The sequence below is a fragment of the Bufo gargarizans genome, chromosome 6 (genome assembly GCF_014858855.1).
Source record: "Bufo gargarizans isolate SCDJY-AF-19 chromosome 6, ASM1485885v1, whole genome shotgun sequence".
NCBI lineage: Eukaryota > Metazoa > Chordata > Amphibia > Anura > Bufonidae > Bufo > Bufo gargarizans.
In genome coordinates this window covers 123,325,661-123,386,608 of record NC_058085.1, presented here as the reverse complement: position 1 = coordinate 123,386,608, position 60,948 = coordinate 123,325,661, and the positions used below count along the sequence as shown (strand labels likewise).

General features: G+C 44.2%; 1 protein-coding gene across 2 annotated transcripts; it reads left to right on the top strand.

Moving 5' to 3' along the window:
• Positions 1–1,056: 1,056 nt before the first annotated feature.
• Positions 1,057–31,436, top strand: SMARCE1 (SWI/SNF related, matrix associated, actin dependent regulator of chromatin, subfamily e, member 1). Of its 2 annotated transcripts, none has more exons than XM_044298353.1 (11): positions 1,057–1,131; positions 4,128–4,169; positions 8,004–8,047; positions 8,958–9,056; positions 10,022–10,102; positions 10,289–10,420; positions 21,326–21,497; positions 23,888–24,060; positions 27,364–27,465; positions 27,906–28,155; positions 30,670–31,436. In XM_044298353.1, exons 2-11 carry the CDS (start codon positions 4,163–4,165, stop codon positions 30,891–30,893), a joined length of 1,284 nt encoding a protein of 427 aa, XP_044154288.1. In that variant the 5' UTR covers positions 1,057–1,131; positions 4,128–4,162; the 3' UTR covers positions 30,894–31,436. The 2 variants fall into 2 exon arrangements, with proteins under 2 accessions (XP_044154288.1, XP_044154287.1); XM_044298352.1 differs by having other exon boundaries at positions 8,958–9,062.
• The last annotated feature ends 29,512 nt before the right edge of the window (positions 31,437–60,948 follow it).

Below are 60,948 nucleotides of genomic sequence, written 5' to 3'. Positions count from 1 at the left end.
TGCAGTTCTACTCAACAAGGTCACCATGAAAACCATTTCAGGGGAGGGGCATGACACAAAAGGGGCTTTTCAATATTGATGACCTATCCTCAGGATAAATCTCTAATAAATCGGCGGGGGTCCGACACCCAGTACCCTCACCGATCAGCTGTATGGGGAGATGGCGCACGTGCTGCCTTCCTGTCCTCTGGTGCGGTCTATGGTCTTTGCCATAGACAGCAGCGATGAACAGGAAGGGAGATGGCACGTGCTCCGTCTCCCCATGCAGCTTATCTGTGAGGGTACTGGGTGTCGGACGGCCTAGTCGATCTGATATTGATGACCTATCCTGAGGATAGGTCAACAATGTTAAAAATCCCAGAGAACCCTTTTAAGCATGTCACTACAAATGTATAGAGCGTGAATGTACGTGAATTTGACACAACTCACATTATCCTAGTGTACAGGATGGTACATGAACCAATTTACTCCAAACCCCCAAAATTAAAGGGGTTGTCTGGGCTTTTTCTATTGATGACCCATCTTCAGGTTAGGTAATCAATATCAGATCGGCGGTGGTCCGACACCCGGCACCCCCACCGATCAGCTGTATGAGGAGACAGTGTGCACCTGCCGTCTATCTTTGTGCTGCTATGTCTAAGTTAGACCCCCGCCGATCTGATATTAATGACCTATCCTGAGGATAAGTCATCAATATTAAAAGCCCGGAAAACCCCTTTAACAGTCTATGGAGGGGGGGAATGCAAAAAAATAAAATTAAAATAGTGGTCAGATGATGCTACTCCACATGCACTCATTGGCCCAAAATCTGCCTCATTGGCCCAAATCTCAAAGGAGGAAGCCACTCTTTCTCATCAGCTACACATTCGTTGAAGAAGATTCGCCACAAAAAAACCAACAAAAAAATCCCCTATATATAAAACAAATGTAAATGTATAATGAATAAATGAGTTCCTAACAATGTACACGCTGGTCCCCTGTGTGACTGCGCACGCCTGTATTTACTGCACACCCCGGAGCCTCTGGTGAATGTGCCGGAGCCCGCGCTATTGTGTGGAAAGTGCGAGAGCGGAAGTGAAGACTCTGCCTCTTCCTGTGAGAGGGACAATAGACCGGAGCGGAGGCGGCGAGGTGAGTGCGGGCCGGCGGGCACGGGTAGGGTGGCCTGGGTTATGTGATACCAGAGCGGGGGACGGGAGCTCCGGGGCCGTGAGGCCTAGTGGCCGTATAGTGAGAGGTCGTGGTACAAAGAGAAGCCGTCCCTATGGCCTCCACCCGTCTGTATATGTATATCTATAATCACTGTATGGACACAGTGCAATCTGTAGTGGTCTCCTGCTGATGTGAAACTACACCTCCCATCATACCCAGGCTGATGGTAGTCTGAATACTGGGACTCCCCTGGTTGCTTCATCACCAGGACCAGCAGCAGTTAAGGGATATGTGCCATGTTATTGGACCCCCACAGTCACCAGAATGGGGGTACCATGAGGTAGGATGTGCGTGCAACCAGCCCATTCATTCTCTATGGGGCTGCTGGAGATCGCTGTACTCCGCTATCTCAGGTAGTCCCTTAAAGGGGTTGTCTGGAGCTGAACCCGGACATACCCCCATCATCACCCCCTCCGGCCTCCCTGACATGAGTATTTCATGCTCTGATGTTCTCCCTGGTCCTGCGCTGGATAGCGCAGGGCAAGGGCTGTTTGTTTATATTTTCACACTGCTAGGTGGAGGCTAACACCTAGCAGTGTTGCTGGTGATGTCACCGGCACTGATGGGCGGGCTTTAGAGCTGCCCTAGATGTTTGACAGCCTAGCTTACTCTACTTATGGAGTGCCCGGTACATCACTGAATCTCCATAAAATGCCATTGCAATGCCAAGGAGAACATTGGGGGGGGGCTGCCTGGGTGAAAATAGGGGTATGTCTGGGATCAGCTCTGAACCTGGACAACCCTTTTAACCTGCCGCTCCATTCCTATGACTGCACAGAATCTCCATACTCATGATTGGTGGGGGGTCACATTGATTGTTTATCTCCTATACCAGGCATGCTCAACCTGTGGCCCTCCAGCTCTTGTAAAACTACAACTCCCACAATGCCCTGCTTTAGGCTAATAGCTGTAGGCTGTTCGGGCATGCTGGGAGTTGTAGTTTTGCAACAGCTGGAGGGCCGCAGGTTGAGCATGTATATCCTATACCAACATGATGTGAGTTAGGCCAGGTCCACATCACCGCTGTTTTTTCTTCCGTTAGAGGAGCAGAGCAACGGACATAGCGGAAGTGCTGGATAGGGCACATACCTGACTGGAATAGACTCCATTGACTACAAGGACTCCATTCAGCTCTTCATACTCCTATTTTTATGATTATAATTTTTTTTGTCGGACTATAAAAGTCATGCATGCAAGACTTTTCTGTCCTTTTTTATTTTATTTTTTTATGTGGTCAGTGATGGAGGCCCCAAATGGAACATCTACACCGATGTGAACTCGGCCTTAGGCCTCTTTCTCACGGCCATTGCCCCGCCGTGGCCGTATTGCGGCCCACATATGGCGAGTCTGCAATACACTTGAATGCGTCCGCAAATCCGGAACGGAAGCACTACGTAGTGGTTCTGTGCTTCTGTTCAGCAAAATAATAGAACTTGTTCAAGTGAATGGGTCTGCGATCGGCATGCGGCTGGCCTATGGTCGGTGCTGGTGCATTGCGGGCCGCAGGACAACGGCCATGTAAAAGGCTTTACTGTAACAGAAGCGAGAAAGAGAAATATACGTGCTGCTAAAATTACCTTTATTTATATATTATGGGTAACAGGACAAACCTCATAACCAAAATGTGAAAGATTAGCGGTCGCCCAACAATAAAAAAGTATGGAATAGATAAGTTGACAGGGACTGGTGCATATATTAGAGGTATCTCTGGGGTGACAGATGTAAGGAGGCTGGGTAGATCTGACCCTACCAGTATTCTCTTCCCAGGGATGCCCCCTGATGGTGGAGGCACCCTGTCCCCGTACCTAAACCCTGGATAACACCCTGTTAAAGCCCTACATATAAGTACATACCCAGTGTGTATATACTACTTAACAAAATCAGGTATACAGATAGCCTGGTTTGGTTGTGTCCATGAATACTACGTTCCAGGCTGCGTCCCCAGAGCTGTGCTGCCATACGTGCCCCAGTGACATGGTCACCATACCGCATGCCCGGTGATGTGCCCCAGCTCCTGCCAAAGATCTTTTATAGAAAACAGATGATGTTTTATATTAAAAATGCTCCTGCTTTCAGGACACGGAGGTTGAGGATGCAGTAAAGGGTTATCTAGAATAATTGTGAATCTTATCAGGCCTGCATTCACATATCTGTAGAATTACGGGCTAGAACGTGCTTAATTCAAGCTCACTCACCCATTCAAGTGAAAACGGCTGATTGGTGGGGCTGTTAGAGGATAGGTCAGGGATCATCTAACCTGTCACCATCACAATGCAGTGTAGGCAGCATGTTATAGAGCAGGAGGAGCGGAGCACGTTGATATATAGTTTTTATGGGGAAAGATTCAGTAAAACTTGTAATTCATTTATCTTCCTGCTTATTCTGGGCTTTGAAGTCCAGGAGGCGGTCCTATCAGTGATTGACAGTTGTCTCTGTATACACAGTCATGGAGGGAAGGCTGTCAGTCACTAATAGGACCTCCTCCTGGACATCAAAGCCCAGAATGAGCAGGCGTTTAAGGGTTTGGCCACGGGGCGATCTTTGTTGCTGTCTTGTCCAAGTATCACATTTACAATGTAGATGTGCTAACATAGAAATGAATGGGTTTGCAGCCACATATGTGCAGTGATTCTGTCGTACGTCTGAGTTCCTCTACAACTCCATTCTTCTCTGTGCCAGCAGAGCTACACTGCGGTACATGGGCATGACGTGTAGCCAAGCCCTAAGTGAATAAATTGCCAGTTTTGCTGATTTTATTTTATTTTTTTCTCTCCCATAAATGTATCTATCAGTCTGCTCAGCTGCTCCTGCCATATAACATGCTGCCTGCAGGTTCCCTTTTACAGCATAAGGTATTTGTGTAGTCGCGTTTAATAGTTTTTAATCCCTTTTTCTATATATTTTTTTCTTTTAAGGTTCAATGTTGGGATCTGAGAAGTGATCGGCAACCATGTCAAGTAAGTAATTTTGTTATAGATTTCATGATGTTCGTTAAAATGTGGTATTCTTGCTATTATTAGGTTCTTTGCGTCGGCTTTTCAAAAAACTTTGCAGACAAAAATATTAGCGGGCAGAACCATGTGTGAATATTGGCAGTACACATAAGAGAGCTGTTTACTGCATAGCGTTTATTACATGGGACAGAGGAAGAAGAACCTGGCAGCACATATCTCCCCACGGAACAATGGATCAGGCGTGGTGGAATTAGGGCTGCAGCTATCGAGTATTCTATCGATTAATCGAGTGCTCTTATAACAAAAAACTAATTAATTAAAGGGGTTGTCCGGGTTCAGAGCTGAACCCGGACATACCCTTATTTTCACCCCGGCAGCCCCCCTGAGCCTGGCATCGGAACATCTCATGCTCCGATGCGCTCCGGTGCCCTGCACTAGATCGCGCAGGGCACAGGCTCTTTTGTTTTCAATAACACACTGCCGGGCGGTAACTTCCGCCCAGCAGTGTGTTCGGTGACGTCACCGGCTCTGAGGGGCGGGCTTTAGCTCTGCCCTAGCCGTTTTACTGGCTAGGGCAGAGCCAAATCCCGCCCATCAGTGCTGGTGACGTCACCGGGGTTCCTGTCAGCCCCATGGAGAGCCCGGTACGTCACCGGAACTCTGAAAAATGCCTTTGCCCTGCGCGATTTAGCGCAGGGCAAAGGAGAGCATCGAGCATGAACTGCTCCGATGCTCATGTCAGGGGGGCTGCCGGGGTGAAAATGGAGGGATGTCCAGGTTCAGCTCTGAACCTGGACAACCCCTTTAAAAGAACGTTTTTCTTTATAAAAACTCACCTGCCCCACCAATGAAGATAATTATTCTGTTAATACAAATGTAGGATGCGGGTGTAGGCGGTATCGCATACTCTGCACGCGTCCTCTGACAGGCGCTGTGATCTGCTGAATCGCGTCAATTAACAGGGATTGCATCACCCGCATCCTACATTTGTATTAACTGGTTAATCATCTTCATTGATGGCAGCTTCCAATTGGAGCCCCAGCAGTTGAATCGCGGTGCTCCGATCGGTTACCATGGCAGCCAGGATGCTACTGAAGCCCTGGCTGCCATGGTAACCTCCCTGCTGCTGTGTGTACTATGCACAGGGCAGCAGGGAGAGTGAAGTCCTAGACACCCTAATAGAGCTCTAGGGATTAAATTATCCCAGGTTCTGGCCCCTAAGGGGGAAAAAGTTATTAAATAAAAAGTAAAAAAAAAAATAATAATCTTAAAACTATACAAAAGAAAGGGCTGGGCACTCACTATATCTAGTAGCCGTGGTACTTTATTGAATAAAATAAATTGTTATATTATTAAAAAACACATGTTCTAACACACATTCATACACATCAATAATAATATCTAAAATATATACAATCACTGTACCACAATGGTAATAGGACCTATTTGGTATATGTAAAAGACCGGATGTGGCCAATAATTCGCCTATATGGAGGATAGGAACAACTCAAATCTATCCGAATGTTCAGTCCAAAATCAGAAATGTGCCATATACAAAAAGGACGAATGAATTAGTCGATCCGATATCCTAGGATCTATTGCAGAGACTAATAATTCTGAATTCAAATATATTCGCTCAGTTCAAGGTAACAGCATGAATTTCCAAATGGATTGTTTGTCGGTTGTATTATAGTTCAGTCTACTCACATAATGAATGTACTTAGGCGGCTCAGATCAGCAGTCCGCGGTGTCCCGCGTAATGGTCAGGGTATGATCTCCGCTTGTACGTGTGAGCCTCGACTTCACAATGGAATAGTCTATGATAACTCCTAGTGGATTTCGCAAGGAGTTTTCAACAAGCTGTTTTTCAATTGAACAATCAAAGTTCCTCACTTACTGGCGCCAGTAGTATCTTTATAGCCCACAGCTCTGCAGGTATGCGATCAACCTTCAGTGTTTTTTTCTCCAAGAAGGGTCGAAGCTGCAAGGGTTAGTGGTCCTTAAGTCCAATCGGGGGGTCCAGTACCAGACGCGTTTCAGGGCTCTTAGTGGCCCCTTCCTCAGTGGTTGACCTCCCCCCCCTAATGTCTCTCCTTTTAGGGTCCATTCTCACGTCCGTTGTTTCTTTCCTGATCTGTTCCGTTTTTTGCTGAACATATCTGGAACAGTTGCGTACCCATTCATTTTCAATGGGTCCTGAAAAAAATCAGACAGCACAATGTGTGCTGTCCGTTTCCGTTGTTCCGTTCCACATGTCCGAAAAAATATAAAACTTGTCCTATTATTTTCCGCAAAATCGGATCCTGGTACAATACAAAGTCAATGGATCCGCAAAAAACGGATGACATACGGAAACATTTTCAGGAACAACGGATCCGCAAAAAACGGACCGAAATTCGGGATATAGAAAAATACTGACGTGTGAATGTAGCCTTATAGAGGACTTCAGTAATCAGACCAACTTGGAAGTGAACCAAGTATTCCTCAAATTCTGAAATGGATCAGGTTCTCCTCAAAATCTGTAGTGGATCTCAATATTGGGATCTCTTCAAATAAATCAATATTATAATTTCCAATACAACAGAATATCCTCCATAATCCTTTCCATAATTTTCATTAGATATGCATAAATCTGGATTGTATATATCAAAGATGCACCAAATATAAAGAAACCGCATATGCGTTTATATTCAAAACATTCCAGGTTTTCATAACTATATAGATCCCTCATATGCATATCTACAAAAATATATAAATATCAAATAATAGGTCGCCATCGTGTCGGGCTATGTTATATAACATAGCCCGACCTATGTGGTGAATGCGGTTTACAGAAAAAAATGGCAAATCGCGTTTTTTTTTTTTTTGTTCCCCCCCCACCTTGTCCCCCCATAAAATAGAATAGGACTGTTCTGTCACGGGTCGGACTTTCCATAAAATGCAGAAAGCACATGGCTTTTTTTGTTGTTTTACAATATTTTTTTTCCTCATGGTATTGAAATCGAATTAAAATTTGGGTATCATGACAACCCTAGACTGTTCTTAGAACTACATAGAAATTAATGGAGCATGCTGGGAGTCGTAGTTTCACCACAGCTGTAGTGCCGGACTGGGTTCACACATTGCGCGCACGATGTATGCCACAGGGCTTTCCAAAATCATGCCAAAACGTGGCCACAATCTGTGAACCCAGCCTTTTGTCTTCCATTTATATATAAATCAGACCAGACAGCCGAATGTAAGGTTCTGTTCACATTTGTGCCAGCGGCTGTTTCTGGAGCATCTGTTGCAGATTTGTTAGCCGCTGTGGGCCGCGTTGTCACTCGGTGAGGTTCGTTGGGCAGTGTCGGTATCCCTCCATTCAAAATGGAGGCCAGAAAGCGGACGTTTACAGCCTAAGTTCGTATGGTGCGTCTTGTGTCGATCTGGTGATAATAGCTTTTTACAGTTCTGACATGAAGCACCATTCCTTACTGATCCTGCTCAATGTGTCCACGGTCACAGAAGTATTCCACTTTGGCTAAGGCCGGGGTTACACAACCACAGTGTCGCAGCCATTGGTTGCCAACTGGGTCGTGATGTGACACTGATGGATTTTTGGTTTCATATCGCACACGACTGTGCCATCGTAAACCATAAGCAGTTTGCACGCGGCTTTTCTGCATTCAGCCAAATCTCAGCGCTAAAATAGTTGGACGAACACAAGTTTCTGATGACTTCGGGCGATTCGTCTGAGACTTGCAGTCGCACAACACATACCCTGTGTAGCCCTAGCCTTATCCTCTCACGCTTTTATTTACCTGCTACCAATTTACCACCATGTGTTCTTTTCCACAGAGCGCCCGTCATATGCTCCGCCGCCTGCCCCGGCACCCGCAACAGTAAGTAAATCCGTTCTGTTATTTCCCATACAGCTCATATACGTCAGTACCATACTATAGAGAGGCCTTATTCTTGGACCTGCAGTAGACCTGATGCACTCGCACCTTTCTGGCCTCATACAGCACTCTCGTGAGAAACCAGAGTTAGAAATTAACGCCAAAACCCAGAAAATGGATGTGCACTAATTTTAATCACATTTCTGTGTTAAAATTAGTTTTTTGTTTTTGGTTTTTTTTTTTCCATTGTTTTGTGTTTGGGCATCCCTTCCCTCTGATTGCTCAGCTTTGTATATGAAGTGACTCCCCTTGCCTGCTTTATCCATATTCTTTGTCTGTCAGGTGAGGTGGTCATCGTGTATGTTTGTGGCACCCGTGTGCTTACTGCTTCCCTGCCTTGTGATAAACTGCGTTGTCTGAGGGTACATTGGTAGTGTCTAATCTTCGTCACTATGATACCGATCACAATTTATACATTCAGCTTCCCACGTCCAGATCTCACAAGCACTGTGCAGGCATTGTGCCGTATGGTATCAGGGTCCGCATCACTACTGTAGTCGGATTTAACCTGGTGATGGGTTGCCCTCCCTTCCTATGCTATTAAACAGGCTTGTGGCCAACTTTTGGCTCAAGTAAATAAGTAGTATACTGTGAGCAGCGCCATTTTTAAAAGTTTCCCATTTTTTATGAAAGCCATTCAGTAATCGTGCTTCCTTTATAGTGAGTGGGATGCGCCACTGTCTTCCCACATCCGATGGTACATGCGTTTCACAGCTTCGACACGCCATATGCAAATCATTTTCATTTTGTGACCTTTTTTTTTTCTTTTCTTTCTTTTTGTTTTCTATACTTTTATTTTCTTTCGTTTGAGCTCATTTCTCATTCGTGTTTTTGTCTCATTTGTTTCCATCAGCAAATGCCCAGCACACCAGGGTTTGTGGGATACAATCCATACAGTCATCTTGCCTACAACAACTACAGGCTGGGAGGGAACCCAGGCAGCAACAGCAGGGTAACGGTAGGAGATTGTAATTATGTGTGACCGGAGGCCTTGCAGCGCAGTCGGATGTTGGGCTGGCGTTTCTCTCCTGAAGCAGGGTTAACAGTGCAGTCTGCTGCAGGCACTCGCTGGTTAACCGGCATGGGGCGAGAAGCATGGATGCCACTATGTGTAAGTGGGACTCCGATAAGTATTCCGACTGCTGACCCAAAGAACACAGATTGTGTTAATAATCCTCTGCGGTAAGGCTTCTGCTTGTAGAATGACCCTATCTGCAACATAAGAGACGAGTGTCTTAAAACCCATAGACATAAAGAGGACAAATGCAGGTCATACAGAGGGGTTCCTCACTTGGAACTATCCTTTATGAGCCAAAATGCAGAACTAGTCAGTAAGGACCTGGCCATCCATTCCTCTCCCCAGTGACAACTACTGACCTAGTTAGAGAAGCTGGTCCTGCGGACTTCCTCTGATTGCAGGACAGAACTTTTCTTTTGTTTAAAGGGGTTGTCTTGGTACAATACCTGCAACCTGAATATTTGCTACAGTTGCATGGTCTAGTCAGTCCTCTGCCAGATTCTGATCTGCCTGTACAAGAATACTGTCCCAGGATAAAACCCTGATTCCTTATAATTAGGGGGAGGTGTTAAATATAGAAGAAGCTTCGATTTGACTTTAATCTTACTTTTTTATTGGAAATTCCCCCCGTGGCTTGTCTTCTGCCACAGATCCAGTAATAGAGTATTCTTGAGCTATAAGATTATTGCAATGAATCTTATCACATGACAGCCTCCTCTCTCATGTTGCCCAGTGTCACCAATACAATATTGTTTAGTAGGGAAGACTTGACACCTTTATTGCTCACATCAGTGTAAATTCTGGTATTAAGTGGTGTTTGTGACATGCATGCTTTAGTAAGTCGCGGGAAATACTCTACAAAGCCCTAAGCTTGTTTTTATGTGATTTTTCTCTTTTAGGCTTCATCAGGGATTACTATCCCAAAGCCCCCAAAACCTCCAGATAAGCCACTGATGCCGTACATGAGATACAGCAGGAAGGTGAGTGATGGATCTGGGTTCTGGGAGGCGCAGCTTTTTGTCTCCATGTCAGTAGCTTCCCCAAACGCCTCTGTTTATTCCCATAGAATAAATTTAGGATAAACATTCTACCTAGGAAAACCAGTAGACCTCTACATGATAAAAAAAAAAAAAAAACTCTCCACCACCCTTAATGTCTCTGAATAGGTCTGGGACCAAGTGAAGGCTTCCAACCCTGACCTTAAGTTGTGGGAGATTGGCAAGATCATTGGTGGGATGTGGCGTGACCTAACCGATGAGGAGAAGCAAGAGTACTTGAACGAATATGAAGCTGAAAAGGTACGAGGAAGTAGTGTTTAAAAAAATATCCCTTAAAAAAAAAACTCACATTAGAGCCTCAGGTGCCACTGAAGGCTTCAGCTGCTGTTTCTTCTGAGGTGTGAGGGTTGTCTTGGCTGTTCACTGGGTCCCAGGCTGGATAATGTAAGGTGGGATTGACTACTTTTATAATCAGGTTTAGATAGTAGTAACATTTTGAGTCACCTTCTAGATATGTATTTACATCTGTGACGCTTACATATTCACTATCTCCGCGCCCCCCCCCCCCCCCATATAAAATGTAAGAGTTAGGAGACTTCTTTAGGCATTATAATGCTCCTCCTTGGCCTTGTAGACATAGTGGTTTTATAGCTGGAGCTTGGATAAATAGTGACTCAAGAGTAAAAGTTCATCAATGTATATGATTTAAGGGGTAACCAATTGTCTCCAGGGCGGAAGCACAAGGCTCCATACACTGTGCAGTCTCCTGTTTATTGAAGCTCATCTCCCATTCACTTGAATAGGAAATGAGCTGCAGTACGCTGGCGTTGCCACTGTGTACAGAGCTCTCTGCCTCCAGCCCCATATGCTGTACAGTTTCTGGCACCACAGCAGCCCGAAAAGGCTGATGGGTGGGATTGCTGTTGTCGGACCACCACTGATCTGATATTGCTGACCTACCGTATTTTTCGCCGTATAAGACGCACCGGCGTATAAGACGCACCTAGGTTTTTGGGGAGGAAAATAAGAAAAAAAATATTTTTAACCAAAAGGTGTGCTGTGGGTTTGGTGGGTTTGGAACTAGGTGGTCTGTGGATGGCACTATTACTGGGGATCTGTGGATGACGGACACTGTTATGGGGGGGATCTGTGGATGACGGACACTGTTATGGGGGGGATCTGTGGATGACGGACACTGTTATGGGGGGGATCTGTGGATGACGGACACTGTTATGGGGGGAACTGTGGATGACGGACACTGTTATGGGGGAACTGTGGATGACGGACACTGTTATGGGGGAACTGTGGATGACAGACACTGTTATGGGGGGATCTGTGGCTTGCACTGTTACAGGGGGATCTGTGGCTGGCACTGTTACAGGGGGGGGATCTGTGGATAGCACTGTTATACATGTGTCATCCACAGACCCTCCCAGCCCATAACTGTGCCATCCACAGATCCCCCGCCGCTCCAGTATACTAATATAATATGTCTTATTCAATTAATAGTTATTAAATATGCCTCTTTATTCCTAAAAGTACCTTAAATCCTAAGCGCTTCAGTACAATGCCGGCAGGCCGGCAGCCGGCGTGGCGCGTCACTCACTGACGTCACTTGCCTGCGCCGCCTGCTTCATTCATAAAGTAGGCGGCGCAGGCACGTGACATCAGGGAGTTACGCTGCCGCCCGCCCGGCCTGCATTGTACAGATGCGCTTAGGATTTAAGGTACCATTAGGCATAAAGGGGCATATTTAATAACCATTAATTGAATATGACATATTTTATTAGTACACCGGAGCGGCGGGGCGGGCCTTTAGTACAGTGACTGCACCGCCCCGCCGCTATTGCCGGCCCCAGCTCCTCCTCCCAGTCCCTCCCCGAGTCCCCGCTCGCTTTACATCGCTGCCAGCGATGTAAAACTGACTGCATTCGCCGTATAAGACGCAGGGGCATTTCTCCCCCATTTTGGGGGAAGAAAAAGTGCGTCTTATACGGCGAAAAATACGGTATCTGGAGAATAGGTCATTGATATTTGTATCCTGGAGAACCACTTTAAATATAGTCAGCAGTAACTGTTAATGTCACTTGTCCAACATTTACAATATCTTGGGGTACTTTCACACTAGCGTTTTTGTTTTCCAGCATTGAGTTCCGTCCTCGGGGCTCAATACCAGAAAAAAACTGATCAGTTTTATCCTAATGCATTTTGAATGGAGAGTAATCCGTTCAGGATGCTTCAGTTCAGTCCCTCTTACGCCAGAGAAAATACCGCAGCATGCTGCAGTTTTCTCTCTGGCCAAAAATACTGCTTGCCGCAATGCCGGATCTGGCATTAATTTACATTGAAGTGTATTAGTGCTGGATCCGGCATTAAGTTTTCCGGCAAAACGGATCCGGCTTTCCGATCTGCGCATGTGCAGACCAACAAAATTAATACCAGATCCATTTTTTCCGGATGACACTGGAGAGACGGATCCGGTATTTCAGTGCATTTGTCAGATGAATCCAGATCCGTCTGACAAATGCCATCCGTTTGTGTCCAGATTGCCGGATACGGCAGGAAGTTTCGGCGACGGAACTGCCTGCCAGAATCCTCTGCTGCAAGTGTGAAAGTACCCTAAATGTACTTGTTGGAATTTTTTTTTATAAAATACCGCACCAGAAAGTTGTTGGATTAGAATGATACTTTCTATGTGTGAATCTAATGCTGATATATGTAAGTGATTACAGTATTAGAGCGAAAGGATACAATTATTGCAGAATACTAGTGCCCTGTTGTGCCGTCTGTAGCCTGGATACAAGATGAGATACGTTTGGGCATGGAGACATACAGGTTCAGTATCGTATCCTGCGGCACATTTACCAACAGATGTAGATCCTGCACGCTTGTAGGTTGCTGAAGCTGGAGTCCCAGCTGGTCCCATAACTGCTTGACTAGTGATAAATCTGGTGACCAGGCAGGACATGGAAGCCTTGCTGTTGGGCAGAGATATTCCTGGGAATCCCTTGCTGTGTGTGGGCGAGTATTGTCCTGCTGAAAAATGCCAGTTGGAAACCCTGCCATGAGAGGAACACATGTGGCCGCAGGATGTCCTGCACATATCACTGAGCTGTTAGTGTCCCTGGTATCACTACTAGGGCTGACCGACTGTCATTTGCAATGGCTCCCTAGATCATCACCCAGCAGTTGGAGCAGTGTGTCACCCCATAGCAAAGGTAGGATTGAAGCGCTCGCCACAGGGCCTCCTTACTCTAACCTGACACTTGTCAAATCCTAAAGAGACTTAGCGGTTGTTGCTAAAGACAATGCACTCCAGTCTCTAGCAGTCCAGGTTTCTTGTTCACAACACCACTGCAAACAAAGGCGATGGTGGCTAGATATCAGTAGCAGGGAATGTAATTGGCACGAAGACATAAATTTCCTTCCTTCTCCTTCTCTATGTTTGGATGGTGGACAATGAAACTGTGGGAGCCGCTCATGCATGTCAGCAGATTAAATGATCCAGGAGCCTGTTCACCATGTGCGTGCCCTCATGTTATAACTGCTCATAACAGCAAAGTCAGAACGGCCTAGATGGTGGCAGTTTGTTGAAACGACCGTCTTGCTTCTCTCAGTCCAATGACGCACCCCCTCTGTCTTAAACTGGGCAAAATGTTTTCTAGTGTGTTGCAGAGGCATGTCTAGCGGTTAAAGGGGTTGTCCCACTTCATAAAATAGGTTTTATCTAATCTATTTACCCCCACACAACATATCTTCCTATCCATGTTATTATCCAAAAGCTACCTTTCATTCAAAAAATCATGTAAAGCGATTCCTTTGTTGTTTTCTGTATCCCATGGATACGGCCTCTTTCGTCCGGCCGCATCGCTGTGCCGCGCCTGCGCACAACGGCTGAACAAGTACTCGGGCCGCCTCTCCATTCCTACAAGTACGCGCACGCCCGCGCATGCGCAAATACAGCAGGCGGGTGCCGGAATCAAATAGCCGGCACCCGACCTCTATGACAGGGAGCGGGACCTTAGGGGTTAACTGCCGCTGATCGCAGCCCCCTATCATAGAGGTCGGGTGCCGGCTATTTCACTCCGGCACCCACCTCCTGCATTTGTATTAACATTGGTGGCGCAGTGCGCCCCCCCCCCCCCAGTATAATATACATTCAGTGCGGCCACCCCCCCCCCCCCCCAGTATAATATACATTCAGTGCGGCCACCCCCCCCCCCCCCAGTATAATATACATTCAGTGCGGCCACCCCCCCCAGTATAATATACATTCAGTGCGGCCACCCCCCCCCCCAGTATAATATACATTCAGTGCGGACCCCCCCAGTATAATATACATTGGTGGCGCAGTGGGAAGTGCCAATGAGGGTTAAAAAAATAAATAAAAAATTAACTCACCTCCTCCAATTGTTCGCGCAGCTGCCGGTCTCCTGTTCTATCTTTAGGACCTGTGAAAGGACCTTTGGTGACGTCACTGAGCTAATCACATGGTCCATTACCATGGTGATGGATCATATGATGTACCATGTGATGACCACAGTGATGTCACCAAAGGTCCTTTCACAGGTCCTAAAGATAGAACAGGAGACCGGCAGCTGCGCGAACAATTGGAGGAGGTGAGTTAATTTTTTATTTATTTTTTTAACCCTCATTGGCACTTCCCACTGCGCCACCAATGTATATTATACTGGGGGGGTCCGCACTGAATGTATATTATACTGGGGGGGGGGGTGGCCGCACTGAATGTATATTATACTGGGGGGGGTGGCCGCACTGAATGTATATTATACTGGGGGGGGGGGTGGCCGCACTGAATGTATATTATACTGGGGGGGGGGTGGCCGCACTGAATGTATATTATACTGGGGGGGGGGTGGCCGCACTGAATGTATATTATACTGGGGGGGGGGGTGGCCGCACTGAATGTATATTATACTGGGGGGGGGGCGGCCGCACTGAATGTATATTATACTGGGGGGGGGGGGCGCACTAAATGTATATTATACTGGGGGGGGGGGGGGCCGCACTCAATGTTTATTATACTGGGGGGGGGGCGGGACCTCACATACGGCTCCATGTGGATGACCTCATACACATGAACGAGCACGCAGGGTGAGTCATGAGGAGGCGTGGCCTTCACTCAACTGCCTGAGAACCAGGAAGTTATCAGGACATCTACTGCTGATAAGATTAAAAAAGCAAAGTGGGACAACCCCTTTAATGATCTCTCACCAAAAGGTACACAACCCAAAAGTAGCCCCTGAGAGTCCTTTTTTTTTTTTTTTTTTTTTTTTTTATAGGGCAGCTTGCAAAGCACATCTGTGGCAAGGCAGTCAGGCAATGCCTGTAACCATTTACATACAGTACTGTGTAAAAGTTTTAGGCAGGTATAGAAAAACAAGGGATGGTTCCTTTACGATAACTGCTTGCTTGTCGGTGGAGTTAAAGAGCAGCACTTACATGCAAGGCTTCTGCCATCGCTGGCTTATACAGATTCATTGTTTGTAGACGGCAGATAACTGAGCACACAGCACAGTCTACTGCCCAGAAACGGGTCATTTCACCTGATGAAGTACATTTACACAGGCCTGTTGTCAGGAACGAATGCACTTTTCTGATAATCAGCCGGACAATTGATATAAATCCACCTTAAAGGGAACCTGTCACCGGGATTTTGTGTATAGAGCTGAGGACATGGGTTGCCAGATGGCCGCTAGCACATCCGCAATACCCAGTCCCCATAGCTCTGTGTGCTTTTATTGTGTAAAAAAACTAAACAATTTGATAGATATGCAAATTAACCTGAGATGAGTGCTGTCCCTGACTTATCTCACATACAGGACTCATCTCTGGTTAATTTGCATATCTATCAAATCGTTTTTTTTACACAATAAAAGCACACAGAGCTATGGGGATTGGGGATTGCGGATGTGCTAGCGGCCATCTAGCAACCCGTGTCCTCAGCTCTATACAAAAAATCCCGGTGACAGGTTCCCTTTAACAATGCTTTTAAAAATGGACGTGTTAATAATTTACTATCTATTAACGAGGTGCAAAGTGGAGGAACAAATGAGAAATCTAAATCCAATCAATATTCTGTGTGACCTCCCTTTGCCTTCTAAACAGCATCAGTTCTTCTAGGTACATTTGCACACAGTTTTAAAGGGAATCTGTCACCTGCTTTTACCATTTTAAGCTGTCACCATCGCTATGTTCACTAAAGTACCTTATTTCCAGCAGTCTTCGTTTTACTTTATTTCGTTTTGTCCTTTTGATATAAAAGCGCTTTTTATGTTATGGTAATGAGGCTCCAAGGTGCCCAGAGGGGCGTTTTTTTCACCCTCCGGTGCCCAGTGACGCCCCCCTGCAGTGCCCAACAACGCCTCCTGATCCTCAAATAACCTCCCACAGCCCAGCAAATGGTTCTGCCCCCTCCCCACGTCATAGTTTACCTTATAGAAATGCCCCGTCCTTCTTCCTGTCTGCGGCCAGAAAACTCGCGCAGTCGCAGTACGGCCTGAGGGCAACAGCCTCAAAAGTCTCACTGGGCATGCGCCCAGCCCAGTGATGTAAGATTTGTCTCCGTACCATACGAAGTTGCACGAGACTTCGTAGAATAACTTCGGTAATTGATTATTACAGTAAAAGACCACTTCAGAACTTGGAACCGAACTTGACTTCGCTTCCGAGTGGTACCTTGCAACCGAAGCAGAGTTCGGTTCCATGGTTTTTCACTAATAATCAATTACCAAAGTTATTTAACGAAGTCGCGCATGACTTATTGAATAACGGACTTCAGCTGATCAGAGCTCATACATTCTAATACTGTACGGGGACGGATCTCCGTACAGTATTATAACAATTTTTTTAGTGAAGCGACTTTGGATGAAGCATCTGAAGTCACTTCGCTCTTCTCTAATCCTGACCAACGACCTCTCTATTTGCTGAAATGCAGCCCCAAACTGGCAAAGAACCACCACCATGCTTCCCTACAGACCCTCATTGTACCGCTCTCCAGCCCTTCATCGAACAACTGTCTTCTGTTACTGCCAAATACAGTGATCCCTCAAGATACAATGGCCTCAGTATACAATATTTCCAACATACAATGGTCTGTTTCTGACCCATCGTAAGGTGAAACCAGACTCGACATACAATGCCTCAGACTCCAATCAATCAAGGTCACTTCTCTGGTAAAATGGCTGGATTAGTTGCTGTTTAGCAGCTATTCCTGACTGTTATATGTAAGGACTTGTTTTATCTGTCTTAGTTATCTGCTTATTTTTCTTAAATCTTCATTTTCTCTTATTTTAAATGCCATTTTGGGGCTTTGGAACCGATTACTCAACTTACAATGGTTTTAACCTACAATGGTCGTCCTGGAACCAATTAATAGTGTAACGTGAGGGACCACTGTACTTTACATTTTGACTTATCAGTCCAGAGCACCTGCTGCCATTTTTCTGCCCCCCAGTTCCTATGTTTTCTTGCATAGTTGAGTGGAAACAAGGCTAAGCGACTCTGAGTTGCAGAAAAACGCAGCTGGTTCTCTACACTGATGAGTCAGAATTGTAATATTTGGCAGTGTTTATCTGAACCATCATGACATAGACTGACATCTCGGATAAGATATTGGTACTTTTTGTGGTTTCCCTCATATCCGACTGGTCTCTTCAAGTGATAAACAAACTTTATTTGTTAGGGCTCATGCACACGACCGTATGTATTTTGTGTTCCGGGTGACGTCCGTGTGCATTCCGTATTTTGCGGAAAGGAACAGCTGCCCCCTAATAGAACAGTACTATCCTTGTCCGAATGCAGACAATAATAGGACTTTTTCTTTTTTTTGCCGAACAGACATACGGAAACTTAGCTTTTTATTTTTTTGCGGACCCGTTGAAGGGAATGGTTCCGCATACGGTCTCCAGGAACGGACACGGAAAGAAAATACGTTTGCCTTAGCCTGAGTTCACAGTTCAGTTATTTCCATCAGTTATTGTGAGTCAAAACCAAAAGTGAAACCTACACAGAGATAAGCTATAATGGAAAGACTAGCCTTTGTTCTGTGTGTTTGACCTGCACCTGGTTTTGTCTCACAGTAACGCCTCATTCACACGTCAGTGTTTCATGGTTGTGTGCTGTATGTGTTCTCCACGGACAGCACACGTCCCTATTAATTTTAATGTGTGTATTTACACATCAATGTTTTAGCACGGTCCATGGTTTCAACACAGATGTATACTCTATTTTGTCTGTGTTTACGGATCCATCATGCCCATTATAGTCTATGGGTCCGTGAAAACCACAGGTGCCATCCATGTTTCACGGATCATTAAGAAGAGATTCTTTCAAAATTACTTTTCAACTGTTCAGTGTCAGTAAAACACGGATGCAAAAAACTGACCCAACACGGATCCTTCATGGACAGCTTCACAGATGCATCACTGACCCACCTGCTCACGGATCTGAGCACAGACACGGACATGTGAATGAGGCTTAACTGATGGAAATAACTGAAGTGTGAACTTGGCCTTAGCTTCTTGCACTTTCTGGTTTGGACCTGTTTTCTCACCACAGCCTTATAATTTTAATGACCCCTAATATTGCAAGGAGAAAACTAGTGTCAAATGGATTTACACAGCCCGATATTGGGGCAGATTATTGGGAACACATGTTTCCCAACAATCTGCCTGTCTAAAGGTGCTGCGGATCACCTGATGAACAAGCGAAACTGTACTTGCAAGTAAACTATCGTTTCTGGGCAGCAGATCACAATAGGGGCAACCATGATGCTGATTATTTCTGTCGGTGCATGCACAGTTCTTGACGCAGGTGCGGTATAGCACTGTCAATCTAAAGGCAGGGGGCATGATGAAAAGCAGAGGGGCGTCATTATGAAGCACCAGGGGTGTTGCTGCAGCTGTGCTCGAACCGCATAAGCCCGCCTCCTAGTGCTCGAATTGTTCATTTGCATAATTTTAACATTTCATTTTTCTCCGCAATTATGCCACCGAGAGAAATAAGACAGATATCGATGTAACCAGCGTCATCAACCATACCACGCTATATGCTTGGTAGAGTAGGGGTTATTCTGGGTGACAGAGCCGCATTAACAAGCAGCCGACTGTTGGTAATCCACCTTTACTGACAACAGATACTCTAGATAAAAGTAGATGGCTCGGAGTACAGGTCTTACGGCAGAAATGCTACATATCCATTCACTTTATCTTAAAAAGGGTTCTCCAGGCTTTTAATATTGATGACCTATCCTCAGGACAGGTCATCAATATCAGATCGGCGGGGGTCCGACACCTGGCACCCCCGCCGATCAGCTGTTTGACGAGAGGGCGTACGCCGTGCCAGCGCTGCCTGTTCCTTACTGTTTACCTTCTAGCCGTTGCATCTGCAGCGGTGAGCAGCTGTATTTACACCCAAGCCATCCCATTCATTTCAATGGTACGGATTGCTCCTATACACTTGTATAGGAGAGATGGGATGGCTTGGGTGTAATTACACCTGCTCACCGCTGCAGATGCAACGGCGAGAAGGCAGCGCTGGCAAGGAGTGCGCCTTCTGTTCAAACAGCTGATCAGCGAGGGTGCCGGGTGTCGGACCCCCACCAATCTGATATTTATGACCTGTCCTGAGGATAGGTCATCAATATTAAAAGCCCGGAGGACCCTTTTAAATGAAGTGCAGCTCTGTCTAGTTTTGGTAAACTTCTCTGCCAGACTTTGCCCCATATATGAAAATGGTGAGCCGCTTCCTTATACTTGTGAATGCCGTCAGTGGTGCTCTCATATGCTCCGTTTATTTTGCTGCTCTACAAATATTGTTTGTGTTACGCTTTGTGTATGACGCTTGTGTTTTGCTGATTTGTGACATTTACCACTTACAGCTAATGTGATGGCTTCACTTACTTGAGCCAGTTGTTTCTACTCTACAGTGATGAGGGGCAACCACCCCAAAACAGCTGTCTGCAGATGAGGTACCGGCTTAGTTAAAATCCTAAGTTATGTCTCAGGGCCTGTTTAAAAGGTCGACCAGGATAGCTGCCTTACGTCTGGTGGCTCAGCTTTCTTCTCTTTTTGGAAAGAGATCCAATTTGCATATCCATTTACTGCAGCGATGTGTGAATTGAATTTGATTTCATGGCTGCATACAGTGATGGCCGGAACAAAGAACTTGCTCTGAAGGACTATTGATACCGTTCGATGACAATGAGCTGTAGAACCCTGACCTATTGAACTTTTACTGCATATCCTAATTATATCCTTCTTTAATACACTCCTGAACATTGAAATTGCAACACTAAGAAGGAGAAGTCATGGAGTTATTCAAATTACAAGATCAACATAGTTCTTTTTATCTTTTGTATTTTGCGGATACATTGTAACAATGCCTATTCTTTTCTGCAAAATGAAAAAGAACAGGACATGTTCTATATATTATTTATAATGTTTTTTATCTGCGGGACTGTGGAATAGGCATACAGATGCGGACAGCACACAGTGTGCTGTCCACATATTTTGCAGCCCCGTTGGGTCCACATCCGATCAGCAAAAAATATGAATTGGATGATGCGAACCAAAAATAGTCGCGTGAATGAAGCCTTAACGTAGGAAAGGGATAGTAAGATTTCCCCAGGAGAAGAAGAAACATGTCAGAAGTTGGGGTAAGCCGGGTTTCCACTGGGCACTAGAACGGAGGGGCACTGTGAGTCTAGCTGTGCAGTCTTTGGATACCTGAGCCAGTGTTTGTACCTGCCTTACACCTGAACTGTCTGCAGAGCACATAGTTCTGTATATTCCCTTACGGCAACCTCGGATTATCAGACGCTGCACTTCTTTCTGGGGGAAAATTTAACCATTTGTCTTAATAACCCCGTACACTGCCCTTATCAGTAGAGTGAGGTGTATCAGCAAACAATGGCATCTGATGAGCAGGAATTTTATGACCCTTTTAAAAATAGAAAACATGCCAGGCACGGCAGCAAGTAAATGGACTGCTAATGTTTTTTTATTTTTTTTACATTGAGCATAACTTGTAAGTACAGCCCTAGAGCAATCCGATTAAATGTCAATAGAATAGGAGTGAGAGTTACTGTACGATGGAGGTCATTCTCTGAATAAATCTGTAGCAAAGTTAATGGCTGTCTTGTATATGATTGTAATTGTGGTCACTGGTGTGCTCTTCCTGCAGATTGAGTACAATGAATCTATGAAGACCTACCACAACTCTCCTGCTTATCTCGCTTATATCAATGCCAAAAGCAGAGCTGAAGCGGCCCTGGAAGAAGAAAGCCGCCAGCGCCAGTCCCGCATTGATAAGGGAGAGCCTTACATGAGCATCCAGCCTGCAGAGGATCCTGATGGTAAGTAAATACAGCCTATTGCATCTGACTTTAAGGTAGATTCCCATAGCAGAAATTTGAGACTCTTCCATAGATTTGCATGGGATTTGCAAAAATACACGCACGTGCTATGGAGAAGACGTCATTCACGTTTATATACCCTTAATTAGCTTTTCAGGTTAAGAGTAGCCATCCTTTTAAATATTCCTTCACAACCGCCCATTGTGCCCACAGGCGGTGCAGGTCCCCAGTGTGAAGGGTTTAAAAGCAACCGGAGCACTCCAGCGCCAAGAACCAGCTATTACTAACAGCCTGGGTTCTTAGTGCATCCTGTTTGGCGGAAGTTCAGACACCTTCATGCTGCAGCTGTATTGCAGCATGATCAAAGGGGACTAACCCCCCCCCTTCCCCCAAACCTGGTCCCTGGGTTTCCCAATGTCCTGATCAGAGACTGGTGGAGCGGTCCAAAGGCAGTCCTGAGGTCCTCTGAAGGGCCCCAGGGCTGTCTTTGCAATAAGCCTGTGTCATCGTGATGCAGTGTATAACGTATTAGCATACAGAGGGGGCCAATACACTATGTGGAAGATTTATCAAACTTGTGTAAAGTAGAACTGGCTTAGTTGCCCTGGCAACCAATCAAATTCCACCTTTTATTTTCCAAAGGAGCTGTGAAAAATGAAAGGTGGAATCTGATTGGTTGCTATGGGCAACTAAGCCAGTTCTACTTTACTCCAGCTTGATAAATCTCCCCCCTATAAGTGTGAAAGTCATAAAATAGTAATCCCATAATGGAATTTAAAAGTTGTAAATAACATTAAAAAGACCCCACGCTCCCCCCACTCAGCCCCAAAAATCACTATTATTTGCTGTAAAATAAATTCTGCTGTGCACACATTAAAATAAAAATTACACATATTAGGTATCCGAACATCTGTAATAACCTGAAGAATTTCTTTATCAGGTTATTTTGTGTAAAACGTGAACCGCCCAAAAAATAGATTTTTCTTGATTTTCGCATAAAAAATAAAAGAAACATAAATGAGACTGTAATTTTTATGTACTCCTGAACACCAAAAAATAGCATTTCCTCCCACAAAATACAAGCCCTCAGACAGCCACGTCAGTGGAAAAGTAAAGAATGTTATGGATGGTGAAATGCATAGAGAAAAAAACCTGAAAAATTGTGCTGTTATTAAGGGGTTAAAGGGTCCGTGTTCTGTCTAGACGCTGTTCATTCTACACTTGGACAGCAACCAGTTGGGGGAAATTGACTAAGGCCTCTTTCACACTTGCGTTGTCCGGATCCGGTGTGTACTCCACTTGCCGGAATTACACGCCGGATCCGGAAAAACGCAAGTGTACTGAAAGCATTTGAAGACTGATCCGTCTTCAAAATGCGTTCAGTGTTACTATGGCAGCCAGGACCGCTATTAAAGTCCTGGTTGCCATAGTAGTAGTTGGGAGCGGGGGAGCAGTATACTTACAGTCCGTGCGGCTCCCGGGGCGCTCCAGAATGACGTCAGAGCGCCCCATGCGCATGAATCACGTGATCCATGTGCTTGGGGCGCCCTGACGTCACTCTGAAGCGCCCCGGGAGCCTCACGGGCTGTAAGTATACTGCTCCCCACTACACTTTACCATGGCTGCCAGGACTTTAGCGTCCCGGCAGCCATGGTAACCATTCAGAAAAAGCTAAACGTCGGATCCGGCAATGCGCCGAAACGTCGTTTAGCTTAAGGCCGGATCCGGATCAATGCCTTTCAATGGGCATTAATTCCGGATCCGGCCTTGCGGCAAGTCTTCAGGATTTTTGGCCGGAGCAAAAAGCGCAGCATGCTGCGGTATTTTCTCCGGCCAAAAAACATTCCGGTCCGGAACTAAAGACATCCTGAACGGATTTCTCTCCATTCAGAATGCATTAGGATAAAACTGATCAGGATTCTTCCGACATAGAGCCCCGACGACGGAACTCTATGCCGGAAGAAAAGAACGCAAGTGTGAAAGATCCCTTACCGGTAAGTGTTTGTCCTTGTAAATGTTAATAATGGGAGGTCTGAGCAGCAGGTGCCCAGGTGGCACGTGGTGAAGGCTTTCATAGATGTCCTAAATATTATGAATGAGTTCCTAGCAGGTAGTCCAGCTCCCCCTAGTGTAAGAAAATAGGTATGCAGTGCTGTTTCAACTAGATCCTGCTCTGTCCGGGGTTGTCATGTCTTCACATAGCCCTGCACCGGTAAAATAACGTGATTGATTCAGGTCTTTTCACATAGTTCACGTACAGCACTCTTTTTTTTTTTCCTAGTTCTACAAAACGGAATCTTGGAGGGCAGTGTGATGCAATTTATTGCTTATGGCATGTAATAACTAAATAATTGTCCCCAACTTGTTCATACTTTGTTTCCGCCTTCCAGACTATGATGATGGCTTTTCCATGAAGCATACGGCAGCAGCACGTTTCCAGAGGAATCACCGCTTAATTAGTGAGATCTTGAGTGAGAGCGTGGTGCCAGACGTGAGATCCGTGGTTACCACGGCCAGAATGCAGGTCCTTAAAAGACAAGTCCAGTCTCTTATGGTTCACCAGGTACGTGTGTAGAAGGGTCACTAGGACATCATTTCTGCATTAAAGTAGTGCTCCTGTTTTTTATACTAGAGCCAATTTGTAACCTACACAATGAGCGGTTGTGAAGTCCAAAAGACCTTATCGGCTGCAGGGTTGTGATCTGACCACTGGACTGTTACAGCCTCTGCTGTGTTAGCCAGAAGTAAGTCTCCCTGTGCAAGTCTATAAGCACCTCAGTCTGAGTCTCAGACTTTTCATACAGATTCTTACTTTTGACTGACACAGCAGATGGTGGGAAGGGAAGGAATTAGTTATTGATTCCATCTCTAGATTTATATATCTCACAGTATCATCCTTGTATATGATAGCATGGCTACTTTCACACTAGCGGCACGGACCTCTGGCAGGCTGTTCCGTCGGGTGAACAGCCTGTCGGATCCGTCCTGCCGCTAGTGATCGTGTGCCCCTGGATTGCTGCTCCTTCCCCATTGACTATAATGGGGGCAGAGGCACGGCGAGAGGCTGTCGGAATAAATGTAGGACATGTCGTAGTTTTATTCCTGCAGCTTCTCGACGGAACTCCGCCCCCCACCCCATTATAGTCAGTGGGGACTGAGCGGCAGTCCAGGGGCACATGTTCACTAGTGTGAAAGTAGCTTTACTGTTCATGATTACTATATTCTTTCTATGGAGAAGCACAGTCTGTTGTAAAATTCCTTACCTATACGTGTTGGTTGACAAATAGTCTGTCACACTTGCATTTAAGGGTACTGGTCCGGCCATGCATTCAGGCTTCCTGATGGAAGCCAAAACCAGGAGTGGATTAAAAAAAGAGAAGTCTTATCTGTCCTTTATACTTTTTCTCCCTTTATCATCCTCCTGATTTTTCTTTTCCAAAACTGCATCAGAAAACCTGAACATGTGGCCATACCCCAAAATTGGCACCTGCAGAATAAGGGATAACTCTTGGTTTGGGTCCTACCACTGGGAACCCACCCGATCACATATCCTGTGGAGCCCCCTGAAATGGGGTGTCCACGTGCGTGCCATTCATTTTGGGATGGCTCCCGTTCTTGCTGTTGGTAGAGAATAACTTAATATAACCATAATCAATCTTTAAGGTCCTTTTTACATGAACTGATGATTTGGCAGATAATTGAAGCAAACATTTGTGATAATTGCCTGATAGTCATCAGAGATGAGGGCTGCATTTACATGTAGAAATCGCCTCCGAAGTATGGGGACAAGCGATGGATACAGAGATCACTTGTACTCATAGAAAATTTATATTCCTGGGCAGCAGATGTTTTTTGTTTTTTTTGTAGAAATCATCCAGTGAACAAGCATTCACTTGAAATACTTAAAAGGGTTTTTCTGAGATTTTTATTTATTTGCTGTTGACCTATCCTCTGGTATCTAATCGGTGGGGTCTGAGACCCGGGACCCCCACCGTTCAGCTGTTTTGAGAAGGCAACGGCGCTATGAGAGTCCAGTTCAGGTGCATTTCTTGTGTCCATAGCATTTTTCAGGTGTTTTTCCATATGCTTCCCTATATGTCTGATAGGTGCAGGTCCCACCTCTTGGACCCGCACTTATCTTTAGAACAGAACCCGCAAAGTGAAGCACGCATGCGCAGCCATTCTCCATTCGTTCCTATGGGAGCGCCACAAATAGCCAAACGGCATGCTCGGCTATTTTCAGCAGTGCCAAAGAAATAGATGGGAATTTCACCTCGAAAGAGCAGCCATGCTCCATTCACTTGTAAGGGGTTGACGGAAATAGCGCTAATCTATTTTAGGAGCTCCCATAGGAATGAATGGAGGTCGGCTGCGTGTGCGCCATGCAACTTCCATCACTTTGCGGGCTCTGTTCTAAAGATGGGTCTCCTATCACCCATCAGACATTGGGGGGATATCCTAGCTTATATGCCCCCAATGTCTGAGGTGCGACAACCCCTTTAAAGGGAATCTGTCATCAGGATTATCACTATTTTAGTACCTTATTTACAGATGTGCCTCTGTTCCAGTAATAGATGTTTTCTATCTTATGGAAATCCAGTTTATCAAGTATGCAAATGAGCCAGCAAGGTGCCCAGAGGGGAGTCACTCTTGCAGGAAGGAGCCCGGGCACGCCTCCTGCCACAATGTGTCTACCCACCCCTCCTACATCACATTAAAGCCATAACTCTGCCCCCCTTTTCCCTACTCCCAGCATGAGGACGGGCTTGGGCACTAGCAGGAGGCGTGTCTGGGCTCCTTCCTGCAAGAGTGACTCCCCTCTGGGCACCTTACTGGCTCATTTGCATACCAAATAAACTGGATTTTCAGAGGATACAAACATCTATTGCTGGAACAAAAGCACATCTCGAAGTAAGGTACTAAGTGCTATTAGGCCATAGCTTTACTTCAATAGCGATTATCCTGCTGAAAGATTTCTTTTTGGACTAAATAGCAGGAACCCTTTCAGGTTCCTAACGGGAAAAAGCCTGAAAAAATACAGGTTCCACGTGTGAAAATAAAAATACTACTAAAATAAAACCTATATAAAAGCATTTGGTTTTATTGGATATATTTTAAAAAAAATAGCCTGAAGTGGTTTTAATAGGGATGGAAACATGGAAAGTTAAAATACTAAAAGCTTCTGACACCTTTAGTCCCTTTATGAGTTGTGGTTTCCTCTGTCTTAAAGTTCTGTCCCTTTTTCTGAATGGAAGCGTGAAAGAACACGCTGAGGCTGGGTAGAAACTAACCTCGCCCCAATCCGCAGTGTGGTGAATGGGAGTGTCCCCTAATGCCTGAAGCCTAAATCCTGTCTAATCCTATGAAGCCTATCCTAATGCCTAAATCCAGCAGGCTTTACTGCCCAAATACAGTCCAGCGCCTTTCACTATAATGATAAGATTTGGCCGCAACCAGGCAAATATACCCAGATCTGTTCTCTACCAGTCCCCATTATAGGTGGCGCCTGGTATTCACGGATCCGGCAGGCTGTTCCTGGCCTGTTTACTGCATGTGTAAAACAGGCCTAACCGTTTTAGTTGATAACGATGACCTTGTGTCTTGCTGAAGATCCACTGCTGTTAAATTGGAGACCTGCTAACAGAGGAGCTCGGGTGAATTTGGCTAGTCCTAGTGTTACAGGGGATATTTATGGCCCTCTATAGCTCATCATCACCGGGGTGGATCCTGTCCCTGTCTATGGCTTTCCTCTGTGAAGGTCAAGTAATACCTTCTGGGTTTGAAGGTTTTGCGTCTGTGTTTCTGTAGCAAATAGTAGAGATTAGCGATGCCCATGATTTCTTCACATTTCTGTATTTTCCTTCAGCGCAAATTGGAGGCTGAGCTGTTACAAATTGAAGATCGTCACCAGGAAAAGAAGAGAAAGTTCTTAGAAAGTACTGAAGCCTTCAACAATGAGCTAAAACGGGTACTTGTTAAAAATCTTCTGGGCAGCTCTTCTGCTAACTAGCACGTGACTACATTGGATCTCCGAGGTCTAGTTTAGACGGCCATGTCTGCTTTCACAAAACAGGTTGAACCCATTTGAACCAAATCTAAAAAGGGTCTCACAAAATGGTGCCTGCATTATCTGCAGTTTTTTTTTTTTTTTCTTTTTTAAATTGAAGTTTTATTCCTGTTGCCAAGTAATCTCCCTTTTCACCTTAGGACATTGGTTGTACTGAGGCTACTGTGTGAACCAGAGTGTGCCTTTTTTAAGTACTCGGGCGGCCATTGTACTACATTGTACAGGCAATTTTTTCTATAAAATAAATGATAGCATAGTATTTTAGTAAGTGTAGGGTAACCCTTTACATAGCATGTGAGTTTTTTTTTGTTATTATGTGGCTTTTGTCTTTATTATTACAGCTATGCAGCCTGAAAGTAGAAGTGGATATGGATAAAATTGCAGCAGAAATAGCTCAAGCAGAAGAACAGGCTCGAAAACGTCAGGAAGAACGAGAGAAAGAAGCAGCAGAACAAGCTGAACGCAATCAGAACGCTGCAGCAGCTGCTGCCGCCGCTGCTGCTGCTGCTGCTGCTGCTGCTGTTGAGGAGGAGCTGGAAGAAGTGAAGAATGAAGAGAAGAATGGAGAGGAGGAGGTGGCAATGGAGACAGGTATGAGCACTCTTATAGATGATTCATCTTTTTCCAAGTCAATGCTAAAACGTTTCCTAGTTGAGAGTAGTGATTTGATGGCCATTGCATTTTCATTGTACACTTTTTTTGTGCCAGAACTGTGTAAAGGGGTTGTCCGACTTACAGTTGCAAGAAAAAGTATGTGAACCCTTTGGAATGATATGGATTTCTGCACAAATTGGTCATAAAATGTGATCTTCATCTAAGCTGCAACAATAGACAATCACAGTCTGATTAAACTAATAACACACAAAGAATCAAATGTTACCATGTTTTTATTGAACACACCATGTAAACATTCACAGTGCAGGTGGAAAAAGTATGTGAACCCTTGGATTGAATAACTGGTTGAACCTCATTTGGCAGCAATAACTTCAACCAAACGTTCCTGTAGTTGCAGATCAGACGTGCACAACGGTCAGGAGTAATTCTTGACCATTCCTCTTTACAGAACTGTTTCAGTTCAGCAATACTCTTGGGATGTCTGGTGTGAATCGCTTTCTTGAGGTCATGCCACAGCATCTCAGGGTTGAGGTCAGGACTCTGCCTGGGCCACTTCAGAAGGCGTATTTTCTTCTGTTGAAGCCATTCTATTGTTGATTTGCTTCTATGCTTTGGGTCATTGTCCTGTTGCAACACCCATCTTCTGTTGAGCTTCAGCTGGTGGACAGATGGCCTTAAGTTCTCCTGCAAAATGTCTTGATAAACGTGGGAATTAATTTTTCCTTCGATTACAGCAATCCGTCCAGGCCCTGATGCAGCAGAGCTGCCCCCACCACCATACTTCACAGTTGGGATGAGGTTTTGATGTTGGTGTGCTGTGTCTCTTTTTCTCCACACATAGTGTTGTGTGTTTCTTCCAAACAACTCAACTTTGGTTTCATCTGTCCACAGAATATTTTGCCAGTACTGCTGTGGAACATCCAGGTGCTCTTGCGCAAACTGTAAAAGTGCAGCAATGTTTCTTTTGGACAGCAGTGGCTTCCTCTGTGGTATCCTCCCATGAAATCCATTCTTGTTTAGTCTTTTACGTATCGTAGACTCGCTAATAGGGATGTTAGCATATGCCAGAGATATTTGTAAGTCTTTAGCTGACCCTCTAGGATTCTTCTTCACTTCATTGAGCAGTCTGCGCTGTGCTCTTGCAGTTATCTTTACAGGACGGCCACTCCTAGGGAGAGTAGCAGCAGTGCTGAGCTTTCTACTTTTATAGACAATTTGTCTTACCGTGGACTGATGAACAGCAAGGCTTTTGGAGATACTTTTTATAACCGTTTCTAGCTTTATGCAAGTCAACAATTCTTAATCGTAGGTCTTCTGAGAGCTCTTTTGTGCGAGGCATCATTCACATCAGGCAATGCTTCTTGTTAAAAGCAAACCCAGAACTGGTGTGTGTTTTTTATAGGGCAGGGCAGCTGTAACCACCTCCAATCTCATCTCATTGATTGGACTCCAGTTGGCTGACACCTCACTCCAATTAGCTCTTGGAGGTGTCATTAGTCTAGGGCAGGCATGGCCAACCTGCGGCTCTCCAGCTGTTGTAAAACTACAACTCCCACCATGCCCTGCTGTAGGCTGCTAGCTGTAGGCAGTCTGGGCATGCTGGGAGTTGTAGTTTTGCAACAGCTGAAGAGCCTCAGGTTGGCCATCCCTGGTCTAGGGGTTTACATACTTATTTCACCTGCACCGTGAATGTTTACATGGTGTGTTCAATAAAAACATGGTAACATTTAATTCTTTGTGTGTTATTAGTTTAAGCAGACTGGGATTGTCTATTGTTGTGACTTAGATGAAGATCAGATCACATTTTATGACCAATTTGTGCAGAAATCCATATCATTCCAAAGGGGTCACATACTTTTTCTTGCAACTGTATTAAAATATTTCCTGTCTGTCACTCTTGCAGCCATGACATAATTTTACTGGTTGTAACGATATCATGTCTGTATACACTAGACACCAGTGTCTCCACAATATAAGCGGTCATGTGGATTATACAGGCCCATTCGGGAGGACTGGACACACAGTGGGGAATCAAATGACCGAATGTGAATGACAGCTGCTGGCCAGGGATACATTTTTATAAATGGAACAACCTCTTTAAGGTTGCGTGGTCTTTGCTTAGCTTTTTTTATGCATTTAGCAAAGGCTCTTCCATGTAAGTCTCTGCATTCTTAATAATCTTTTTACATATAGTTTAGCTTTAGCATAACTGCCTTCAACTGTTTGTCCCATAGACTTGAGTGGAGATGTGCATGTGGCGGCCACCAGCTGCATTGACCTGTAACCTGCTGTAAATAAGAAACCTTTCCATCTACTGTAGCTCTCTGGTGCCTCTGGGCATGGTTTTTGTTTGTGCCTCCGTTTATTGTCACACAGAATATTTTTCTTGCCTCTATGGAAAAGAACAAAATAATTAGTTAAAAATCACATTAATGCTGGCAACTATTAATTTCTATATGAGCATTGTACATTTGCGGTTTACTTTTCCAGAGGACACCCCTTCTTTGCCACCACCAGAGGAGACCAGTGAAAGCCAACAGAATGGAGAAGAAGGAATATCTACCCCCGATGACAAGGAAAGCGGACAAGAGGCAGTGGATAGCACACTGGATGAGGGAACAAGTGACAGCAACACTGGGTCTGAGAGTAACAGTGGAACCGTAGAAGAACCCACCACAGATCAAGCCACAGAGGAAACGGACCGCAAAGATTGATCTCATTGTGCTAAGGGTTACGAGGGTTATTTTCTTGTCACTCATAGGTTTTGTCAGGAAAGATGTTTCAGATCATTCCTACATTATAATCCCACCGTATTGCTGCTTCTCGACAACTGTCTATGTGGAGCACTTGTCAACACTACCTTATCTGTTATGGTCAGTTCTGGTGGTGGATGGGCATTTGCGCCATAGAAATGGTGTCTTGTAGCATTCTAGCTTGAGGACACAAGTCTTGCTGACTGTCCTCAGTGTACTGTAACCAGACAGTGGGATTAGATAGTGTCCTTACAGTGGGTATGGACTAGCTTCAGTACTGATTCAGTAATGCAGCCATGTTCAAGTTCTGTGCTTTTTTAATTCTTCAATCTAAACTTAATTTTAATGTTCCCCACCATGCTGCAGCTTTGTAGCTGATATGGCGTAAACACAGTTGTTAGCTGTGTTATAAAATCTAATGTATTAATTGATATTTTTTAGTACTTTTTTTTTTTCTTTTCTTTTTTATGCAACCAAAATGAAATAAAGAAGAATTAAATACTAGGTTTGCATTCATCTGTTCGTGTACTGGGACAAAAGATGCTAATGGTTCAGTAACTATCTTACCACATATATAGTGCATTCAAAAGGTCTTTAGACCCTTTCACTTTTTTCACATTTTGTTATTTTGCAACCTTGTCACTCAATACCCTATAATGAGAAAGTGAAAATACATTTTAGAAATATTTGCTTATTTATTTGAAAGGAAACATTTTTCACTTGGACATAAGTATTTAGACCCTTTGCCATGACGTTTGAAGTTTAGCTCTGGGGCCTCCAATTTCTCTTGATCATCTTTGCGATGTTTCTACTCTTTGCTTGGAGTCCACTGGTGATAAATTCAGTTGATTGGACATGATTTGGAAACATACAGCCCTGTCTGTATAAGGTCTCAAAGATGACAATGCATGTCTGAGAAAAAAAACAAGCCATGAGAAGGAAAGAGCTACCTGTAGAGTCCAGAGTCATGATTGTGTGGAGGCACAGATCTGGAGAAGGGTACGGAAACATTATTGCTGCATGAAAGTTCCTAAAAGCACAGTCTCCTCCATAATTTTTAAATGAAAGAGGTTTGAAACAACCAAGACTCTTACTAGAGCTGGCCACCCCACCAGACTAATCAGGGGAGAAGGGCCTGGGTATGAGAGGCGACCAAGAGCCCAGTGGTCCCTTTGGTTGAGTTCCAAAGATTCTGTATGTGGATGGGAGAAACTTCCTGAAGGTCAACCATTACTGCAGCACTCCACCAATCTGGGATTTACTGCAGGTGACCAAAGAAGCGTTGCCTCAGTAAAAGTACATAAAAGCCAGTCTGGAGTTTGCCAAAAAACAAAAATGACCTAAAGGACTGTGAGAAACAAGAATAACTTTTGGCCTCAATTCTAAGCACAGTGTGTGAAGGAAACCAGGAACTACTCCTCACCTGCCCAATACCATTTCTACAGTGAGGCATGGTGGCGGCAGCATCATGTTGTGGGGGTGTTTTTCAACGGCTGGGATGAGTAGACTGGTCCGGGATGAGGGAAAGCTGAATGGAGCACAGTGCAGAGAGATTCTTAATGAAAACTTGATCCAGAGTGCTATGGGCTAAAGACACAGACAAGACAACACAGGAAAACTCTGAATGTCCTTGAGTGGCCCAGCCAAAGCCCTGATTTAAACCCTATCTAACGTCTCTAGAGAGACCTGAAAATGGCTGTCCACTGAGGGCCCCATCCAATCTGACAGAACTTGAGAAGATCTGAAGAGAAGAATGGCAGAAAATCTCTGAATCCAGGTGTGCAAACCTTGTGACATACCCAAGAAGACTAGAGGCTGTAATCTCTGCCAAAGGTGCTGAGTTAAAGGGTCTGAATACTTATCTCAATGCAACTTTTTTTTTTTTTCTTTTCATAAAATTAACAAAGATTTTGAACATTATGTTTTCACTTTGTCATTAAGGGGTACTGAGTGCAGAATGATGGAGGAAAAACATGAATTCCATTCGGACAGGCCGCAACATAATTAGAAGGGTCTGAAGACTTTCCAAGTTGTATGCATTGTAATACATTGTCGCAAATTCCATACCTAAAAGGGTTGTCTCGCCTCATCGCTACAACATGCCTCTAATGTCTGATGGGTGCAGGTCTCACCACTTGGACCCGCACTTATATTTAGAACGGAGCCTGCAAAGTGAAGCACGCATGTGCAGCTGTCCTCTATTTATTCCAATGGGACAAATATAGTCCCAAAGAAATGAATTGGAAGCGTACCTCGCAAGCGCGGCCATGCTCCATTCATTTCTATGGCTTTGACGGAAATAGCCGAGCTAGTGCTCAGCTATTTTAGGCACTCCAATAGGAATGAATGGAGGTCTGCTTCATGTGCGCTGTGCACCTCCTTCACTTTGCGGGCTCCGTGCTAAAGATAGAGGAGACCTATCGCCCATCAGACATTGGTGGGAACATCCTAGCTTATATGCCCCCAATGTCTGAGGTGTGACAACCCCTTTAAGACTAAATAGCAGGAACCCTTAGGGTACGGTAATGGGTTTCTGCACACAGTTTTAGAAGCCAAAATCAGGAGTGGATTATAAAAGGAGAGTAAGTATAAAAGACAGATGCCACTTCTTTTTTATTTTTTATTCACTTCTTCCAAAACTGCATGCAGAAACCTGAATGTGTGGCCCTAGCTTCTGTGCATGCTGTGACTTTGCAGATGCCAGTGTACAGCTATAGGGCATGCCAGGAGGAATAGTTTAGAAATACTAGAGAGCTGCAGGATGCAAACTACTACCTTAGATCCGTGTAGCCAATGGCAAGCAGTGATGGTGACAAGCCTCTCTAGCATCGCGGGTGACATTAGGGAGGCTCGTCCCGGTCACCGCTGGCGATTGGCTGCTCCCCCCCCAGACACCTGATGATGTTTTCATCCGCTCACGGGGAGAAGCGGCGGCGCGGGGAGCCAGGAAAGTAGATTCAGTTTGGTTGACATTTTTTAGTCTCAGATAACCCCTTTTAATAGAGAACTACCAAAATAAGTTTATGAAAAGTATATTGTACGTGTTTTCAGTCCTTGAAGAGAAGCTGTACTGTTTGGCGTAGGTTTGGACACCTACTGTGCGATTGTAAGTTGAAGGGGTCTTTCATATTGCCCATTTGGCTGCAAGTTGAATTCGGATCCATGCTCGTCTATGTAATAAATGGACAGCTCAAGTCTACCAGAGCTTGAGCCCCTCTCAGAGTTATGCCTTATACAAGGGGTTCCTTGATGTCCATCTGACCTATTAGGACATGGGGTCAGCAATTGCCTACAAGTGCAGAGATGGGGATGTTCTCTTGCAGTGATCGTATCCTCTGGTTGACAGAAAAGTACAGCACCATGAGAGGTAATACAGCTGACGGTGGTAGTTGTGAGACTGAAACTTTATGTGCCCGGCGTGAGGTACAGAAGAAGTGTGGAGGACAGAAGCAGCTGAACTTACCAGAGAAGGTTTTCCCACAGTTAGAGAACCTGCACATGGGGCCAGGGGAATGCGAAGAAGAGCCATGCAAATTTCCTTGCAGATTTCTGGGCATTTCCCACCCAAAAAAAAAAAAAAACAGTTCCTAACTGCACTTTTTGGTACTAATTTGATGCGGTTTCTTTTGAAAAGGATGAAATCCACAAGCATAATTGACACGCTGGGAATTAAAAAAAAAATCTGCGCAGAAAAAAAACCCTTGAAAGTATACATGAGATTTGTTTAATCTCGCACACTTTGCTCGTACTACGCGGTGTGTTTTCCGCTTTGATTCCGTAACGTCTGCAAGTGACCGTTATAGTACATAAGGAGCCAAGGGCAGATCTGCAGGATGATGTGTAGACTGCCTACGTGTTCCACCATTAGGACAGTGTTTTGTGAAAGATTAAGCGTCATGGTTGGGTTACGCCGCCTTTAATCTCCGGTGTCTGCAGTTTTATGGGTGTTGACCATTTTCTGCTGATGAGGCTTAAGTGGTTAATACACCAGAGCATACAATGCAGGTGTAAGACATGAGCGTTTATAGCCGAGATCAACCCATCTCATTAAAAGGACAAGGGATAGTAATTACTGCAGACGTGTCCTGGAATCCTCTTCAGAATGCGTCATCTGGTAGATCTTACCTACTGTCTGGACGTTTAAAGAATTCAGAACATTTTGGAGGAACTTGCGCATAAGTTTAACCTTATTGTGACATCTAACCACGGGGGAGGGGGGAAAATTAAAGGGGGTTCTGGCATTAGAGAAGTCTTTTTCTTTCTTTTTTTTCCCCACTGAAATAGCTTCACTCTTGTTAATGGGTTGTGTGTGGTATTGCAGCTGAAATTAAAAGAATAAATATATATTCTATATCATAGTAGATCACCTCTTTATCACTGTGATATTTTGGAGGGTGCTGTATCTGCTGGCTCACCCAATGCCACAACAGATCGTAATAAATGTATATGTATTTTGATGGTGACTATCAAAATACATTAAATTAAAGGAAACCTGTCAATGTGAACATGGTGTTTGCTCCCAAGGCACCATGTTATTGAGCAGGAGGAGCTGAGCATTGATATATCGTTTTGTGGGAAAAGATTCAGTAAAACTTGTATTCATTTAAATTCCTGCTCATCCTGGGCTTTGAAGTCAAGAAGGCGGGTCCTATCAGTGATTGACATCTATCTCTGTATACACAGTTATAGAGGGAAAGCTGTCAATCAGTGATAGGACCGCCTCCTGGACTTCAAAGCTCAGAATGAACAGGAATTAAAATTAAAATTTAAAGAAATAAAAGTTTTATTAAATACTAGCAGAAGGACCTGGCTTTGCACGGGTATATTTCATCTATTTCATTTAATGTCTGTGTGTGTCATTTAAAGATATCGAAAGTATCTCCCATAACAGTGACCTCTACAGCACCCCACCCCTTTAACAGTGAAGTCCACAGTGCCCCGCCACTTTAAAATGGGACCTCCACAGCAGCCCGCCCCTTTAAGGGCTTGTTCACACGACCGTGCTGTGTTTTGCGGTCTGCAAATTGCGGATCCGCAAAACACTGATGCCGACCATGTGCCTTCCGCAATTTGCGGAACGGACGGTCCTTTATAGAAATGCCTATTCTTGACCGCATAACAGACAAGAATAGGACATGACTTTTGCGGGGCCACGGAATGGAGCAACTGATGCGAAGAGCACACGGAGTGCTGTCCACATCTTTTGCAGCCCCATAGAAGTGAATGGGTCCGCACTTGAACCGCAAATAATGCGGCTCGGATGCGGACCAAAACCACGGTCATGTGAACGAGCCCTAACATGTGTCGCGCAATATTTTGTCTCGACAATTTTTATAATGATAGACTATGGTGTTGCGCTGCGACTGCGACACAACAGTTGCAAAAAACCCATCCAAGATGGATTTTCCTGCGACTGTCGCGTTGCAGCATGTCATATGTCGCAGTGCAACACCATAGACTCATTATAAGGCTACGTCTGCATGACGACATTTGTCGCGCTAATGTCGCGTGACAATTTTTATAATGGCAGTCTATGGTGTCGCACTGCAACATACTGCGACGCAACAGTCGCGGAAAATCCATTTGAGATATCTGTCGCGCGACAATGTTGTTGTGTAGACGTAGCCTAACGCTGGGTTCACACCTGAGCATTCGCGATGAAGCGCTCTGTATGCGCGATTGTACGGACGTTTGCAATCGCGCATACAGAGACAAGCGAACACCTATTGTCGCACGTTCCCGCTGAAGTCTATGTACGGGAACGCGCGACAAGACGCCCCAAAGAAGCTCATGTACTTCTTGGGGCGTCGGGCGTTTTACAGCGCGATCGTACGCGCTGTAAAACGCTCAGGTGTGAACCATTCCCATAGGGAATCATTGGTTCTTGCCTGTTGAGTGTTTTACAGCGCGTAGGAATGCGCTGTAAAACGCTCAGGTGTGAACCCAGCCTAAAAATTGTCATGCGACATCCATGTTGCGCAACACATGTAGCAGTTTAGTTGTGCCCTATGTATCGTGCAGCCCTAGCCTAAGGCTACATGCACACGACTGAAAAATGGCTGTGTAACATTTTTAGCACCAGTGAAAGTCTTTGGGGTTATTTACATGGCCGTTCTTTTAACGGCCAGTGAATAGACATGTCCTATTTTTAACGGCCGCTTGACAGAAGTGCACCCGTCTAACGGCCGTTAAAAACGGGTACACAGGCCATTTAGGGGTTAAACAAAAACAAAAAAACCTCACCTCATCCACTTGCTTGCGGTGCGGCAGTCTCTTCTCTCTTCATTGAGCAGGACCTGCCGAATGACCTGCGATCTGCGTGGTGACGTAACCACGTGGGAGCGCGCAGTGATGTCATCGTGCACCTTCGGCAGGTCCCGTTCTGTGAAGAGAGAAGAGACTGCTGCAGCGCAAGCAAGTGGATAAGATGAGGGTTTGTTGTTTTTGGGGGGGTTTTCTGGCTGTGGGACACTATGGGGGCATTATATAAACCATAGGGGACATTATAAAGCTGGTGGCCCTAAAAAAAGAAATAAAGAAACACACTATGGGGGACATTATTTAAGATGGGGCCCTACATTGGGGGCATTATTAATGCTGGGAGCAGTAAAACAAAAATTCCTACAGTATGGGGGACATTATTTTAGCTGGGGGCCTACCATCCTGTGGGTGTTCTCAGAAGGGTGGGTCTAGAAATAACTGCCAATCAAATTCATCCACTTTTCATGTCCGGTTTTAACGGACATGCAAAACGGACACACTGCCAGAAAATGGATGCACACACTGATGCAAAAATCACCATAAATAACATTTTTTTTGCCCTGTTGAAAATACCCTTTTCAATAAAAAAAAATTGCAAAAGTAAAATCTCCCCCAAGTTTGGCATCGCCATATTCATAACAAACTGCACTACACAAATATAATGTAAATGATCCCCTCAGGTGAACGCCATATATAAATATCTAGTTAAGAATATCAAATTTTCTAGTAGCCACCAAAAAAAACTTCAAGCAAGCAATCCAAAAAAGTTTTTTTTACCCCAAAATGATACCAATAAAGCCCTCCCCAAAAAATCAAGCCCCCATACAACTCCATAGAAACAAAAATAAAAAAGTTATGGATCTTGGGATTCAACAATGAAAAAATAAAAAAAAGAGGGGGGGGGTTATTGCACAAAAGTGGTAAACCGTAAAAAAGCAATTCATACTTATGCGCTCCCACGGTCCAGCCACCAAAAGGCCGGCACTTTCCTATAGTGTGCAAGCACGGCTGCTGGATTGCAGGGTGGTCGTAACCATGGAAATGAGCAGTGTATAATGTGATGGAAACATGAATCCAGCCAGCGAAGGAGGCCATATGGACAATCACAATACATTAGTGAGTGGCTTGTAATAGGCTACTTTCACACTAGCGTTTTTGCTGGATGCGGCAGAGTTCAGCAAAAACGCTTCCGTTACTGATAATGCAACCATCTGCATCCGTCATGAACGGATCCGGCTGTATTATCTGTAACATAGCCAAGATGGATCAGTCATGAACTCCATTGAAAGTAAATGGGGACGATACGTTTTCTATTGTGTCAGAGAAAACAGATCCGTCCCCAATGACCTGCATTGGGGTTAATGCTGGATCAATCTTGCTCCGCATCCCAGGACGGAAAGCAAACTACAATATGTTGCGGTCTGATCTCTCCGGTATGGGAATGCATCTAAACGAAATGGAATGCATTTTGGAGCGTTCTGTTCAGTTCAGTTTCGTCCCCATTGGCAATGAATGGGGACAAAACAAAAGCATTTTTTACGGTATTCAGCCCCTATGATGGATCTCAATAGCGGAAAACTAACTTTTTCACAATATTCTAATTTTAAGCTGCATTAATGCAATTCCTTTTAAGTTGCAAACAAATAGATTTGTGAGGTGGAGGGCACTCAATTGTCTAGGTACATACAGGGAGTGCAGAATTATTAGGCAAGTTGTATTTTTGAGGATTAATTTTATTATTGAACAACTATGTTCTCAATGAACCCAAAAAACTCATTAATATCAAAGCTGAATATTTTTGGAAGTAGTTTTTTGTTTTAGCTATTTTAGGGGGAAATCTGTGTGTGCAGGTGACTATTACTGTGCATAATTATTAGGCAACTTAACAAAAAACAAATATATACCCATTTCAATTATTTATTTTTACCAGTAAAACCAATATAACAGCTCAACATTCACAGATATACATTTCTGACATTCAAAAACAAAACAAATCAGTGACCAATATAGCCACCTTTCTTTGCAAGGACACTCAAAAGCCTGCCATCCATGGATTCTGTCAGTGTTTTGATCTGTTCACCATCAACATTGCGTGCAGCAGCAACCACAGCCTCCCAGACACTGTTCAGAGAGGTGTACTGTTTTCCCTCCTTGTAAATCTCACATTTGATGATGGACCACAGGTTCTCAATGGGGTTCAGATCAGGTGAACAAGGAGGCCATGTCATTAGATTTTCTTCTTTTATACCCTTTCTTGCCAGCCACGTTGTGGAGTACTTGGACGCGTGTGATGGAGCATTGTCCTGCATGAAAATCATGTTTTTCTTACCTTGCAGACTTCTTCCTGTACCACTGCTTGAAGAAGGTGTCTTCCAGAAACTGGCAGTAGGACTGGGAGTTGAGCTTGACTCCATCCTCAACCCAAAAAGGCCCCACAAGCTCATCTTTGATGATACCAGCCAAAACCAGTACTCCACCTCCACCTTGCTGGCGTCTGAGTCGGACTGGAGCTCTCTGCCCTTTACCAATCCAGCCATCTGGCCCATCAAGACTCGCTCTCATTTCATCAGTCCATAAAACCTTAGAAAAATCAGTCTTGAGATATTTCTTGGCCCAGTCTTGACGTTTTAGCTTGTGTGTCTTGTTCAGTGGTGGTCGTCTTTCAGCCTTTCTTACCTTGGCCATGTCTCTGAGTATTGCACACCTTGTGCTTTTGGGCACTCCAGTGATGTTGCAGCTCTGAAATATGGCCAAACTGGTGGCAAGTGGCATCTTGGCAGCTGCACGCTTGACTTTTCTCAGTTCATGGGCAGTTATTTTGCGCCTTGGTTTTTCCACACGCTTCTTGCGACCCTGTTGACTATTTTGAATGAAACGCTTGATTGTTCGATGATCACGCTTCAGAAGCTTTGCAATTTTAAGAGTGCTGCATCCCTCTGCAAGATATCTCACTATTTTTGACTTTTCTGAGCCTGTCAAGTCCTTCTTTTGACCCATTTTGCCAAAGGAAAGGAAGTTGCCTAATAATTATGCACACCTGATATAGGGTGTTGATGTCATTAGACCACACCCCTTCTCATTACAGAGATGCACATCACCTAATATGCTTAATTGGTAGTAGGCTTTCGAGCCTATACAGCTTGGAGTAAGACAACATGCATAAAGAGGATGATGTGGTCAAAATACTCATTTGCCTAATAATTCTGCACTCCCTGTATATATGTGGATACAGGTTATATGTAGTACATTATTAGCAATAAAAATATAAATATGTACACCACAAAGGGTTAATATGAGTGGTTCCTGATATCAAGGTATTCAGATAAAATATACCACAATATGCAATGTTCTTGTATAAAATAATATGCAATGTTCCGGTATATGGTAATAAATACTAGTACAGGTGATCAATCTGTCTAGTATGTCTCTAAAACAGGGGTGCACAACCTGCGGCCCGGGGGCCACATGCGGCCCTTGATACCATTCTGTGCGGCCCCCAACCATCTGGTAACAGACATGTATGCCTATGTCTTCTGGCTGCTCACATGTCATTTTCATGTATTTCTCCCATTAGATGGGAGTCCTGGAAGTGTAACTAGACATAAATGGTATATAATGTGTGTTCAATATGCCATAAGTACAATATTTCAGTTGTTAATACACCTTTAAATTTTAATTTTGGCCCTCGTCGTTGGTTCAGTCTGGCAATGTGGCCCCCAACCAGGAAACGTTGTGCACCCCTGCTCTAAAATATACGTCAATGTGCACAATGTGTGGTCCTGTGTGCACAATTGCCAATGACGTGGGTATCAGGATATCTAATAAAATATAATAATAATAAAATCAGATGGTTCGTCTGACTATGGGTATTAGAGTCCCTTGTTATAGCCAAAAATAATTAAGTCAGCTGTATATGGAGACTGGAACAGTCCTACCCCATTTGTGGTGGCTATCGGCGTTGTATGCTGACGGTGGTCCAGTACTGGGGAACGTTGGTGCGCACGTGTCCTGCTGCTTGCTCTACGTCTCTCTCCGTTGCGGCATCTCTGGTTGCGTCCCACGTGACTCGAGGCGTATCTGCGTCACTGCGGTCAGCTGACTCAGAATGTTCTCTTGCAGCCGGCTCTATTATGTGACTTTTTCAGTCTCTGTTGGTAGAAGTCTTTAGCTACTGAACCATTTGATAAGTGGATCGAGGTACTGTCTGAATTAAGACCAAATGCGTTTCGGAGCACACTTGCACCTTCATCAGTGGCAGACAGTATTACTAATCGCCCTCCTATTTATAGGGGAGGGATCTGTAGGGTGTCTTGGATGTTATACAGGATTCACATGTATTCACCTTGGTGACTGTGTATATGTACATTACCGTGTATGTAGCCATAATAGGGTGTATGTACCATAATTAGGTGCAAATATGATAGTGGCTCAAATAAAAATATAGATCTATAAATAAGATAAAAAATAGAAATAAGGTGTTCCCCCTAAAGTTGTAAGGGTATATATATGTATATAGAGAGATAAGTAGGAATGATGTTGGTCACTAGGGTATGCAGGAGATGAGATATATAGGAGTTGTGAGAGGAGAATCAATTGTACAATTAGGGGTTGTAAGAGGTTGTAATTGTACAATGTATTCTCCTCTCACAACTCCTATATATCTCATCTCCTGCATACCCTAGTGACCAACATCATTCCTACTTATCTGGCGTCCGTGTACATTCCATATTTTGTGGAACGGAACAGTTGGCCCCTAATAGAACAGTCCTATCCTTGTTCTTTATGCAGACAATAATAGGCCATGTTCTTTTTTTTTTTTTTTTTTTTTTTTTTTTTTGTGGAACGGACATACAGCAGGCACACAGAGTAACTTCTGTTTTTTGCGAACCCATTGAAATTAACAGTTCAGCATACGGTCTGCAAAAAAAAAAAAATTTGAATGGACACGCAAAGAAAATACGTTCGTGTGAATGAGCCCTTAACCGCAGAGCAGCACATGTATTCCAAGATAATTTGGGGTAGAACTCCCCCTTCACCAGTAGAGAAATGTTTCTGCGGATGTGACAAACCATCAGTGCATACATGACACCTTAACAGTCTAAGGGCTCATGCACACAAATGTATTTTCTTTCTGCTTTCGTTCCGTTTTTTTTTTGCGGACCGTATGTAGAGCCATTCTCTTCAATGGGGCTGTAGAAAATACAGCAGTTACTCCGTGTGCATTCAGTTTCCGTTTGTCTCCATGGCCGTTCCGCAAAAAAGTAGTGCATGTCCTATTATTGTCCGCAAATCATGGTCCGAGGCCCCATTCAAGTCAATGGGTCCGCAAAAAATACGGAACGCACACGGAACACATCCGTATGTCATCCGTATTTTGCGGATCCATACTGTAGAAATGCTGTGCCCAGCCCATATTACTCGTGTTTGGTGATTAATAAGTTACTGTTTCTGTATACGATCCGCAAAAAAACTAATCAAATACGGAAACCATACGGATATGTTTTGTGCAATAACGGAACAGAAGAGGACTTAAATCAGAGAAAAAACCCCTCAGATAAGGAACAACGGATCAGTGAAATACGGACCACAAAACAACAACGTTGCGTGCATGAGCCCTTAGAAGAATGAGGAGCACAAATGAGGCATGGGCAATGGAATAAGTTACCTGTCACTACTAAAAGATGAAATTGAAGACCGTTGTCTATAGATTTTACAGATCTCTTTTTTCCCCTCAAAGTAACTTTTTTTATTTATTTTTTATTGTTTTACTAGTGTTGACTCCATACAGAGCATCATCGCCATCTAGTGGTGATAACAACATATAACTACAATGCTATGAATTGGATGGGCACATTTATTAAAGCAGATCTGCCATTTGTAAGAGTAGGACCATTGTCCTATTAACGAAAAACGAGCAAAAAATATTGTATCATTTTGCTGATACAGGAGGGATCAGAGAATACACTAGACACCTAGTCAGGAGTAAACCCCCTCCATCCTCCTCACAGTGACTAATGGGCTTCTGTGGGTGAAGATATTCAACAGTCCGCCATCAGTCACTGCTGTGAGAGACAAGGGCAGGAGTGCACGCTTCATTAATGCTCTGGACTCAAAATAGGTGTCTGATCACTCCTATTATCCAAATGGCACACTTGTTTTTAATGTTTGGGAAATAATTTCTGCTAATAACAGTCCCTTTTAAGTAAAATTGGTTTAGTAATAATTTTCAGTTTATAGAAATGTGTTCCATAAAGATTAGGACCAGTTTCGTACTAGTGTATTGGGTGTGGGGAATGTGCTTCATGTGATAGCTGCATTTCCAAGACCGAACACTACTCTAGGCCAAACTCTCAGAATCATAATTATCTATGATGATGTGTGTAACAGCGGCTGCTGTGCGCCGCTGTTCCCCTGCTTACCACCGTGGTCGAGGGCGCCATGTTCAGCGGTGATTTGCCGCCAGTGCTTCCAATTCATGACTGCAGTCCTGGGCTCTATCTGTGTAAGTGCTGTTGTTCTGGGATCCGCTCCACAGTTTGCTCTCAGCCCTGGCCACAGCATGCTTGTTTCCTGCAGCACTTCCTTAAGGGCCGACACGCGTCATTTCCTGGGCTTTATGGGTTAGGTCATGTGACCTCGCTGACCAATCCTAGCCCCCTTCCCAGACGCCTCAGTGTGTCCTTGTGTCCTGCTAAGGTTCCTGATTTCTGCTTGTTCCTGACTCGTACCTGAATTCCTGGACTCTGCTACCTGCTAGATCCCTGCCTGCTTGCCTTGACTCTCCTGTTGCCGACCCGGATTGCCTGACCTGTGCCGTCTGCCCTGACCTTTTGCCTGTCTGACTACATCTCTGCCTCATCCTTCAGTCCTGCACTGTTGCTCATGGTTACGACAACGCCTGCAACTCTGGTACCTTTCTCGGGTACCACCTGGACCAGTGGCGTAGCTAGAAATGACTGGGCCCCACAGCAAATTTTTGAATGGGGCCCCCCTCCTCCAGTAATTTTTTCACAACCCCTTCCTTTCATGCCACCCCCATTCCTGTGGCTAGTAAAGATCGCTCTCTCATACCAGGGCCGGCAGCTGTTCCATCCGTTTCCTACACTGTCTATACTGTCACTGTATATCATTTCATTGTGTAATACTGTTGAGGGGGCCCTGACAAAATCTTTTAGTCCTAATTCTCCTGGATGGGCCCCTTCTGGGTCAGGGCCCCAAAGCAGCCGCTTCCCCTGCTTCCCCTATAGTTACGACCCTGACCTGGACCAGCTGCCTCAAGAGGTAGTGACCTGCTGTTACCCTTGGGAAAGTCTATCCCCACCATCAGGGGTACTGTAAAGATTGAGGGGTTCACTTAGACAACGCCCTTAGAGGAGGTAGTACACGTGGCACAGTGGGTTCACACCCGCTGGTTTGTGACATTGTGACTTCCTGCCTGACTATGGGTCTACTATCCTCTACTTCCATAAATATTAGGGCCAGTTTCATACCAGTGTATTCAGTGTGGGAAATGTGCTCCATGTGATGGCTGCATTTCCCAGACCGAACACTACTCCTTTTAGCCCAAACTCTCAGCATCTATGATCTATGATACTGTGACTTTCTGCCCGACTGTGGGTCTACTATACTCTACTTCCATAAAGATTAGGGCCAGTTTCGTACCAGTGTATTCAGTGAGGGAAATGTGCTCTATGTGATGGCTGCATTTCCTGGACTGAACCCTACTCCTTTAGCCCAAACTCTCAGTATTAAAATGATCTATGATCCTGTGACTTCCTGCCCGACTGTGGGTCTACTATACTGTCATTGCGCAAGTACAGTAGAATAGACCTGCAATCTGGCAGGAACTAACGGCCTCATAAGTCAATATGCTGTGAGTTCTGGTCAGAGGAAGAGTTTTCAGTCCGAGATATGCAGCCATCATACAGGGTGTGTTTCCCGAAGCAAACACCCTAGTGTGAAATTGGCCTAAGCTGTATGGTTTGAGAAAATACACATGAGTAGAGCACAAATGATATTTGCAAAGGGGCAAGAATAATCTATGACGAAAGCCATTGTGGCAGATATCTTGTACTTTGTATCTTGACAGTGTAATTCTTTATTTCTCTTGTGGTGGCGCTGCAGAGCAATCGAACTCTACATCACTGCTGTGTTTTTCACAGGATACCTCTGCCAGACAAATGAGGGGTGAGGTCTTACTGCCAGACAGCTCAGTGGGGGAAGAGTTCTTCTAAAGTCAGGCACAGGCTTGTAAGGAGGGGGAAATGGCTGACCTCCTGAAAGACACTTAGCAGAATTCTTTATACAGTAGGAAGTTCTTATGTTTTATGTATTTTCTACCTTTACTATTCCTATAATGCAAACATACCTTTTCTGTATGTGTGCATCATCTAATTTAATTAATTCTAATTTATCATGGATAGAGCCGTATTGGATTTTTAAAAGAAAATTACCATGATAACTTCCCATAATACTACTATATAATGTTAACCCCATCAGGTCACAGCCATGTTTCACCTTCCTGGCAGACCCTATTTTTTGCAAATCTGACGTGTCAGTGTACTTTATGTTAAAAATAAATTTGAGTCAAAATAGTAACATAGTACATAAGGCCGAAAAAAGACATTTGTCCATCCAGTTCGGCCTGTCATCCTGCAAGTTGATCCAGAGGAAGGCAAAAAAAAACCCTGTGAGGTAGAAGCCAGTTTTCTCCACTTTAGGGGAATATAAACTTCCTTCCCGACTCCAATCAGGCAATCAGAATAACTCCCTGGATCAACGACCCCTCTCTAGTAGCTATAGCCTGTAATATTATTACACTCCAGAAATACATCCAGGCCCCTCTTGAATTCCTTTATTGTACTCACCATCACCACCTCCTCAGGCAGAGAGTTCCATAGTCTCACTGCTCTTACCGTAAAGAATCCTCTTCTATGTTTGTGTACAAACCTTCTTTCCTCCAGACGCAGAGGATGTCCCCTCGTCACAGTTACAGTCCTGGGGATAAATAGATGATGGGAGAGATCTCTGTACTGACCCCTGATATATTTATACATATTAATTAGATCTCCCCTCAGTCGTCTTTTTTTCTAAAGTGAATAACCCTAATTTTGATAATCTTTCAGGGTACTGTAGTGCACCCATTCCAGTTATTACTTTAGATGCCCTCCTCTGGACCTTCTCCAGCTCTGCTATGTCTGCCTTGTTCACAGGAGACCAGAACTATACGCAGTACTCCATGTGTGGTCTGACCAGTGATTTGTAAAGTGGTAGGACTATGTTCTTATCACGGGCCTCTAGTCCCCTTTTGATGCAACCCATTATCTTATTGGCCTTGGCAGCAGCTGCCTGACACTGGTTTTTGCAGCTTAGTTTGCTGTTTATTAAAATTCCTAGATCCTTTTCCATGTCAGTGTTACCGAGTGTTTTACCATTTAGTATGTACGGGTGACTTGCATTTTTCCTTCCCATGTGCATAACTTTACATTTATCAGTGTTAAACCCCATCTGCCACTTATCTGCCCAAGCCTCCAATCTATCCAGATCCCTCTGTAGTAGTATACTGTCCTCATCAGTGTAAATTACTTTACACAGTTTAGTGTCATCTGCGAAAATTGATACTTTACTATGCAAGCCTTCTACAAGATCATTAATAAATATATTGAAGAGAATAGGGCCCAATACTGACCCCTGAGGTACTCCACTAGTGACAGTGACCCAATCTGAGTGTGTACCGTTAATAACCACCCTGTTTTCTATTACTGAGCCAGTTACTTACCCACATACAGATGTTTTCTCCCAGTCCGAGCATTCTCATTTTATATACTAACCTTTTATGTGGTACAGTGTCAAATGCTTTGGAGAAGTCCAGATATACGACATCCATTGATTCGCCGCTGTCAAGTCTAGAACTTACCTCCTCATAGAAACTGATTAAATTAGTCTGACATGACCGATCCCTCACGAAGCCATGCTGATATGGCGTTATTTGCTTATTTCTGTTGAGATGCTCTAATATAGCATCTCTCAGAAAACCTTCAAACAGTTTACCCACAACAGATGTTAAACTTACCGGCCTATAGTTTCCAGGCTCTGTTTTTGGCCCCTTTTTGAATATTGGCACCACATATGCCATGCACCAATCCTGTGGGACATTCCCTGTCAGTATAGAGTCTGCAAATATCAGAAATAAGGGTCTGGCTATGACATTACTTAATTCCTTTAGGATACGGGGGTGTATGTCATCCGGTCATGGCGATTTGTCTATTTTAATCTTTTTAAGTCGCTGATGTACTTCTTCCTGGGTCAGACAGGACACTTTTAATGGGGAATTTATTTTTGCATTCTGCATGTCATCTGACAATTTATTTTCCTCAGTGAATACATTGGAGAAAAAAATGTTTAACAGCTTTGCTTTCTCCTCATCTCTCTCTGCGACTTCCCCCTCATTACTCTTTAAAGGGCCGACACCTTCAGATTTATACTTTTTAACATTTATATAATTGAAGAACATTTTAGGGTTAGTTTTACTCTCTTTGGCAATTAATCTCTCGGTCTCTAGTTTGGCTGCTTTTATTTGTTTTTTACATGTTTTTTTTCCTTATAGTTTTTCAGTGCTTCCGTGCTCCCCTCCTGTTTCAGTGAATGATATGCTTTCTTTTTGTCATTTATTGCTTTCTTTACAGTTCTATTTATCCACATTGGTTTCTTTTTGTTCCTTAACCTTTTATTACCATACGGTATGTACCTCTCACAATGAGATTTTAGGATGTTTTTAAAGATATCCCATTTTGTGGCTGTATTTTTATTTTTGAGGACTTTTTTTATTTTTATTTTTATTTCTAAAAAAATTTTTTTAAATGTGCTACTTTCTAATATTGAATTTTTCTACTTTTAAGGCGGATAGTGATACCTCATAAAATAGTTATTCATTAAGATTCACCATATGTCTACTTTATATTTGCATCATTTAGTAAATGTCATTTTGTTTATTTAGGGTGCTAGAAAGAAGACTAAGAATTTTAGAAGCAATTTTTTTAATTTTGTAAAAAAAAAAAAATCAAAATCACAATTTTACACACAAACTCACTTTGTGGGGCTTATGTAGTAGAAATCACCCATAAATGACCCCATTTCAGAAACTAAACTCCTCAAGTTATTCAAGACTGATTTTACAAAGGTTGTTAACCCTTTACATATTTCATAAGAATTAAAGGAAAATGGAGGCAAAATTTCACATTCTTTGCAGATTTTACATTTTAATCATTTTTTTCCTGTAAGGCAGCAAGGGTTAACAGCAAAGCAAACCTCAATACTTATTACTCTGATTCTGCAGTTTACAGAATCCCCCCATGTATGGGCACACGGCAGGGCTCAGAAGGAAAGGAGTGCCATATGATTTTTGAAACGCAGATTTTGCGGCATTATGTTACATTTGAGGGCAGATCAAGGTACCCCTACAGTAGAAGACCCTAAAAAGTGGCCTTATTTTGGAAAGTACACTCCTCAACTAATTTATTGAGGGGTGTACTGACCGCTTTGATCCCACAGACTTTTAATACAATTTAGAAACATTTGGCTATGAAAAGGACAATTTTCATTTCTTCCAATAAAATGTTGCATAAGCTCCCCTTTATTTTCACAAGGGGTAATAAGAGAAATAGCATTACAAATTATGTTAAGCATTTTCTCATGAACACAACAACACCCCATATGTAGTCGTGAATTGCTGTTTGAGCACACGGCAGAGATCAGAAGAGCAGGAGCGCCATATGGTTTTTGGAGGGCAGATTTTGGTGGAATGGTTTACAGGGGCCATGTTGCTGTTGATCAGCCTCTGGAGACCAGTACAGCCATTTTCTAACAAACATATATTGTATTGTTCTCTCAACGGAGCTTTATCATTGGTTCTATTTTGGGGTTCATACACCTTTGGGGGGGGGGGACCTGTTTTTGTGTATCCATTTTCTGAGAGCCATATTTTTTTTACGTTTTCTGCTGATTGTTTTGTGTTGAGACTCATTTTTTGTGGGATGAGTTGGATGTCTTCATTGGTACCATTTTGGGGTACTTTTTGATTGCTCTTACGCTTTGTGTAAGGCAAGGTGACAAAAATTACTTTTGACACCGTTTTTACTGCATTCATCTGATGGGGTAGATCATGTGATTTTTTTTTTTTATATATAGTGGATACCTAATATGTATTTTTTTCTTTTTTGCAATCTTACTCAAAAGCTTTTTTTGAAAAAAAAAATGCTGTTTTTGTGTTGCAATTTTTTGTATATTGCTTGATGAGAGGAAAAAGTGCATTTTTTTTTACTTAAAAAAAATCTAACTTTTTTACTTTTTATTTTTGTTCCACTGTAGGGCACCAAAATTTTGGGGTCTGATCCCCTCTACAATGCATTACAGTACATTGTGTATTGTAATGCATTGCCTGTCAGTGTAATACATATAGTGGGGCTGGGTCTCACAGGCTTCTGTGGAAGGCATAGGGCTGCCTTACCAGCCATCTGGGACCTGATGGGGTTGGAGAGGGAGCCCCCTTCCTCCGCCAACCCTTTAACATGCCGCGGTCAGTGTTGACCATGGCATACAAAGGGTTAATGCGCCGAATCTGTGTTTTCACCGATGCCTACGGATGCAGCTGGGGCTCGGCTGTCAGGAACAGCTGATCAAGCGAGCGCGCTGTACATGAATGGTGGCTGTCGGGAAGGGGTTAAGAAATCACCAGGAGGCAGAGCTTTACAAATTTAACGTGATTTATTTTACATACAATGCCCAGATCTGAGGGCTCTCGCACATAGTGATAGACAATTTTGCGGTCCACAAAACATGGATACCGTCCGTGTGCAAGTGGAACGGAACATCCAGCCCATAATATAACAGTCCTACCTTTATCCATAAAACGGACAAGAATAGTACATGTTAAATTTTTTTGCTGGTGCAACTTAACAGACATTCAGATGATGTCCGCATCTTTTGCAGCCCCATTGAAGTGAATGAGTCCGCATCCAAAATGCGGATCAGATGCAGACTAAAACAACTACAATGGTGTGCATGATCCCTAAAGCTGATGATCCAGAAGAAGGCAAAAAACCTGGACATGGTTGGCTAGTTTGTGCCACAGGGAAAACAAATCCTTCCTGACCCCAAAAAAGGCAATCCCTGGATCAAGGCCATTAATACAACTAACTGATTACATCTTGACAGATATGACTGGTTACATATACAACATATCCTGATCTCCGATCCCAATATCGTGCAAGCCACTCCTCTGTAGATCAGACTCAAGCTCATAGTGTAGCTGAGGTCATCTTTGCTGGTAAAAGAAAAGCCTACCAAAATATAAAAATATTTATCCCCCTACGGCGAATAATGTAAAAGGAAAAAAAATAATGCTTCACTTACCAAAAATAATTTAATAAAATGTGATCAAAAAGTCACACGCAATCCAAAATGGTATCAATAAAAACTACAACTTGCCCTGCAAAAGGCAGGACATCCTACAACTATGTGAATGGAAAACAAAATAATAATTAGGGCTCCAGGAAGACAAGTAGGAAAACAAAAACGCAGAAACAATAAGTCTTCCGGGACTCAAGAGGTTAACAATATGTGACAGAGGCCCCTAATGGGGTCTCCAATGCAGATGTGAATAAATATTATTAGATCAAACTACAGTATCAGATCCAAGTTCAAAGGAAATGTGTCACCAAAAATGTTAGCTGCCACTTAAAACCAGATAGCGGCACACATCCTTTTTTTCTAATCTGTTTTTATTTTCTGATTGCAGATTTATTGATTCTGTTTCCTGGACATGATTATGATGGGCGGCCATCTTGCCTGAGATGTTCTTAACAGCATTTAGAAAACATTAAGAAATTAGATTTATGGCACCCCCATGGTCCATAGATGCAATGGTCAGGAGGGGACCTCATTGACTACTATGGGAGAGTTTTCTAGGCCTGCTCTGTGACCTGTGCAGAGGTCATTGTACAAGGAAAGAATTGATGAGCTCTATACTCAGAGGTGATATCATTAAAGGCAGGATTAGGCTACTTTCACACTTGCGTTGTTAATTAAACTGATCCGTTTTAATTTTGCACATCAGGATGCATCTGTCCTGTTAGGATGCTGTTGTGTGAAATCAAAACGGATCCATCACTAAATACATTGAAAGTCAATGGGTGACGGATCCGTTTTTTAAGGGTCTTAAATAAACAGATCCGTTACCATTGATTTACATTGTTTTCAGTGCCAGATCTATTTTTTGTTTTCAGTTTTTATGACCAGACACAAAACCACAGCCTGCTGCTGTTTTTAATCCAGTCACAAAACCGAATGCTGCCGGAACGGAAGAGATCCTGATGCATCCAGAACGGATCTCTTTAAATTCAGAATGCATGAGGACTAAACAGATTTTTTTTTTTGTGCCAGTATTGAGATCCTCTGCCGATCTCAAAACCCAAAAAAACAACGCAAGTGTGAAAGTAGCCTTAGAATGACATTGATTTTGACATGGAAAATTGAAAGTAACATCATACATTTTTTTTTTTTATTTCACATAAAAATGTTTTAAATAAGTCATTTTCTGATGACATATTCCCTTTAAAGGATGGAAATGCAAAGTAGTGTGCCAACAGGATATTATAGAGCAGGAGGAGCTGAGCAGATTTATATATAGTGTTGTAGTAAAAGATTCAGTATACGGGTATGGCCACACAGTCCGTTTTTATGTTTGTCCTTTATACTTTCTCTTTTATAATCCACTCCTGATTTTGGCTTTCAAAACTGCATTCAGAAACCTGACTGTATGACCGTACCCTAACTAATATTTTATGTATAAATTCCTGCTCATTCTGGGCTTTGATGTCCAGTAGGTGGTCCTATTCATGATGACAGCTACCTCAGTATACACACTCATAGGGGGAGGGCCGTCAATCACTGATAGGACGATCTCCTTGATTTCAAACCCAGAATGAGCTGAAATTTAAATGAAAATACAAGTTATACTGAATCTTTTCCCACAACACTACGTCACAGAGATGCTCCAGAATGGCGGGGAAGGGAACTAATGGTTCCTTAACCCCACAGACGCTGAATGGTGCTCATTTGTATCTGTGTCCTGGGGTCCCAGACACAATTGAGTGCAGGGGCCCTGGAAGCCATGATAAATGACCCAGTGACTGCACCTCTAGCGCACTCTATGACACACCAGTCTTTATAAATGCCCCCCTTCCCCTAATTATATCAACACTGTCTCAACATTTCCAGGTATATAACATGTATACCTTTCATTTCTTAAAAATTGAAATTGGTGGCATTGGTGTACCTCCCATACAGGCAGACCATGCAGCTGCTATGGGGCCTGTGGTGAAGGGGGCCCGCAGTGGAGGATAGGCCCCGCCCCATAATTACCTTCAATACTGGATGCCATCTATCTTCAGTCTAAAATCGGCAATGTAGAAAGCTAAAGGACCTTTGATGTCATCATAGGTCCTGTACATCTAGCAAGGGAACTGCACCTAGAATAGTGTAGTTTCCAGGTTTGAAATCTGCCAGGCCCTTCAACCCCTAACAGCGAGGATTAGAAGTGAACAATGCGCTCTGCATTGATCCATTGATGTCCTCCCCTTTTCTCTTCATTCCCCCCCACCCATGCCCTGTTTTTACACATTTCTCACTCATATATAATACTGCAGACCGTTACAATCACCACTATTTCATTTTGTTTCCATGTGCCGTAAAAAGATATCGACCGTTTACCCCATAACAGTGACCTCTACAGTACCCGCCCCTTTAACAATGACCTTCATAGTGGCCGCCCCTTTAACAGTTACCTTCAAAGTGACCACCCCTTTAACAGTGACCGCCTCTTTAGGACACATGACGTACCGGTACGTCATGATGTCCTGGTACTTAACCCCTTAAGGACGTAGGGCATACAGGTACGCCCTATTTTCCGAGTCCTTAAGGACTCAGGGCGTACCGGTATGTCCTAACTTTAAATAGATATTCGGGCGCCGCGGGGGTTAATCGCAACGGGATGTCGGCTGAAATCATTCAGCCGGCATCCTGTCACAACGCCAGCCGCAGGTTAATTCAGACCTGCGGTTTGCTGCGATTTCTGCAGTTTCTGGACCGCGGGGATCAGAAACTTTAAAATGCCGATTTTGCACCCCCCCCCTGCACCCCTGCATGATTTAATGCCGGCGGGTGGTGCAGAGGGGGTGTCACAGGCGGTGCGGCAGGCGGGATCGTGATCCCCCGCCCGCCTCCCCTTGAATAATCATTGGCGTCTAGTGGGTATACCAGGGTGTCAGCACATTGCTGACACCCTGGTATAAACGGCTGACATCTATGCAGATGTCAGCCGTTTAACCCTTTCCATACCCCGGTCCGTACAGACCGCTGTATGGAAAAGGTTAACTGTAATCGGTCAGGGAGCTCCCTCCCTCTTCCATCAGGGGGGCTGCTGTGCCTTTGCAGGCCCCCGATGGAGAGAGCCCCCCGCCAACCCCGTCCTCACCCTTCCCCGTCTGCGAAGTTGTAACAGACGGAGAAGGTTCCCATGGCAACAGGACGCCTTCTCAGGCGTCCTGCTGTCCATGGTGCTGAACAGATCTATGCTAAAGGCATACATCTGTTCAGACAAAGTGTAAAGTAAAATACAGTGCAGTACCCTATATGGAGTACTTTACTGTATTATACAGACATCAGACCCACTGGATCTTCAAGAACCTAGTGGGTCTGGGTCAAAAAAATGTAAACAAAAGTGAAAAAAGTTAAGAAAAAAAAACAACACATTTATCACCGATAAAAAAAAAAAAATACAATACACTAAACATATTAGGTATCGCCGCGTCTGTAACGACCTGATCTATAAAACGGTCATGTTACTTTCCCCGCATGGTGAACGCCATAAAAATAAAAAAATTAAAACTATGAGAAAATTGAAATTTTGCCCACCTTACTTCCCATAAAAGGTAATAAAAGTGATCAAAAAATTGTGTAAAACTTACATAAATTAAAATAAAGTATACATATTAGGTATCGCCGCGTCCGTATCGACCGGCTCTATAAAAATATCACATGACCTAACCCCTCAGGTGACCACCGTAAAAAAAAAAAAAAAAAAAAACGTGTAAAAAAATCCATTTTTTGTCATCTTACGTCACAAAAAGTGTAATAGCAAGCGATCAAAAAGTCATATGCACCCCAAAATAGTTCCAATCAAACCGTCATCTCATCCCGCAAAAAATATGAGACCCTACTTAAGATAATCGCCCCAAAACTGAAAAAACTATGGCTCTTAGACTATGGAGACACAAACATTTTTTGAGTTTTAAAAATGAAGTCATTGTATAAAACTTACATAAATAAAAAAAATTGTATACATATTAGGTATCACCGCGTCCGTGAGAACCTGCTCTATAAAATTACCACATGATCTAACCTGTCAGATGAATGTTGTAAATAACAAAAAAAAGTGCCAAAAAAGCTATTTCTTGTTACCTTGCCGCACTAAAAGTGTAATATAGAGCAACCGAAAATCATATGTACCCTAAACTAGTACCAACAAAACTGCCACCCTATCCCATAGTTTCTAAAATGAGGTCACTTTTTTTGAAGTTTCTACTCTAGGGGTGCATCAGGGGGGCTTCAAATGGGACATGGTGTCAAAAAAACAGTCCAGCAAAATCTGGCTTCCAAAAACCATACGGCGCACCTTTCACTCTACGCCCCGCTGTGTGGCCGTACAGTAGTTTACGGCCACATATGGGGTGTTTCTGTAAACGGCAGAGTCAGGGCAATAAAGATACAGTCTTGTTTGGCTGTTAACCCTTGCTTTGTTAGTGGAAAAAATGGGTTAAAATGGAAAATTCTCTAATTTCATCCCCATTTGCCAATAACTCTTGTGCAACACCTAAAGGGTTAACAAAGTTTGTAAAAATCAGTTTTGAATACCTTGAGGGGTGTAGTTTATAGAATGGAGTCATTTTTGGGCGGTTTCTATTATGTAAGCCTCGCAAAGTGACTTCAGACCTGTAGTGGTCCCTAAAAATTGTTTTTTTGTAAATTTCTGAAACATTTCAAGATTTGCTTCTAAACTTCTAAGCCTTGTAACATCCCCCCCAAAAAAATATCATTCCCAAAATAATTCAAACATGAAGTAGACATATGGGGAATGCAAAGTCATCACAATTTTTTGGGGTATTACTATGTATTACAGAAGTAGAGAAACTGAAACTTAGAAATTTGCAAATTTTTCAAAATTTTGGGTAAATTAGGTATTTTTTTATGCAAAAAAATACATTTTTTTTTACTTAATTTTACCAGTGTCATGAAGTACAATATGTGGCGAAAAAACAATCTCAGAATGGCCTGGATAAGTCAAAGTGTTTTAAAGTTATGAACACTTAAAGTGACACTGGTCAGATTTGCAAAAAATGGCCGAGTCCTTAAGGGGTTAAGGACACATGACGTACCGGTAAGTCATGTGTTGTTCCGATCACTGCTGCCCGGCCGGCGGTGATCGGAACAAGGTGCCTGCTCAAATCATTGAGCAGGCACCTCGGCTAAATGCACAGGGGGGTCCCGTGACCCCCCATGTCGGCGATCGCAACAAACCGCAGGTCAATTCAGACCTGCGGTTTGCTGCGCTTTTTGCAGTTTCTGATCCCCGCGGTCCCTGATGGGCGGTGCGGGAGGCAGGCAGGATCGCAATCCCCTGCCCGCCTCCCTTTGAATAATCGTTGGTGGCAAGTGGGTATACCAGGGTGTCAGCACATTGCTGAAACCCTGGTATAAACGGCTGACATCTGTGATGCGATGTCAGCCGTTTAACCCTTTCCATACCGTGGTCCGTATGGACCGCGGTATGGAAAAGGTTAACAGTAAGAGGGGGCTCCCTCCCTCTCCCATCGGGGGGCTGCTGTGCCTTTGCAGCCCCCGGACAGGATGCGGTGACAGAGGAAGCGAGCCCCCCTACTTACCCTTCCCCGTCTGCGCAGTTTTGTTTGGCTGTTAACCCTTGCTTTGTAACTGGGAAAAAAAATATTAAAATGGAAAATCTGCCAAAAAAGTTAAATTTTGAAATTGTATCTCTATTTTCCATTAATTCTTGTGCAACACCCAAAGGGTTATTAACGTTTGTAAAATCAGTTTTGAATACCTTGAGGGGTGTAGTTTCTTAGATGGGGTCACTTTTATGGAGTTTCTACTCTAGGGATGCATCAGGGGGGCTTCAAATGGGACATGGTGTAAAAAAAAAAAAAGGCCATCAAAATCTGCCTTCCAGAAACCATACGGCGTTCCCTTCCTTCTGCGCCCTGCTGTTTGGTCATACAGCAGTTTACGACCACATATGTGGTGTTTCTGTAAACTGCAGAATCAGGGTAATAAATATTAAGTTTTGTTTGGCTGTTAACCCTTGCTTTGTTACTGGAAAAAAAAACAATTAAAATGGAAAATTTGCCCAAAAAAATTGCTGTTTTGGCACCGTTTTTATTAATTTTTTTTGACCATGTAAATCTGAGGGGTTAGGTCATGGGCTATTTTTATACAGCAGATTCTTACGGATGCGGCGATACTTAATAGGCCGGGAGCTCCTCCTACTGGTAAGTAACAGGTCTGTGCGGCGCATTGCTTAATGATCTGTATTTACCAGTAGGAGGAGCTCCCGACTGGTCACAGACAGTGCAGCAGGTAAGTATGATGCTTCTAATATTGCTAAGTAACCATGGCAACCAGGACTGCGTAGCGTCCTGGTTGCCATGGTTACCGATCGGAGCCCCAGCGATTAAACTGGGACTCCGATCGGAACTCTCCGCTGCCACCAATGATGGGGGGGGGGGGGCTGGGAAAAGGGGAGGCTGCACACTGTGCCACCAATGAAACTAATACAATAGAGGGAGGTGGGGCCAGGGGGTTCCGCACACTGGCCACCAATGAAACTAATACAATAGAGGGAGGGGGGCCGCACACTGGCCACCAATGAAACTAATACAATAGAGGGAGGGAGGGGGGGCCGCACACTGGCCACCAATGAAACTAATACAATAGAGGGAGGGGGGCGGGGGGGGGGGGCCGCACTGGCCACCAATGAAATTAAAACTGGGGAGGGAGGGGGGGTCTGCCCCCTGCTGCCTGGCAGCCCCTGATCTCTTACATGGGGCTATGATATGCACAATTAACCCCTCAGGTGCGGCACCTGAGGGGTTAATTGTACGGATCACAGCCCCCTGTAAGAGATCGGGTGCTGCCAGGCAGCAGGGGGCAGTCATGTACACAGTTCGTAGTATATTCTAACTAGAAGTGTCCCCATCACTATGGGAACGCCTTTGTGTTAGAATATACTGTCGGATCTGAGTTTTCACAAAGCTCTGAAAAAGCTTTTATGCAGACGGATCTTCGGATCACGGACGCAGATGCCAAACTTGTATGCATCAGTGTTCTTTCACAGACCCATTGACTTGAATGGGTCCGTGAACCGTTGTCCGTTCAAAAAATAGGACAGGTCCTATTTTTTTTGACGGACAGGAAACACGGATCACGGCCGCTGATTAACAACGGTGCATTTTCCGAGTTTTCAACTGACCCATTGAAAGTCAATGGGTCCGCAGAAAATCACAGAAAACGGAACAACGGCCACGGATGCACACAGCGGTCGTGTGCATGAGGCCTAAGAGTACGTGTTTTTTTTAGTTTTTAGCCGATTATCTTAGGTAGGGGCAAATTTTTTGTGGGATGAGAGGACGGTTTTATTGGCACTATTTTGGGGGGCATATGACTTTTTGATCGCTCGCTATTACAATTTTTGTGATGTAAGGTGACAAAAAAATACCCTTTTTTGCACTGTTTTTTTTTGACTGTTTATCTGAGGGGTTAGGTCATGGGTATTTTTATAGAGCAGATTCTTACGGACGTGGCGATACCTAATAGGTTTTCTTTTTTTTATTTATTTTAGTTTTACTAAATAATATTTTTGAAAAAAATATTTTTGTTTTAGTGTCTCAAGTTTGAGAACCATAGTTTATTTGATTGTCAGTGGCTAAATTGGGATATAAATTTAGTACTCCATGGAAGTGTGGTACTCCCTGAAGCAACCGTCAATGCAGAGGCCCGGATGATCGGGGCTCTTGTCACACTGAGCAGTGGTGTCCTTCCGTATCCCTCTCCTGTGACATACTCTGCACTTTTTTTGGGTCCGTCCCTTCTTTCCAGTATGGGGGACCACACCTGGAAAGTGTTGGCCAGGGACGATCCGGGCACCTCCAGTTCCCGAGGTACTCCGGCCTGCTATTTCCCGGTCAGAAAAGATCAGGGCCTTGAGGACTGCCCCATAGAACTGAAGGAATGTCCCTGTGTTGCCAGCGCTCCGGGACAACAAAAGAGTTGTACAAGGCAACCTGTACCAAGTAGACCACAACTTTTTTGAACCATGCCCGGGTTTTGCGCATTGCATTATATGGCTTGAGGACTTGATCAGAGAGATCAACTCCTCCCAAATACTGATTGTAGTCGACGATACAATCGGGCTTGGAGGACCGTTGCTGCGGTACCTCGCACAGGGACAGGGGTTACCATGAATTGTGGACAGTACAAGGACATCCCTCTTGTCCTTATATCTGACCAGCAGCAGGTTTCCACTGATAAGGGCACGTGTCGCACCCCTGTGGATAGGTACCTGGAGGGGGTGGGTAGGGAGGCCGCGTTGATTTTTCCGGACGGTCCCACAAGCGGACGTGGATCTGGCGGCGAGGGACTGGAACAAGGGGATACTGGTATAAAAGTTATCCACGTACAGGTGGTAACCCTTATTTAGCAGTGGGTGCATAAGGTGCCACACAAGTTTTCCGCTAACATCCCAGAGTGGGGGGACATTCTGGGGGTTGAATACGGGAATCTCGCCTCTTGTACACACAAAACTTGTGTACCCCGAGGTACTCTCACAAAGTTTGTACAGCTTCACGCCATACCTCGCCCGCTTAGAGGGAACGGACTGGCGGAAAATGAGTCTCCCCTTGAAAGCAATAAGAGACTCATCAACCGCGACATCCCTTCCAGGTACATAGGCCTGTACAAATTTGGCCCCAAAGTGATCAATGACCAGCCTGATTTTGTACAGGCGGTCAAAGGCAGGATCACCTTGGGGAGACATGCTGCATTATCTGCATAATGCAGGCATTTCCGGATGGCCTTAAACTGGGTACGTGTCATGTCCGTACTGTAAAGTGGGATCTGGTAGAGGACGTCCCCACTCCATTAATGCCTGACACTAGGTTTTTTTACTAGGCCCATGTGCAGCACGAGGCCCCAAAATGTCCTCATCTCGGCTGCACTGACCAGATTCCAGCCACCGGCCCTAGCCAAAAAGGAGCCCGGATGTTGAGCAACGAACTGTTGATGCAGAAGAAGAAAGAAACGGAACCTTTAGGATGGCGCTGTCAGCAGGAGTCGGAAACAGGTAAGTATTGGTAACACAATACTTTTTATTTACAGTCGAACTGTTGGGCGTACAGGTTCGTCTGCTCCACCATCAGGCTTACAAAGTGGTCACTGAAAAAAAAACTAAAGTAGTCGTATTCAGTGAAGCCCACTGTGGAAATCTGTATTCCTGGTTGGCCTACAAACTCAGGAATCGCGGGCTCAAAATGATCTAGGGTACACCAGACAAGTTCACCAGCAGGGGGCTCCGGTGCACTTAACTGGTGGGCCGGAAAACTAGTACGAGTCCCAGAGCTGCTCGTACTAGTGTGGGCCACAGGGTCCCTAGCATGGTGGTCCACTTGTTCCGCCTGGCGGCATCTCTGCCACCTTGGGGGCTCATCATCGCTAGATGATGAGGAGGACGCGGGTGACAAAAGGAAAGTGGGGTCATCCTCGTCCTCACTGGGGCTCTCGGATTCTGGAGCAAGCTGGGCGTATGCCTCCTTGGCCGAGAACATCCGGTGGGCCATAGGGGAGTGTTAAACTTTATTTGATGTGCGTGTGTGTGGGGGCACGGGTGTTCACGAACTTACCCTAAACCTAAAAGACAAAATAATAATAACTAAAAAAGGCAAAAAATTTGAAAAATAAAATAAAAATTCTAACTCGCTGATCAACCGTCCGATGTTGGTCAGCGGTGGGGTGTGCTATATATTATATAAAGCTGAGTATATGTATCTGTGTGTGTATGTATGTCCGCTAAAGGAATCCGCAACGTCACATTTACAATCACGAAATTTGGCACACATGTACATCAGGTGTCCAGGAAGGTTTTAGACCAGGTCTCAGCTCTGTAGCACGTACCATTCCTGAGATATAAAAAAAATAATGCATTAGCCAATAGAAGCCTGGTCACATGACCCTTATCAGCCAATAGAAGCTCGCAGGCCCTTAGTCTCCACATACAGTTTTACACCAGGTTTCCATAACAACCCAGCCATTTTTTCTTCACTGCTGTAGGTCAGCTTTAAAGGGACAGGACGCTGTGGATAACACTGTTGAGGGAGCGGAGTGTTGTTGAGGTTCACCCTTAAAAGACAGACTTAAAAACCCTGCCCCCAGGTCCAGCTAAGCCACGCCCCAACCGGGTTAGGCCAGACCCTTCCCACTCAGCAGCCAACAGGGATTGAAAAAATGAAGGTAAAAATCAACTTCTGTCAGCTGCAGAGGTGGGAGGGAGGGAGGGAGGGAGGGTGACTTTCTCCCTGCAGCTCATGCTCAGACAGCACAGTGCTGCTGTCTGAGAGTGAGCTGTTCAAAA

Excerpts from the sequence above, each read along its gene's own strand:
- SMARCE1 (XM_044298352.1), top strand. Across the intron at positions 9,063-10,021 it reads GCAGCAACAGCAGGGTAACG|GCTTCATCAGGGATTACTAT; the intron begins GTAGGAGATTGT and ends TTTCTCTTTTAG. Across the intron at positions 10,421-21,325 it reads ACGAATATGAAGCTGAAAAG|ATTGAGTACAATGAATCTAT; the intron begins GTACGAGGAAGT and ends CTCTTCCTGCAG.